Here is a 72,089-nt window from a genome sequence, read left to right as displayed (position 1 = left end):
CTCTTATATGATTCCTGCTCTACTCTTACAGTTAGCCATTTCTCCAAGCAACCCTGATTCTTTTCAGTGAAGAACAGTTTTAGAAACTAGAATCTGTACTCTAGCCTTGCTCTTTGCTTCTGGAGTAGCATTTCCTTCAGGCCCTCTCATCTAATAGGAGAACAACATGTGTGTACATTAACCAGCTCATATACACATGTGTATAAATATCTATATGTGTAATCATCTGCATGTGTGTTGTGATCAACATCCATTTTTATTCATGTTTCTATTTCTCATCTATTACCATATGGATCATTTAAATATCTTCTCTTCTTTTATCTCTAAGTTTCTACTTCAACAGTGAGAAATCTCCAAGAGAGTTTGAATATTAACATACTATGAGACCAATTTTGGATTGCCCTTAAGCCTAGAGAAGAAACCCACAGTTATAATGTAAGCATCAAGACAACTCAAGCATTGATCCTCAAATCCACATGGAACCAGAAGGGACCCAGAGTATCAAAGTCAATCTTGGGCAACAAGAGCAAAGCAGGAGGCATCACTACACCTGACTTCAAGTTATGCTACCAAGCAGTGATGATAAAAATGACATGGTACTGGCACACAAGCAGATACGTGGATCAAAGGGATAGAACTGAGGATACAGAAACCTCCTCAGCTACATTCAGCTAGTTTATCTTTGACAAAGGAGCCAAAAGCATACACTGGGGGAAAGATAGCCTATTCAACAAGTAGTACTGGGGAAACTGGATAATTGTTTGGAGAAGACTGAAAATGGACTCACATTTCTCACTATTCATTGAATTAAAATCAAAATGGATCAATGACCTAAACATTAGACAGAAGCATTGAACCTACTGAAGATAAAATAGGTAAAACACTTGAAGTCATAGGTATAAGAAAAGATACTCTAAACAAAACCACAATTCCCCAGGAAATAACTGAAGAATCAACAAATGGGATTACATCAGATTAAAAAGCTTCTGTATAGCAAAAGAATCAATTAGTAGAGTGCAGAGACAACCTACAGAATGAAAAACATTCTTGCCAGCTATTCCTCAAAGGACTAATATCTAGAATATATAAAGAACTAAAAATTCATATCACCTAAAATAAAATACTACGTCAAGAAATGGCTAAGTTAAATGAACAGATGCTTCACAGAGAAAGAAGTACAAATGGCCAACAAATGTATGAAAAATTGTTGAGCTTCGCTGGCCATTAGAGAAATGCGAATTTAAACAATCCTAAGATTCTGTCTTACTCCAGAAAGAATAGCAGTCATTGAGAAATCAAAAAGTAACAAATGCTGGTGAGGCTGTGGTGAAAACGGAACCCTCCTACACTGTTGGTGGACATGGAAACTAGTACAACCATTATGGAAATCAAGATGGAGATTTCTCAAAGAAATAAAATCAGAAATTTCGTATGACCCAGCTATCTCTTTCCAGGTATCTTCTCCAAAGAGCTTAAGACATCATACTATAGCAACACATGCATACCAATGTTGATAGAGCACAATTTGTAAAAGCTAAATCCTGGAATTAGCCTGTATACCCATCAACAGATGATTGGATTAAAAAATGTGGTATTTATATATAATGGAACACTACTTGGGTATAAAGAAAGACAAGTTTGAGACATTTGTAGGAAAATGAATGCAACCTGGAAAATATAATGTTGACTAAAATAAACCAGACACATGAGATTAAATAGCATATGGTAACTCTCATTTGAGTGAGGCAAAGTACAAGCAAGGAGATTAATAAAGGATTGTTAGAGACGAATGGATGGAGCTCTTGCAAGTGGGAAGGGGGTCCAAGAGTCTGAGAGGGAAGGATGAGCGGGAGGGGAAGGGGAAATAAGTAGAAAAAAGAATACACCATGTATAGAAGCCTAATAACCTCAGTGAATGTAAACGTCATACGCCATAACATGAGCTAGATGAATAATATCAACAGGAATGAAAATGGGGAAAGGGGACTTACAGTAGAGGAAGAGGGAGCAGAGAGGGAAGGGGAAGGAGATTAAAAAAGAAACAAGTTCTATCGTGTGGATGTACCCATTCCCCAAGATGACTGTAAACTGCCTGTACTATAAACATGTCTAAAACATAAACAAATGAATCATTTAAAAAAAAAGTCAGTGAGAAACCTGGCTATTAACCTCTACCATCTATTTGCTTAATTGTTCGATTCTGGGTCATATGAATAATACTATCAGAATTATTAACCCACATCCATGTAGAAAACATCTTGATAACTAGAATGTAGTTATTCACATGAAGTGTTTTTTTTGCTTTAAGTTGCATTGATTCCACACATTCTCAATTACCTAGGTACCTTTCTTGAAGCTTTTTCAATGAATCTCTCCTCCTCCTATACATTTGCACAACAACTAGATTTTTTTCACAGTCTGCATTCCTACCTAGAATTCTATAAATTCCTCATCTTATTTTCTCATATTAAGATTAATCTTTTGTTAAGAACCAAGAGAGACTATGTAAAGGTGCAAATTTCCAATGATAAATGTCATTATATTGTATACCTAAAATGTACCAATGATTAGAATGAATAATCGAAAATGCAAAATAGGAAGAAAAGGTCCAAAGGGGTAGGGGTAGTGGGAGGGGCAGGGGAAAGGAAAGAAGGGAAAGGAAAAGTGCTGAGAAATGGAAAAAATGGAAATAAAGTCTTTGTAAATAGGGAAGGGTGGGAGGGGTGAAGGGAGGGCTAGGAATGGGGAAAAAATAAGAACCAAGATGCATTATGTAAAGGTACAATTCCCAATGAGAAATGTAATTGTGTTGTATACCTACAATGTACCAATAAAAGAATTTAATTAAAAAAACATTAATCTTTTATACTATAAAGCTCTGTTGATTTGATAAAGACATAATGCCTGTATCCACCACAACTGTATCAAGTAGAAAAATTTCATCACCACAAGTAAGCAGATTTTAATGAAACTACCTTGGTTTTGGTCACAGAAAAACATTCTGAAACTATTTTTATATTCTTCATTGAAGGTTTCATACGTCTCAAAGGGAGAAGAAATCTTGGCAAGATAAAGAAAAATATTAAGTAGAAAGAACACATCTTGAATGCAATTGCCTTAAACATTACTCACAAAAGAAATAATTTTCACTTCCAAAACTGTGTTCCTAATTCTTCATGTGAAACTTCTATATTTTTCCTGGTAGACTATAAACTCTAGGGATCTTTTTTGTTTTTTTAACCACTCTCAAATCTAATATGCCCAGGAGAGCAAACCAAAATGGAAACAAATGTACATCCTGTAGAAGTTCCAGTTGTTTCTTAACTTTATAAAACCACTCCCATAGTGATATGGTACAAAAGTTCTGCAGCACTTTGCAACTTTTTTCTACTTTTGGAAAACAATGGACTAAATATATCTATTGTGCTTTTTCAAAATAATAAATTTTGAAGAAGAAAAATGGCACTCTAACACTGAGATTCAGCCATTAGTCAGTGCTTTTCATCTGAACTGATTTAATAGTTATGATAACTAATTTCATATAGTTGCTCACCATATGATGACCTGGTTGATATCATTTCTAATCTCATTGTACAGATAGAGAAACTGAGGCACAGGGTGATTAATTAACTTGTTCGAAGTCACACACAGACATTTATTCAAGTCAGCAGTGGGTATGCACACTGGAAACTGATAATTCTCTCCTCCCTTAACCAGAGAAAATTGTCCCTTACAAATGTTTTCTAGACTAAGAAATGTCTCTGCTTTTGTCTCAAGTAGAACTCTGATGATTTGAGAGACTATCTGGGGCAAACACAATGGCTCCACTGGAATATCAACTGACCTTCTTTGTGTGCCAGATGTGGTTATGGTCTGGAGAAGTTTGCGAAAACATCTGTCAAAGACTTGATTTGAGAGAGTGGAACCAGAGCAAGGACAGATACTAATAACTAGATATCCAGCTTCCCAAAGAATTCAACTTCACTGTACAGGAAAGACAAGCAGCTGGATTTTGCATTGTGCAATGTGCATAACCACACTCCAAAACAACCACAAAGACCACAGCATTAGACTGTGACAGGTCTGGAAATTCAACTGTCTCTACTAATGAACATCAATTTTAAAAAGCAATGCAGAATCATTAAAAACAAACAAACAGCGCTAGCACCAAGCAAATGTGCACATTAATGTATGTGCTTTCGATCGGTGTGAGTGTAGCAGTGCAGGCATGGTCCAACCATGGAGCAAGGGGCATTTCTGAGACTCTATGTATTGAATGATGCTTGAGTGAGTAGAGGAGGAATGATAAAAGAAAGTTTCAATGGATTTGGCAATAGCAGTAGGAACAGATGTAAAAGTGAAAGCTTCTTGTGTAGAGTAAAAGGAGGTAACAATGTGTAGAGAAATCCAGGAGTGAGAAAATAAACCTAAAACATTTTTCTTGAACTTGACCATTCAGATTGGCAATTTAGATTTTATCAGGTATGAATTATCTCATCATCCCCCATCTTGGCCCTAATTTCATTTCTATCTTTATTCACCACTTTGTTGTTCCCTTCTTTCTCAAGGGAATTAATAACCACTGAATAATTCCATCACCTGAGAAAGTGCCCTGGGAGGGCACATGGATGATGAACTCATGTTCTTGTTCCTCTGGGCCACCTCGGATATCTCCTTCTGCCAGGTGAACTCTTAATCATCTTCCAGGGCTCCAACTCAAATATCACTTCTGTAACTAATATTTCTGCTTCTTGATTTGGGAGAGGTGGTCATCCTCTTCCATGTCCTCAGCATTTTATTTAAACCATCAGCATTTCAGCTAAGAAGCTGCTAAAAATGCCACGTGTCAGACCCTCCTGAAGACCTAGTGAGTGGGAAATAATGGGGATAAAACCCAACAATGTGTGGTTGTAACAAGGTCACTGTAACAGACACTCAGCTGTTGGGACCACTACCTCAAAGCTTCACCTCCTTGTAGTGGCAGATGTGAAAGAGACTGTACTAAGTAAACTGTGAGCAGCAAACTGTTCTTACATTGCGTATTACTAATGTGCCATTGAAGTTTTTAACCAAAGGTTTTTAAACAAGTAGCTCAAGAACTCATGACAATGGGTGAAAGATTTTATGATCTTTTCTGACGCACAAAATATAAAACCACAAAAAGGAGCAGAATGGCAAATTCAACTTGTATTCTGCATAGCCTCATAGACAAAGCCAATAGACAAAATACTGGGACTGTACTACCTACATTTCATTAAGTCAAGTGACTGTCTTAGAGTAAAGCCCTAGCACATCAGTGCTTAGCAGAATGCTCAGTATGTGGGACATGATCTAGAAATATCACAGGATGAAGTGTTTACTGATTCTCAGCTTGACTTAATTTTCACCGAGTTAAGAAGTCTCTTGGAGATTCATGGAAAAGCATCATTGTTTCGGATGTTGCTACCTTTTCCTCCTAAGTACAAAGCACTTTTTTCAACTCCCTTCTAACATCTTGGGATTTCTTAATAGGACCCATAGGAAGTTTTGTTCTAAGGTGACTGCTTATAAAGTAGCTGACAGGCAGCGATGGGGTGATAAGTTGTTGTCCAAGATACAAATATCACCTTTTTTCTTCTTCCTGCTTTAACTTTATAAATGTGAGATAACTTGAAGAGTCTTGAGAATTTAATTCAACATTATGAGCATCCCACCAACATGTGGAGCATTAATTAAAAAAGATAGCGACTTCACCTTGTTTGTGGTTAAACTTCTACAGTTTTTAGCTAAAGTGATAAATAAATTAAAACTGTATGTAGTGAGAACTTGTTAATTAGGTTTTCAACAAGAAGGGTTATCTAGACCCCTCTGGGCTAAGGAAAGTAGAGATCAAGTCTTGTCCTCAAGTTTTCCAGTACTCTTCAGGAAAAGCTTTTCTCTTCTTGTAATTTTCCTGTTTTCCCCTGGGAAACTGATCACCATCTTAAAGACATAAACCGTAACATAGGAGACTAAGGAAAGCAAGGTAACTCCAGGTAGATTTGGACAAACTTTGTGGAGGAGACTGATTTTTAGTGGACTCCTGGAAAACTGAGATTGAGCAGAGAGTGAACAAAGCCCTGGAGATGCGAGACAGCAGGGAAGCCTGAGTCAACGCAGTGCCAAAGGAAGGGGGCAGGGCGTGCTGGGCGATCCGGTTGGGGAGTGCACTGTGGCCGGGTGGGGCGAGGCCTTTCGCGCACATTTATCTGTGTCTGTGACGAACTGGTCAAGTGGTTCCTGAGGGTCAAAGAAAGGAGCCATTGCCAATACAAGCACAAAACAAAACTGCTTTGGTGAAGACACCACGTAGCCGAGACGACCCAGTCATCCATAGCGTGGATTGCTCGGAATTCCTTGTTGTTAGAACAAATTGACCAAGCACCCTGACTCGGGGTTTAAGTTCTGACTGGACCACTAACTCTGTTCCTCCGTTTTCTGTTTGTTGGGTGAGATGATAGTGTGTCTGCTGCCTGGGGCGGTTGCAGCATATTGACAATTTGCAGTAGGTGAACACACTAGAAAAATGCCTGATCCACAGGCTTTTAGTGAGCATTGCTCTTAAACTTTAGGACTACTGAAAACAAGCAGAAACTCCCAAACGACAAAAGCCTTACATTTGTAGGAAACAGATCCTGGAAAAGCTTTGTAAAATAAGGAATTTTATCTTTTCTTTTTAACATGTGAAGACCTGGATGACAACTATGGCTAGGCATTTCGGATAAAGTTTTCCTCCTCCGTGTGGGAGAATGGAAGATGTGCTGAGGATATGAAGAAGCAAAATGGTGAAAGGGGGCAGAAGAGAAAGTAAGACCACTTTGGAGATATCTGTTCCCCAAGAGGGAAAGAAACCAAATATGCAATGTTTTGAAACATGCCGATGTTAGACTGAGTTTGTTTTGTAATCACACTGTCTCAAGACTAGAATGAATTGCTTTGGTTGCTGTCTGCTTGTAAAGGAATCCTAACAATATCACTTCCAAAATATCTTCAGGTGTGTCCAAAGAACATCTTTTTGTGAAGAGTCGAAGAAAGATTCGGTGACGAGGCACAGGGAGAGGGCGGAAGAGATCCATAGGGTCTCCAAGCGCCCTTCCAAAAATACCTCTTGACCATTATGTATTTTTTAAAAAGCTGTTTGTATATCTGCTTCTTGTTGGTATCAATCCAAATGAAAAGTACAAGCATATTATGTTCCCACAATTATTTATGCTTCCAAATCCTTTTAAAAGAAAGAACAATTGGTGTAAGTAACTTGCAAATAAAAGATAGTTTAATTCATACAGTTTTTGACCTAGTTTTTCTCTGGATTCAGTTCCAGCTTTCCTACCCTGTCTCATAATTGTCAGATCGCTGTGGAATCTCATCCGCATCCCCACCTCACCAATGCAACCATAATTTCTGATATTTTTGTGTCACAGCAGTGATTTTTGACAGTCATAGGCCAAGGAGTTCTGCAACATCCTGGACCAATTATTAATGTCTGAGTTTGATTTTAGCCATCTTTGCATGTGAATGGAGCCAATTGTTCTGCCTTTGGTGCAGATGTTTTTTTCTGACAATGTTGATTGTTCTTTATTGTTACTGTACTTTACTTTTTTTGGACATGTTTTGTTTAAAAGATAGGTCACTCACAGGTGATTACAACAAAACCATGAGGTGACAGGCAAATAAGGAAGGAAATACCTCATTCATGTAATGCATTCCCACTGATAGTGGGTAGAAAGGCATACACAGTGATCTGCTGCTACAGTGATATTCATGGAGTAGCTAAGTAAAGTCAGTGTTGAACAAAACCTATAAAGCCATATTCCTACACTCGTGGTTGAGTTTATTGAGAAGATCATTTGAGATTAAAATAAACCTTTTCAGTGATTCAGTTATTATAATTCATGCTGTTCCATATGTAATGTTAGTTCCCTTTGAAGGGCTCCATGTGTATGAGGACCATTACCACAGTCTTTTTAAGTATCAAAAAACTGTGTATCCCATGAGCTCTTCGATGTTACCAATCCTGCCTGTAGAGAAGCATATATAGTGTCTGCATACTCTCAGCAAATGTACAGTGAAAGAGTTAATGAATAGGATGAGTATCATCTGAAGATAGGGACCAAAATAACCTCTGTTTTGCATGCTCACACTTATTTAATTCTGCGTTCGTAAATAATTCCGGCAATTATTTACTAAGCTGCACTGAACATTGATCTGGATTAAAGACAAGGGATTATTTCAGTGGTTTGTAAAATTTTCACATCATGCTTCTTTGCATTTTGTTTGCAAGTGAAACTACCTCACAAAACTATTTAATGAGCAAAAACTATGGAAAATAAAACCTATAAGGTTTCTAAAATTTATATAGGCAAAATATGTTCGAAGATACGGCAAAAATGTTATCTTTGGAATGGATAGATGTAAAATTTTATAAGTTGCTCCTTTTTTCAGCTCTAGGATATGTTAACCAAGCATATTTAGGAAAAAAGCATAGGATTTGATGTAAGGCTGGGTGACAAAATTACATCTTTTATAATTCATCATTTAAAAAAATACTTGCCCACTTCCTTTTTATTTCAGGTCTCTAAATTTTAATCTATTTGCAATGCAATTTGAGGAACACAGACATTAGATAGATACTGATGCAAATGTAATTGATGTGGAGCTATATTAGAGCTTTATTTCAATTTATATTTACACTTAGAGTGGATTTAACCCTATTATTTATGTCCTCTCTTTTCTTTTGTTATATAATATTAATAATCTCTCTTCATAAAAATCTCAAGGCAATATTCTACAATATTGTAAAGAAGTTTTTGGATATTGGAAAATTTTCAGATAGTGCATCTATAGTATGAAAATCATTGTATTGAATTTTAATTCATTGAATGTAAAGAAGGATAGTACACACAGAAGCCCATGGTTAAGTATTCCACTTAGGTGGCCTCCTAGTCCTCAGATGTTTCAGAAACCACTCATTTACAATTCATACCTGATACCTTAACATCTATTTTAGATCAATTTTAGTGAGGTATAATTGCCATACAATAAAATGCACCTACTGTAAGGGTACTGTTGGGTTAGTTTTGCTGTGTGCATACACCTACATACTCACCACAAGCATCATAAAGAAAATTTCCATCTCCCTCCATTTTTTTTTGAGTTCCTGACTAGGTAATTTCCCAGCCTATTTCTGGTGCAACCCAAACCGATATGCCTTCTTCCGAGATCAGGGTCATTCTTCACCACAGCTTAAACTTGCCTCTTCTAGCATTTTATATCAATCGAATGGCAAGTATATACCTTTTCAGTTAGACCATTTTCAGTTCAGGCAGTGATTCTGAGAGTCGTGCATACATTGCACACGTCACAGACTGTTCCTTCTCACCGCTGAGCTGCAGTATATTGATGAATTGTCCCACACAATGTGATCCAGTTCCCTGTTGGTGAACCCTAGTATTCTTCATGTCCATGTTTTGGTTATTACTTACTAAGCTCCACTATACATTTGTGTACTAGATCTTGTGTGGTTTACTTATTTCTCTTGGGTGAATATTTAAGGAGGGAATTAGTGAGTTGTAGAATAACTGTGAGCTTGACTTATAAGACACTGCAAAACTATTTTCCAAACAATCTGCAGAAATTTTCTATCTTTCCAGCAATTTATGAACATTCCACTTACCCTACATCCTCATCAGTACTTGTTATCAATATTTAAACTTTTAGTCTCATTGTAGTTCTATTTGACATTTCTCTGATAAGTATAATGGTAACATCTATTTATGTGGCTAATTTTGCATGTCTTCATTTGTGAAGTGTCCATTCAAATCTTTTGGTAATTGTACACTGTTGCTTAATTTCTTATTGTTTTTTCACAACTACTTTGTATATTTTGAAAGAATTCTTTCTTAACATTTATGCATGATTTTTTTTTTCTACTCTTTATCTTCTCATTTTTTAAATAGTTTCTTTGGAAGAGCAAATTTTTTAAAATTATGATTACTCCAGTGGATATTTTTTACTGGTACTTTATGTTAACCTATTTCAGTGATTGCCTATTCTGAAGATATTCTCGTATATTTTCCATAAAAATAATATTTTTAGGTTTCATGTTGGTGTTACTATTAGGTTTAAAGTCGCATTTTATGATGTGATAAAACATGACATTTTTATACATTGATATCCAATTGTTCTAGCACTATTTGTTATAAAATTTTTCATTTATTCAACTGAATTACTTTGTCACATTTGTAAAAATAATAAGTTGACCTATAAGACTGTGTCTATTTCTAAACTCTCCACTCTGTCCCACTGAGGAAAGTCAAAACCTAGTGCTCTTATTGTAGTCTCAAAACAAATCTTAAAATCTACTTTTTTCAGAATTATCCTTTGGATTTCCACATATTATTTTAGAACTGGATTATCTATTTTCTTAAAACCTTGATAGGGTTTTGATTGAGATTCTCTTAAATCCATAGATTAATTAGGGAAGAATTTCCTTAATAATTATTGAATCTTTCAATCCATGAAAATGTTTCTTTAGATCTTTTAAAAATTTCTGTTGTAAATTATTATATAGCTTTCAGCTTACTGGTCCTGCATTTATTTTTATTAAATTTATCACAACTAATTATTCTATGAAAAATCAAATTTAGACATTTCATTTCATGTTTATTGATAATTAACTGAAATATAATTGACTTTTATTTATTAAACTCAATTTCTGATTCTAATAATATTTTCTTTTTCCTTTCCAATTTGTATTCCCTTGGTTTTTTTTTTTTCTTTTCTTATTTTCCCTGGTCGTGATCTTGAAAAGAAGGTTTCAGCCTATTATTACCATTATTTTATTAGCCATAAGTTTCTCTCAAATGCTCTCTTTTCCAGATTGAAGTAGTTACCTTTTATCATTAGTTTGCTAAGAGGTTTTATTCTGTTTTTTTTTATTGTTAAGTCATGATGAAGTGTTGAATTTTGTAAAATTTTTCTCCACATATTAAGATAATTATGTTTTCTATACTTGGTTCAGTTAACACATTAAGTTACACTAATTCATTTCTGAATTTAAGCAAATCTTAAAATCTTGGAAATAATTTCTTAGTTATGATATATTATCTTCTAATAAAAATTTATGTATTTGCCAGTGTCTTCTGAAGAAATGTCTTTGGCATCTGGATCAGCTTAGTGTTGGCTTCCTCCAATAATTTCTGAAAGTATTTTTGCATAACTGGTTGTATAATAGTAATTTGTCTTTCCTACTTACTTTTGTCAGCCTGTCCATTACAAGTTTATCAATCATATTAACATATGCAAAAAGTAGTTTCTGGTTTGATTGATTTTTGTCTGGTTTTTGGATTTAAAATATTTTCTCCTCTTTATTATGCCTATATATTTTGAAATTATCTTGCTAATCTTTTGACTTAACTAAAAGCTTAATTTACTACTTTCTTCTTTATTAATATAATCATTAAATTACAAACTTTTCAGTAATTACCTCTAATACATCTCACAAATTTTGTTATATTTCATTTTTATCCTGTCTATAAGAACTTCTATTTTCTTTCCCTCTTTGAACCATGGGTTATTTATTCTAAAGTTTGTTAACATCCAAAAATTTGTAGCTTTTTCAAATACTTTTCTGTTATTGCTTTTCATTTCAATTTCATTATGGTCAGATATATACACTATATGATTTTAATCCTTTAAATTCATCATGTCTGGTTTTGTCATCCACAGTGTCTATTTTGGCAAGGTTTCCATGTGGACCTAAAAATGGTACATACTATGTTGTTGCTGAGTTTGGTGTTCAGTAAGTGTTAATTGAGTCTAGTTGCTGGTGACATTGTGTATGGTTTTCTTTTTGTAGACTCAATAATTTTCTTTCTTTTCTTTTTCTATAGTCCACAATTCTGTTTCCTTTTCAGTTCCATCAGTTTTTGCCACAAATATCTGAAGCTCTTTAATTGAAGAGCTATGCATTTAGGGTTCTCATAGGTTTTGCTCTCTTGGGTCTTTAATAATTTTAAAATATCCTTCTTTATCTTTCTCAGTGCTCTTTGTATTAGGTCTATTTCATCTGATTATTTTTATGTATATCCCCACAATATTATGAATAGTGTTTACATGCTATTTTTTTTGCTCAACCTTCTTACTTTTAACTAATCTATTTATTTATATACATAGTGGGTTTCTCCTATACAGCATGTCATTTTGGTCTTGGTTTCATGCAGTCTAACAATTTCTTCCTTTTAACTGGGATTCAGAACTTCTTATATAATGCAATTGTTGATATGGACATACTTAAATTCACCTTATTGCTATTTATTTTGTTTGACTTGCTCCTCCATTTTCTTTCTACTTATAAGTTGAGCATTTTTTTTGTTATACTATTTTTTAGCTAAAGCACTGTTTCATCTTCAGAGATGTTCTCTAGGTTTACAATATACACAGAATCATCATGATCATTTTTAATTGACAAGTAATAAAAATAAATTTATAAGCTTTGCACATACAAGGAAATGAAATAATTTGCTCTTGAATAACCAATGGGTCAAAGCAAAAATTAAAAAGGAAGCTGAAATTTTTCTTGAAATTAATAATATGAAAACCTAGCATCCTAAAACCTGTGGGACCCAGAAAAAGTGGTAGAAGAGGGGAATTTATAATAATTACTGCCTACATCAAACAAGTAGAGAGATCTCAGGTAAACAACCTAGACTTCTGCTGTAAGCAACCAGAAAATCAAGAAGAAACCATCCAGGATTTCCATTTCGTTGTTTTTATGTTTTACTTCTCTTATCATTATTTTATTACAGCTTTCTTAAAAGTTCTAGTCTGCTAATTTTGTAATTTTTAAATATTTTTATCGCTTGAATTTTCTCCTCCTTTATGAGTCACGTTTGCCAGCTTCTTGCATATTTAGGATTTTTCACTGGGCACCGAACATTATTAGTGCCACATTATTGAGTGCTCAGCTCTTGTCTTTCTCTAAAGTGTGTTTGTCCTGGCAGGAAGTTAAGCTACTTGCAAATTAGCTTGCTATTTCAAGACTTGTTTTTAAACTTAATTTTGGCAGGACTTTAGTGGTCTTTAGAAATAGTTTGGATGTGGTACTGTTTAATCTTGCTCCAGTCTCTACTGGTTTCCGTATGTGATTAAGACTTCCCACTCCAGTGGATTCCAGATCAATTACATTACAGATCCATCTCATGCTGATGGCTCTGAGAGATCCATGATTCTCCCTCGTCCTGCAGGCAGCCTGGCAGGGCTTGCATGCACTATGCACAGGTCAGTATCCAGCAAGGGCTCAGCTACGCCCTTCTGCAGGTTTGCGGGGCTCTAATTCTGTGCGCTGCTCCCTCCTCTCCGAATATCTTTTCTACACTTTTCAGTTGTCTCAGCCTCCTTCTCTGAACTGCGATCTGTGTGGATTTAATTCATCTGTGCGTCCCCTTTCTTGCACCGTATTCTGTCTTGCGTCCCTAGGTGAGAAACAGAGATTGCTTTTAGGGCCACCTTGCTTTTCTTCCTGAGGAGTATTAGGCTTGTGCTGTCGTATGACGTCTGTGCAGAGTTTGCTTTTTCATGTGTTTTGTCCGGTTTTATGATTTGTTTACAGCTCGGTGAGATTCTGGGGCCTCTTTATCCCTTGTGGTTCGGTGCACATTTCTTGTCTCCTAGATTATACTGGAAAAAGAATTGACACATTTTAGTATTTTCCTCTTAAATGGGTTCATGTTGGTTGCCTTTTTTTATTATGAAATGTTTTATAAGAATCAAACTTTTCGCGGATGGGGAGAATAGTGTGGACTTTGTCTTTCGGGTGTAATCCCATTTTAATTTTACCTGTCCAAATGATTTGGACTGAAATTTATAGTGTTCTTGATTCTTCAGTTACTCATTTGTAATCATTCTGGCCATTTCTTAGATAGTGAGTTTGGTCCTTGTGGTAATTTTCATCAGTTCAGCTCTCTGAGGCTGCAATGTTTCCTTCTGCTCAATCCTCAGGTCTTCTCTAATCCCAGGCGGTGGAGAGCCTTCCAGCACTCCCAGCACACTTCGTCTAAATATCTGTACTCCAAAGCTTCTTAAGCCATGATAAAGCCCCCCCTGTCTGAGAAAAGTTTTGAGATATTTATGAGTGCTGCACTAGAAACTTTTTTTTTCAGTGCCTCGGAAGAGTAATTTTGCATAAGTATCTATGGTTTTGGATTTTTATTATCATCATTTCTGGAAGGCAGAAATTTAAAATCTGAATTGTCAGCGAGTTCTTAGTGATACCCCATGGTGTGTACGGTAAATGTCATTTTAGGATGTGTTACATTTTCTCATTCCTCCAGTCTTCCAGGAAAGCATCTGGCACACATTGGTGAGTGATTCAGAGTAGGGATGAGACCCTGCTTTCTTTGTCAGGAGTGTGGACTAACTCTGGGGGGTCTCAGAAGATCCGGAAGAAGGACCATATGTGTTCTCTATCTTATCCACTGAGAGGTGAATCCTGGAAAACTATGATCTCATTGCTGAGACCTCCTGGTTGACTATAACAAATCTATAGGAATTTTCGGTGAAGCTAACCCTAACCCTTTCACTGAACAGGCACAACCTTACAAGTCTCTCAGTATTCTGTGGTACTGGAAATGAAGATAATACAAAATTCTTGATCATTATTAGAAAATATTTTAACTGCATCAACTCCTCATTTAGTTTCATTGCAACCATTGGACTTTTTCAAACAAACACCATTACATATGTCTTAGGTCCCTTGATCAGAGCTGCAATGTAGTATTCTGGACTTACTTCATACAACTGTTGATGATTGTTCTCAGTTTAATCTGTCTTTTTACTTTTTTTAAAGAAATAATTCATCACATCTTTGCAGATTAATCAGAATCATTTCTACTGAATGCCAGTTTCTTTTTACTTTCAAGGATTTGCTTGGTTGAAGTGAATGTTGAATACAACAAGCACATGCCTTCATTTCTATGCTTTTGTGTTCCTTGGCCTGGAAATGAGGTGTCCAGTAGTTACCAGAGTCCCATTCTGAGTCATTTTTACAATAACAGATGGCAAAAGTTACCCCTAAGAGCGGTCTGTTTTATGGTTCTGTGCTTATATTATTTCAGATTTGGACATACTTATAATCACTTTGTGTTACTACCTTATCGTATTAGTTAGATCTGCTGTAGGCTGTAAGGCTGTGTCTTTATCACTGTTACACGTGGTATCTTCTACCTTTGCCCCTCTGGTGTAAAGGTCAGAAATTTCTGGAGAGAGAACTGAGGGCCTTGTGCAAGCGAGGCAAATGGTCTACCACCGAGTTGCAGTCCAGGTCTTTTATTTTATTTTGAGGAAGGTCTCACTAAGTTGCCCAGGTTGGCTTTGAATTCATGATCTTTCTGTCTCAGCCTCTGAATAGCTGGGCGTATGCTACCACATCTGACTTCTAACTTTCTGATTATAACATATGTTAAGAAATATGTTTTATATCACAACTAGTACATGAACATGTGCATGCACACAGCTGAAGCAGGTTTTATTGCCCTATATTATACTTACCCTTACTGTACTTAGATATTTTCTCTTCATCTTGCTAAGCAGTACCAGTTTTGTATAAATTGATTTCATAACCCACAAAATGACTGCTGCATGGAGCTTAAGAAACTCTGGCTTAGACAACACTTTTCAGATTCTTAATAATTCTTAGATGCTGTCTCTGATAAAGAGCTTTTGTTTTCTTTTTTACTTTGGCTACTTTTTTATTGTGTTAAAATCTACATAACAGAAATGGTATCATCTTGGCCATTTAAAGTGAACCATTGGGTGGCAATTAATACCTTCACAAGGTTGTGAAAGCTTCACCCCTGGCAAGGTTCCTCTGTTCAATTTCTTCAAGCAACTTTTTTCCTAAAAATATCTTCTAATTTTACTTCATGATTTTTCCTTCCCTCTATCTTCCAACGTTTCCACTTAAATTTAACTTTCCTTATTTGTGGTTAAAGGGATTCCAAGCAATCCGGTAAGGACATCTTGGAAGGAGAACTATGTAATGTACAGGCCTCTGGATGAATGTGTGGCTGAACAAGGAAGCGGGCCATAAAGTGTAAAACTAGACATGGTGCGGTGTCTGTAGAGAATTGACAGCATGATTGCCACAGGCTCACAAGGGCAGCTCAAGAAGCATGAAGGACTCTGTCTAAGGGAAGGAGTGCTTCCTTCATTTGAACCCATCCTCCATAAGTGGAGAGGATTAAGACATCTTCTAGCATTTACGATGGGTTCCTTAGACAAAAATGGAACTCACTTTTCTTCAGAAGAGCTAGTTTCAGCAACCATGCCTAATACTTAGACAATCTTCCTAGGAATTGAAGACACTTGTCAGGAATGTGTTAGCTATAGAAACAAAACCACATCCTGCTTGTGTGATGGCAAAGCCTGGTGGACAAGACCATTTGATGAGGGCTTATTTTACACATTCCTCAGCAGTGCACCATGTTATGTTTTTACTTATTCTATTGTGATGTGTAAATATTGTATTAAAGACTAGACCTGGTGTGTGAGGCCTCGAGGGTCTTCATTTTCTTTTCTTTTTGGCAGATAGAGGTCAAAACGTGTTTTACTTACCTTCCATCTCTATGCTGTTTATTCTGTTTTGGTTTTTTAACCCTAATTTCATTATTTGCTCTCCACCACTTTCTTGTTATAGAAGTGTTGCATTTCATCTTAACTTACATATTGATGTTATGCTGTGTCTGAGAAGAAAATAAACAGAGGACAATTATTTTTCTTCTAATAATTCTTATCAAGTTTATAGAAATAATAACTACTTTCACTTTTGCTTTGCACTATTGGTAATGTTTGGCAGACCAGCCTAAACTACTATTATCAAACCATTTTATTTCCAAATGTAATGCGACCATATGTATTTGAAAACAAAAATACAGAGCTCCCTTCATGAGGAGGACCTGGGCACTGCCCTTTGGTGTCGTATGGATGCATGTGGCCATTTACTTGTCTCTTCTATATAGAATCAAAGTTCCTGGCTTACCAAACTGACATATTGTCATAAATTTAGCTTACCTTCTGGAATATTACTTCTGCAGAGAATGGACTTATTTTTCTGCCTGCAAAAATCATTAGATGAATAATTCCTGATTTGAAGGCTATGTTTGTTACAAGCTCTTCAGGGAGGTCTGGGCCATTTTTCATAAGACGAAAACAGGGCCTCAAGAGCTCTTGTTAGATGACAATATTCCTTGCTTTCGTCTTCTTCATCCATCCAGTCATTCTGAGCTCAGCAGATCCCACAGTGATTTCCACGAAACCCCTTTCAACTGACCATGCCAGAGCCTTCAGCTCATCTGGAAGTTTTTGCCAGACTGACTTCAATAAAAATATCTTTTCCTGAATATTTATTAGGGGTATTTAAAAATATATATGTAGAAAGTCAAAAATAATGGAGGAAAATATCACCCAGAATCCTCTACCCAGAGGGATTACTACTATGCTTTTGACCTAAGGCCTTCTCAAAATGACTTTCTGTTCCACTAGTCCACTGATGCACAACTGCTGGGAATTTTGGAGGTAAAAGCAGAAGCATCAGAAGTATTGTGGAAATATCTTCCCTTTTCAGAAACCAATCAACTTAAAATATTGAAGTGTCAAAGCACAAGATGGGCAGTATGAATTGATCCTTCCATCCATTAACTGAAAGAAAAAAATGGTACACAGCACTAGGATAAGAGAACACTCCGAAAGAGAACAATGTCATTCTTGACTACCGCACAGACTGCATTGAGAATGAAGTCCTGTAGATGAGGATTATTACTTTCTCCATCTGAATGTTCTTACGTGCGACAGTGGAAGTCAAGGAAAAAGGCAGAGAGGCCCTGGGCTCCCCTCTTCCATTCCCACTGTTCTGGGTCCCACATATGAATCAGTACAGCTCTAATCATTTCTCTGGCACTTCAGAATTGTAGATGCAGCTAGAGCAAAGCCAGTATTTTATTTCTCTACTTTCACCTGCTCCAAAAGAAAAAGAGAACTGAGACCAAATTACAGTAACACCTCAGTTCACTAATGCTTCTGTTTGCACACAATTCGGATCAGGAATAGAAGCTTTGGGCATAATTTTGCTTCCATTCAGGAACTCTGCATTGGATGACAAACACAACCACGCTGTCTTCCCCACACAAACACAAATGCGCTATCTAACCCAGAATCATGGAACGAATTAAGTTCATGAACCAAGGTTCATTTCATTCCCCTTATGACAGTGAATCATAACATGACCTATGTTGACACCCAAACAAGAAACCTAGAAATAATCCTAGAACCTTGTTTCTCTTTCATGTTACTTTCAAGCCTGGTACAGCAGGATTCCCTTCTAATTGAGTCTTGATTACAACCTTTCCATTAGAGTGTAGCCTGTTCATTGGAGCGTGCCCAGTAGCTACCCAGACCAGTACTTCCCATGTCAGTCACCAGGAAGTGTTTTGGACACAATTGCTTTCTTGAAGGTCAGATTTACAGTGTCAACACTGGGAGGACTCACCTCCATTCAGCTAGAACTGAAATTATCCAGGGATTCTGACTGTCCCTTGGACCTGGAAGTGCTCTTCTGCGATGGTGATGTCACGGGGGTCACTGGAAATTGGAAACCAGTAGGTTAACTGGTTGGAATGAAGGGGTGAAGATTCACATTGTTTCTGGCAAAGGTCATCCAGTGGTGCCTTAGAAATTCTATTCTTCCTTTGGAAAAATATCCTTTTCTGTCTTGAAGAGGGTACACTAGGTAATTTTATGTAAAACTCCAATACATACTGTGGGTCATATTACTCTGCTTCTAGGTACTTGGAGACATTTGTAACACAAAAGAAGTTTGATGCTTACAAGAGATTCTCATCAAAGGAAGTGGTTAAAACTCCTACTTACAAGTGGGATGGCAAAAGTTACATCAGATGCTAGTCTGTACTTGGTGTCCTTCGCTAAAGAATAAACAACCAGAATAGCAGGGTGTGACCTTTGGAGAGTTATCTGGGTTTCACAATTAATAGTCCTGAGTAAGGAAGCAGAAAACTAACATTTCTAATGTGGCTAGTACATGTAGTCATTTGCATATTTAGCATCATAGCCTTTCATGGTCCTGTAGAAATTAGGACCATGTTCCATTAGGCACATGTTCCTCATTCCATTGGGAATGCCCCCAGCTCATTTATTCTGGATAAGAAAATTCAGTCCCAGAGGTATTAGTTAGCATCCACAGCCAGCATTCAAGAATAAATCAATGGCTTTTCTTATTCCTCCATGGTATCACAGATAAAATAATCAAAATGAAATACCAATACTGACAATAATCCAGCAATCAAGTTATGATTAATAAATAGTGCAAGAAGTCTACATACCAAGGAGGCACTGTGCTGAATACATATATTCGTTCCTCTGATCTTCAGGTGACTTATAACCTAGGTACTTTTTTTTTTTTTTGGTACCGGGGATTCAACTTGGGACCTTGTGCATTTGAGGCAGGCGGTGGAACCACTGAGCAAAATCCCCAGCCCTAACCTAGATACTCTTATATCTCAATTTTACTGATGTAAAGGTGAAAGCTAAGAGCGGTTACTCAATTTATCATCAGAGAAACTGGGATCCAGTTCTGTATGGTCTGATCCAAGGCCCTCATGCTTAAGCACAATGATTTTCTATTTCTTAGTTCCCATCAAATTTTGGCTAAATAATGGAATGAGCAGGGTATCTGGTTTGGTACACTGTTTCAGTAGTCAAATGTTACCTACTTTAATGACTAGGTGCCTAAATTAAATGCATGCATATTGGAACCCATGCTAAGAAGAAAAAGCAAACAAGGCCTACAATTTTTAATTACTCAGGAAAGAATAAGAAGAATAACCTGGAGAGATATCCAAAGATATTTCCACAAATGTATGTGATATCAAGTGAGTACATGGAATTAATGAAGCAAATTCCTTGGACTTTTATGGATTGTTAAAATGAATCCAATAATGAAAACATTTCCATGACTTGACAGAAGCCTCCCTAGCTTGAATAGGATTTTTTTTTCTGATTTAAAAAAATTATCTCAATCTCTCCTTTCACAGAGATGGATTTAATTTATCTTAGATGTCTGCCTTAATAACTTTATCCCAAGGCACAATGCAAAGAAAGGCTAAAAGCATGAGAGAGCAAGAAAAATGTGGCAAATTTTCTATGAAATATTTAGATTTTTTCCATAATTAGTTTTAAAATTCTTTCAAACACATTAAAATAAAAATGTTCTTGATACCAGTGTCATGTGCCACTACATAAATTTCAGCATTAGTAAGTTGGAAAAGAATGTATCTGAGCTTTTGATTGAATCTTTTGAAGGATTTGTTGTAAGTTTAGTTATGCCTATAGTGATTTTATTTGTTTAATTATTAGTATATGTTTGCTATCAGTGTATATAATGAATATATTCACTGTGGGGTATGGGTGCATATGCATATTGCAACATGTTATCCTCTGGTCCCACTGATGATTCATATCATCTTCCTGAGCATGAATAGTCGTCTTTTTCCAATTAATATGAGATATAATATGCAGTACTACACATTCCTCTACTTTACACTGCCAGTTACACTTAGTGCCAGTTGGCACTCAGGGCTGCATGAGTGACACTTTCCTTCCTTTCTGGGCACAATGAGACCCAAGGATGACAAATGATGGTCTACAAAACCCAACCTCACGTGGACAGCCACCTGCCCTGCAGCTGCACCTTGGAGCATAACCTTGCTGCAGTGCTCAAAAAGGCTGTCGAATGAGAAGCGTCCATTGCTGCTCTCCAGGGAGAATTCTTTGACCTAATTTGCCTGCTTTCCATTCCAGGTGACAACTGAATACAGCAGACAGCCTTAACATCTGCAAATGTCTTCCCTGCAGCTGTCTGTGATTATTGTCCGTGCTGGTCTTCAGCGCATCATTATTGACTTGCGGCAGTGAATCTCAGTCAGTGTTGATTTGTTTGCTTGTGCCAATTGCCTTCTTTGTTATTGCATAGTGTTTTTCCTTTTTCTTAAGAAGTCATAGTTTCTCGTGTTGAGCATTTAAGATGTAAAATGAATCAGGGAACTACTCGGGTTAGGAGTGTAACTATGGAACGACACTGCATGTCCTGTACACTTACCGTACCATCTTCTCCCATCGCCGCTCTTTTCCAAGATTGTGGTTGCTGCTCTTCTGAGTTTCAGCCTCACTGCTACACCATGAGGCAAACCTCCCTGGCTTCTCCATCTTCTAGTCAAAAACATGATTTGGCCAAACTGAGCTGAGCTGGAGGAAGGGAGGGAAGAGCAGAGAAGGATTGGAGCCATGTGCACAAGTCCTTCCCCCACATCCGGTTAAAGCCCGCCTTCTGCCATCTGTTATTTTAAGTAGCAGAGAGAACTTCGAGGGCTGAGCACCTGCTCCTGGACCTCTCCTGAATCAGTGGTGCACCCTCAGGTGTGACCTTTCACTGCCCTGGGCTTTGTGAGGCACGTTTAGCTTATTTCTGAAGTTCTTTCCAGCTTTAAAGTCCTCTGCATTTAGGGCACTGCACCCTTCATTATGTTACTGATTTTAAGGTTTTCCCATATTTTTCTACTTTATTTTGGATCCAGTTTAGGCTGTACACAGGGTGGTGTCAGAAAAGTCATCCTGGCACTTCCTGTACTCTTTTTATCTTCTCTACTGAAGGGATCTTGAATGTCAAACTGAATCTTTTTTCTTAATACTCTGCTTCGCATATGTTTTACAAAAACCCCTGCCTGATGCAATGTCTTTTAATGAGTCTGCTCATTTGCAAGTAAACATTTATAGCCACAGTCTCCAGCAGTTTATGTGTTCCATGCACCGGGCCCATATTCAGGAGGAAGGCAGAGTCATTTTCAGGATGGTTTTGGGGTCAATGGGAAGAAGTGCAAAATTAGTCAGGTCTTTTACAAGAACAGGCAATTGCATGGGTCCACTGCAGCAAAGGAGGAATCTGTGGCTAGAAACCCAACAGGGGAATTCTGTGATGACAACTGGAGATGAAAAGCAAGCTTAGATAAAAGAAAGAGCTGTGTTGCCTAATTTCACCAGAAAGCATGGGCTGTGCTCTGACAGAGGTTGTGGCCGTCACCATGGTTTCGCCTGCCATTTCTGCCCCACATTATGATAAGATCCTGTCATGGCACATGCACATGGCACATGGCTCATGTCGCCCTCCTCCAAGGGAGGACTTCTGACAAGATGTTGCATGGTTTCTGCGTTCAGATGTTCGAGTATACAGACGCGAGATGCATGCCAAGAGGAAGGAGCAGTAGAAACTGCTAATAAGAGTTAGAAATGAACGTTAGGAACAGAAGGAAGCTGAAGTGCATCCTTCAGAGAACTTTCACAGTACACGGAGCAGCTGTGTTAGGGGAAGCGATGCCTCTGCTTCATTAATGACCCGAACTGATGATCTACTGACAATGCTTGCGTCTCATTTTCTTACTTCAAATGCTGTTTTCTCACTTAATGTTGTCCTTTCATTCTCCTTATACTTTATGCTCAATTAATACTTCTATATTTCAAAGTTTGAAGCCTATTTGCACATTCATCATGTAGTGACTGAAATCAGCAAAAGAGGCGAACTCGGCCTTGCTTTAAATTCCTGACAAGTTACAGTAAGGGTGGGAAAGATCTGCCTTCGATGGAAGATACTGTTCATGCCAAATTTGAAAATGTTCTCATCCTCTACATTTGTATAGGGTAGGTTCAGTAGTATTACTGGGTTAAGAAGTGGGCAGGGCAGGTGCTGAATTACTAAGAAACAGGAAGCCAGGCTTTGTGGCACATGGCTGTAGCCCTTAGCGCTCTAGGGTGCTGAGCCAGAAAGAACTCAAGGTCCAGCCCAGCATGGGACACTTGGTGATTTAGCGATAGCCTGTCTCAAAATTAAAATACTACAAAAGGGCTAGGGATTATGTAGCTCAGTGAGAAGATCTTGTGTTCAGTCTCTAGTAGTACAAAAAGAAGGAAGAAGATGGGGAGGGGCAAGAAGAGGAGGAGAAAAAGAAGAGGAAAATGTTAGGTTGCTAAAATACTATGGAATATCCCCAAAGACATATAGAAGAATTCTACATAATTTTTGGCAAAAACATGGCTGAAAGAAATATTTCTGTAACCCTTTTGGGGCATGAAATATATTACTCCTTATCTGCTATTAAAGGAGAGGGGGGTTGACTGCAGGGCTATCATTTCCCCAGGAGAATTCCGAGTCGGGAGTGCAGTTGGGGCTAGAACTTCGAGATCCCAGAAGAAAATGCGGGCACAGCCACAGGGGAGCCAACTTTCTGTTCTGTTTCCACACCATAGTCTGCATTATCTATAAATAAATGTTAAGTGATTAAAATATGGATGGAGGGAGGGCAAGAAAGGATATGGACAGAAAGCAGAAGTAAAAAAGAATTAAGATGCTGTATGTATATATGCCACTTCCTCACAATGAATATATTCACGATGTATTGAAAACATATACTAATGCCGATTATCTTGGTAAATAAGTAATTTTATTTTAATACAGAAGAATGATTCAGTGTAAAGGGACAACTAAGGATTATCCTGAATCAGGTAGCCACAGGAATATTTATTTCCAATTATACTATATTATTCCAGGAATATTTATTTCCAATTGATCATGGTTGCCATTTTTCAATACTTTCATCTTTCTGTTCTTCTAGTTTGAATTTAGAGAAGCCAAAGTCTGGCAATGTGTTGCCAGATTTTGGCATTTCATTTGCTTTGACTGTTGTTCTCTTTTGTTGTGGTGATTCCTTTGTGTTCCCTTTGGTTCGGTTTAGGGCACCACAGGATCCTCTTAGGACACTTGCTGCTGATTCTGCATTCTGGGACGTGCTCCATGATGGTTGGTAACTAACCAGATGTACACGTGGATGCAGGGCTGCATCATACAGATAAATGCAGTACCAGGCACTTCTCATGTACCAAGGTAAACCACAATGCTGTTATTAAATACATAAATAATGGCATTATTTTTCTTGCTTATTCTTCTCCAGAGTTTTATGGATGATTTTTCAGTTTTATTTAATACCAACCATTATTTTACCTCAGACCTCACTCTTGGTGTTCCTAATTTCTTTAAGTGGTATTTGCTTTTCTCTATTTGGATATAAGGAATCAACTATGTTCATGATGGTCAAAGGTCTAACTTTGGATTAAGACATGAGTTCATGGACCAGCCGTGTTATGTTGCAGTTTTATTTAACATTTGTGTGTCTATGATAGTCTCGGTCATTTATATATGCTGAGAAGGAAGAGTGCATGCAAAATTTTACATATATATATATTTTAGTAATTGTATTTATATATATTATGCTTTGTGTTCTTTAAAGAGCTAAAAATAAGCAGTCTATCATGGTTATATGGTGATCCCGCTTTCCTTTAGCTTCACCACCATTCAAAATATAACAATTCTTTGTGTTGTCAGTCCTTAAATTTAAAAGACTTCCAGTTTTATTATGAACTACTCCATCACATTCTGTTTTCCTCCTTCTCCATTCTTCTGCTGTGACATCATCTGTATTACTTTGTTCTCGTTACTGAGACAAAGTATCTGACTCCCAGAGTTCAAAGGGAAAGGGTTTATTTGGCTCGCAGTTCACAGAAGTTTCAGTCCACAGTTGGCTGGTGCCAAGACAGGGTGGCACAGGGCAGACAGGCATCACAGAGGAGAAGCAACATGGCGCACACAAAGTAGCAAAAGCATCAAGGGACCTTAACAGAGTCTTTCTGCCCCATTTGTCCCATCCAGAATACCGGGACTGGGGCCGTGCCAAACCAGTCACTTATGTGTAGTGGTATAGGAACCACACGCCCTTAATCCCAGCATCACACATTCCAGATTCAACCACCTGCGAGAAAGCCTGAAGCTTTGGAGGAACATCTAGACATAAGGCATAGCATCGTTTCTGGAATAATGACATTCACTGACATTCTTACAAAGTGAGATATTTTAGCAGATCGACTTTGAAATCTCCGCCAAATAATCTTCATAGTCCCAGTCCCACCTACAAAGTGACATGCCTGAGAGCTTGCAGGACTCGGGAGGAGGCAGTAAGAAGTTTTACTGACTTCCAGAAATGTATATTATTCATTACTGGTTGCAATTAATCCTCAATTTTATGCATATAGGAGAGGATCAGTTCAAAATCATAGAAATACATAGAAAAAGATACATAGTAGGATTACATTTTATGCCAAATGATATAGTAAATACCAAAGCTATAACTTACTGATTGCCCAAATTATACTTTATAATCACTTGGAATTTTCAGTTTATTCAACATACATGGCTTTGTGTGTAAAATATTATTCAGATGTGTCATTCCTCCCTAGGCCCAACACAGGCAGATCCCCGCCCAGTGCTGGGGCAGATGTGTTTTCCCCCTTGAGCCACAGAGGCAGAGCGTGGCTGTGTTCCTGGACTCTGTGCGGGTCTTGGCATTACAAGAAGAGGAAGTGTCACACTGAGAGCCTGGCATACACTCACTGAATAATTTGCCCACTTATTCTGTCTTTCTGACAAAGCCATTCCTGCCCTGCGTACCACTGGGCATTCTGAGGCAGTTCATTGAATTACTGAATGCATGGAGGATAGAATAGGCTCCACTACATAAATCACCTTTTTCTAACCAAATATGTTTGATTAATTAGCACAAATGATAGATGTTTATATATTATATATGGATATACTTCAATCTATGTATCTATGACTAAATACAAAAACATCAAAGACTGAAAACAGTTCTAAGATTTCCTTGAGAATGTCCATTTGCTCTTCTAAGAACCCTTAATTAAAAAAAAATGTAACCACATCATGTTTCCTTGGAAATTTTGCTCCATTTTATTCCTATCTGAATTCTTGATCTCCAATTTTAATATCAACCAATTGTTATTTATTGTGAGGACTTTTATAATGGATTACAGGCCACTATATTGTGTTGCATAAATTTTTTGATTTTTTTTTTCCTCTCATGGCTCTTAGGAAATGGGAAATGAATTCAGCTAGCACAATTAACGCCACTCCAGAATGCAGACTTCAAATTACCTTCCTTGCTGTGGGTTGCATATGTAATTTCAAAAAGAAATTAAAAGTCAAGCAGCTGTCCCACTGGCAGTTGACAAAGTTGAGAAGACATCAAATGGATCCTAATAGTCAATCAACAATACTTACATGTGTTTTCTAGATTATTCTAAGACTTAGTTTGGACTTTAAAATGCAAGGTTCCCACATCAGGACAGAAGTTTCTGATAGCTTTGCTTTTAAGTCTTACTGTCATAGAACTGCCAATTTGAGATGGCTTGGATTATATGGACAGATAGTTGAGTTGCATGTGGACTGTTTTTCTTTTCCTTCAGCTTCACAGCATTGTTGCTTTTGGCTAAGCTGGTGGATTCCTGGAAGGTTTATGGGACTTGTGGGAGTGCTCTTCCCTGAAGAAGTTTAGTTCTGCCTCCTTATTAAGGCACGCTGGTCCTGGTCTCTGGTGGACAGGGTCTGCTTTGGCCCCGTGGGGAAGGGAGTGTCCTGTCTTAATAATGAAGCAAAAAGATGACTCCAAAAGAGAACTGGCAGCCAGTAAAGGGGATGCGGTCCAAGTCTACTCTAATATACATACGCACCTCACTGTGCACGGAATTGTGAAAACTCTCGTCAGTCTCCAATCTATCTCATATTATTTTTATTTTTAATAATAATATTGTGAGTAGTTAAGCAAGGTTGAATGGTAGTGACACGTCTATTAATCTGGAAAACTTGATACATACATTACATAAAAATGGAATTTTTAGTTTATTTGGCTTCTGTCATTCAATATCTATTTACTAAAACTGAGTGAGTAGTTATTCAAATCTGTGTTCCGTTTTACCAACAAATTCCATAAAACAAATGATTTATAATCAGTTAATATACAGAGTTCTCTCAGGCATCTGAACCTATAGAAAATTAGAATAGATGAAGAAGCCAAGTATGTTAAAATTAATTTACTGGTGCCCATTTCTTCTGAAAACAAGAATAATTCAATAGATGTGGATCTACTTACTACAAACTTTTCTTCATTGTGCACTGCAGAAGTATAGATAGAAGTTATTATCCAATAGCCATTCTCAAGTAACTTTTTGGTTGACGGATGAAGGAACACTTTATTTTCATACCATTTATTGGTTATTAATTCTTTAATTCAACAAAATGTGTTTTCTGCTTGCTCCTTGCCCTGTGCAATGAATAGCATCATTTTCTCACTTGATGTCGAAGACAGACGGGAAAACTGTATGGTGAAAACTTAAACAAAGCAGCAGGCATTGCAGCTTGGGGTGGAGATGCAGAGAGAGCACAGAAATTTTATGGAAAAAGGATTGTGTGGAAAAAACAGTATGTAGTTCGTAGTCACTGGACCTGAGTTTGCTGCCCAACAATTCTAGGCCATACCAGTACTAAATTCCTAATTTTGTGAAACCTAAGTTTCCTTAGTTATAAAATAGCAGCATTCATTAAGCCAACTATGAAGTGTTTTAAGGATTAAATATAATTCTGCCTATGAACAAGATTTTCCAAAATACCATAGCGATGTATACATTAGTGTCCTTATCATCATCTGGAGGTTATGTAATTCAAGATTATTAGTGTTTTATGACTAAGACAGAGGTAACTAAAAAGTAAAAGCTATAGGAAGTCCTGGGGAAAATTACATAGCATGGAGCATGGACTGTGAAGACAGACTGTGTGGGTTCCAGCCCGATATTTCTCTGCAGCAAATTATTTAACCTCTCTTAGCCTCAGTTTCTTCAATAGTAATAAGGACATGATAGCACTAAGGGTATTGGGTTGTCACAGTGACTCAGTTACTCAAGAGAGCAAGATAGGACCCTCAAACATTTGTCCCCCACAGAAGCATCAGTTTGAACAATTATCTGTCCAAGAAAAATACCTTCAAAGGAGCTAAGGAGACCAGATGAAAGGTCACAGTATCTGTGAGAGCACCGTATTGAGAAAAGAGTGCAGGAAGGGTTTCACATTACCCACATCATTCCTCTCCCAGGAAGCATGTGTCAGAGATGGGTCCTGTCCAACCGGGAGACAGAGAGGGCTATGAATATATGCTTCTGTCTGAGACTCTGATTGCTGATCTTGGTTGTCAACCTGATTGGATGGGGAAGAGCCCAGAACACTCACAAAGTGTTCTTCTCAGTGTCTCTGTGGGTGTTTCCAGAGATGCCTGGCCTTTGGGATACCTGACCCGGGGTGGGAGGGAGACCTGCCTTGAAAGTGGGCAGCACCATCCCACAGGCTGGGCCCAGATGGAACAGAACCAGAAAGAGGGGTAAGCCCTCAGCGTGTGTTCTCCCTGTCACTCTCACAGCTTGCTAGGCACCACGGGTGAGCAGCTTCCCTCTGCCGTGTTCATCGGCCTCACCTCAGACCCAAAGATGTAGAGGTGGCTGAGCTTGGATGGAAGCCTCTGGAACTCTGAACCGCACTAAACCTTTCCACTTTTAAGTTGTTATTCTCAGGTATTTTGTCACAGCAACAGAAAGCTGGCTAACACAGACTCTAGCACTGAACTCAATTCAGTAAGAGTCAGCACTGGGAGCTCCCCATGGCCCTGAGCTTTAGGTCACTACCTGCAGACTGAGCCTGAGACCAACTCCAGGACCAGTTGGGAAAGCACAACACTTGTGAGGCAGACTTGGTCTCCTTTCAGCATCACTGGTGGGAATCACAGAGAAGTGAAGTCCAGACCACCCTCTGTGGCCAGCAGGCCTCTGTGGCTGTGGGCTTCAAACATGCTTTAGTCCTGCATTGGTCTCAGTGTTCTTAGGTGTTGAGTGCAGCTAAACGCTGTCCCTCCTCAGTGGCCATGGGCCTCCACCCAGCACTTCAACAGCTTCTGCAGTCCTGGGGAACACACCACGTGGCCTGCCCAGCCTGTCTCCATAGGCTCGTGTCGAAGACAATATTATTCCCAAGTCAGTTTGAGAAGATGAGAAGTACTCACCTATGCAATTGCAAAGGTCTAAGTATGCATACAGCCACAGGAATCGGGAAATAGTCAGGAAAATATAATATTACCAAATGGACAAAATAAGTACAGTGACTGATTCTCAAGAACTGGAAGTGTATGAACTGCCTGATAAAGAATCCAAAATATCCTTTTTAAAGACAACTCTGAAAATTGCAAGAAAATACAAGAAACAACTCAACAGAGTGTGAAAATTAAGTGACAAAAACTTTAAAAAGAAACCAAGAAGGCAATTATATAATGATAAAGGAATCAAATCACTATGGGGACATAATAATTGTAAATATATGCAACCAACATCAGAGTGAGTGAATATATAAAGAAAATATTAATAAATTTTAAGAGAAAGATATACAGCAATACAAGAATAGTAGGGATCATTCACTCCTCAATTTCAGCAATGAACAGATCATCCAGACAGAAAATCAATAAGGAACTCAAATTACACTCTACATAAAATGTACTTAACAAACATATACAGAAGATTCCATGTAACAGCTGCAGAATATACATTCTTCTTCAATGCACATGGAATATTCTCTAACATATATTATATGTTACGTCATAAAACAAATTTTGACAAATTTAAGAAGATTGAGATCATATCAGGTATTTTTCCTGACCATAGTGGTGTAAAACTAGAATCCAAAATCATAGAAAACCTCAAACAACTCATAATATGTGTTCCTGAGCAACCAATGAGACAAAGAGGAAATTTAAAAATTTAAAAATTTAAAAATATCTCAAGACAAATGAAAGTACAAACACAAATACCAAAACATGAAATGCAGCAAAATCAGTTCTAAGAGAAAAGTGTATAGCAATAAATGCCTATATCAAAAAGGAAGCTCTCAAACAACTTAGCATTGTATCTGAAGGAACCAGAAAAACAAAAACAAACTAAGTTCAAAATTAGTACAGGAAGGAAATAAAGATAACAGCAGAAACAAATAAAATAGAGATACATAAATAGAAAAGACCAAGAGAATAAAGAATTTACTGTTTGTAAAAATAAATAAAATCAACAAACTCTTAGCTAGATTACAAAAAGAGAAAGAAGACAGATTGGATCTGAATTCAGAAAGGAGACATTGCAACTGCTGCCACAGAAACACAAAGAGTCATAAGAAACTGTTAATGAAAATTAGATGACAACATATTGTATAACCTAGAGAATCATACATTTTTGACACATATAGTTTACCAAAATTCATTTATGAGGAGTTAGAAATCTGAATAGACTAACAAATAAGGCAACTGAATCAGTAATAAAAAGTCTCCCATTTACATAAAAGCTCAGGACCAGATGGCTTTATGACTGAAATAACCAAACAATTAGAAAAGAAAGAATTAATGCCAATTCTTCTCAACCTCTTTCGAAAGATTGAAGAACAGAGAATATTTCCAAATTTATTTTAGGAGTCCACTATGACCTTGATAGTGGAAGCAGATAAAGATACCACACACACACACACCCAAAGAAATGTACAGGCTATATCTGTAATACTCATAGATACAAAATCCTTAACAAAATACTAGGAAACAAAAGCAAAAGTAAATAAAAGGAATTGCAACAAACTTTAAAAAAGCAAACAACAGAGTGGGAACCCACCTATAGAATGGTAGAATATATTTCCAAACTATGTATTTAATAAAGGTGTGATAGGCAAAATATATAAAGAACTCAAAAAAAACTCAATAGCAAGAAAATAAATACACTAAGTTTAAAAACTGGCCACAGTGCCTGTATAGACATTTCTTAGAAGAAAATATAAATGGACAAGAGTTACAGAAAAAATATCCAACACTAGAAATCATCAATAGTAGGCCTATTATCAAAAGTGAAAGATAAGAAATACTGGAAATATGTGGAGAAAAATAGATCCCTGCAAAATGTTGGTAGAAGTGTAGATGAGTTCAGTAAATTATGGAAAACAGTAGGAAATTTCTTAAAAAAACAACAAACTACCATATAATCCAGTAATCTCACTACTGGGCATATATGCAAAATAAATACAATTAGTTAAGCGACATCTGCATTTCTCTGTTGAAGCGAGCGCACGTGCGCGCACACACACACACACACACACACTACTCAACACGGATGCTGTGTGTGAGAATGTGTTCCCTGGCTTTTGTTGACCTTTAACTTCACCAGGGGGTCTTGGCAGTCTTTGGCTTTGGATGCATCGCTCTAGTCCCTGCCCCATCCTCTCATGGTGCTTTCCAGATGTATCTCTGTGATTTCCCTTTTCTTCTTCTAAGGAGGCTGGTAATACTGGTTGGATCAACAGTGCCACCAACTTCAGTATGATGGCATCCTACCTAATTACATCTGCAATAAACCTATTTTTAAATGATATCACATTCTGAGGAACTGGAGTTAGGACATCAACATACTCTTTGGAGTGGAAAGAATTCAAACCTGTGAATGCTAATGTAAACAAAAACAGAGACAAAATCAAGAACAAAACCAAACCAGGATAGTGTGGTCAGTGTGAATTGAACGGCTTAAAGACCCATTAAAATCTTTAACATCTGGGACCTGTAAGTTTCAGGGTGTTGGAATCTCAGAGGTGATAGGGGGCCACCTCACCTCCATGACATCTTTTCTTACCAGATAATTCAGCAGCAGTTACCTTTACTTTCCTAACCTCAGAGGAAGACAAATGCCCTCGTGGTGGAGTTGTGTATAAAAATAGAGATAATATTTACATAGGACAATGCCTGACCCATAATAGGGACTTGATAAATACTTTTTCAGTGAATAAATACATGACTAAATCAATGAACACAGTGATTAGTTCATAGGAAATAGTCAATGAATGTCCAGTTTTAATTTTATTCTCTTCTCAATCAATTTCCCTTGTTGAATGTCTATATTCATCAATGGTTCTACTTTAATATCTTAGGCTTGAAAGTAAAAAGTCATCTTAAATTTATCCCAATACTGATCTAGCTAATTGCCGTATTTTGTCAGGTTTTCATTTGAAATCCCATTGGAGACCGATCTTCCCAGAGGACTTGTGATGACACTGGCAGCAATGCCCTCATGCCCTCCTCTTGGCATCGTGTCTAGAAGATTACTGCCTTTTGGGGTCCTCTTGTTCCTAGTCTCTACTTATATAACCCACTCTGTCTTCCTTACTCATCTGCCACGTGAACTGTTCCATTCCTACTTCTCATGCACTTTAGTTTGATAACAATATTGATAAGACCTGCATGAGCCATTTTTCACTTTCTTCCTTGAAAACTAGAAGAAAAAGAACATGTGTGTGCTTAATGGTGTGTTTCATACTCTGATTTATTTGATTGCTTTCAGCTTGCCTTCATGTGCTTATGGTAGCAATGTCCAAAAGACTGACGTGTCCCTGGGGGTTTGGCACTGTTTGTGTAACTCAGAATTTGAGCTTTAAAGTTTTGTTTAATTTTAGTGTTTCTTGCTCCTTGGGCACTTTAAAATTTAAAACTACACATTGTTCTGATATAATGAAAGATAATCAGATTTCTACCCAATGTAAATGTGTCCAAACTGAGTTTTGACCTATGTGGTTATGACTCAGGCTATATGAGAACAGCTCTGGAAGGAGATGGATTTTATCTTTGAAGAGCAAGTGACTCCTTGTCAGAGGTCAAACAAACCATGCCCCAAAGGAAGCCCATGCTTTGAGCTTGGTAAAAGGAAATATACTTTGATGAGGAAACTACATCTTCCTCAAACAGCTTAACTATGGAAGAAGCAGCTTTTTTTTCAGATGCACAGCCCTACATGTAACTCAAAAAGTGTCAAGACCTACATGATCGAAGTCTTGATCTTAATGTCCTGTCATTGAGACACTTCTCCCAGAAGGACTCCTAGTCCTGTGAAAGCTTTTTCTGTTTTGTCAAGGATTTTGTTTCAAGTCTATAGTCATGTAGGCAGGTTCCTCAGTTATTTTCTGCCAAAAGTCATGACTATCTGGAGTATGACAAAAGCTAAATGACATCATTTTCACTAGGGCAACTAATGGTGAAAGAAAATTTGGGTATGACTACATAAAATTAACAAAACCCAATAGAAACCCAAGTTGGATTGGATGTGCTTCACTAGCTCACTTCATATGGTCTCTTCCTGAATCAGTAAGCACATTGCCCTGTTTCAAACAACAGAACTCAGCAGGCTCCCTCCTGGTCTACTCCAGTCTGAAGAGCTGGCTCCATCACCTACGCCTGGCTTGATCGTGGGCAAGCTGCTCACGCTACTGGGCTTTAACTTCATCACTGTCAGGTGAACAGTTTGGAGTTAATGTTAGATCAACTCTTGAGATTTATAAAATTGAAATATTTTTGGATTGAATGTTGAAGTGATCCATGATATAGCTTATAGTCTTCTTGAAAGTACAGCTTTATAACACATAAATCATATCACATTACTGCTTTGCTGTAAATCCTTCAGTTGCTCTCCAACAAAATCAAAATCTGATTTCCCTTTCCATACTCAGTCCTCTTTCACACCAGTCCTGCCACCCACTTCTCAGTGCTATGGATGCAGCACACACTCCCCCTCAGAGCCTTGGCCCCTGCTCTTCCCTCTCCTGGGATTCTATGCCCATCTCTCCACTGAGCTCACTCCTTACCTCCTTCAGATCTTTATTCTCATGCCACTTTTTCAACTAAAGCATCCTTTGCTCTCTTGATCAAAAACACAGCCTTCCTCCGCATTTTCTAGCCTCCATCCAGCTTCATCATTGGTTTTAGCAGTTGTTAGCATCTAATGGATGTAATATGTATCATACTATATATTTTATTGATTATTTTACTCACCAGAATGTAAGGAAAGGAATTTTGTCTGTTTTGTTCATTCTTCCCACAATTTTCTTTTTAAAGAATGAAGAAGCCGGGCATGTTGGCATACTCCTATATTCCTAGCCCTCTGAGAGACTGCAGCAGGAGGATTCCCAGCCCGAGCATTAGTGACTTAGCAAAACCTTATCTCAAAGTTTAAAGAGGGGGGTGTAGCTCACAGAAAAGATCTGGGTACTAAAAAAGAAAAGACAATGAATGAATGAATGAATGGGTGGATGATGGATGGGTGGAAATGTGCTCTGCTGGAAGTCATGAAAGTTGAGTCTCTTGAAACTCTCAGTTGTGGTCCAATCTGCCAGTCACTTGTGGACATAGACTGTCTTTTCTTGACCCCTGAGTAATTATTCATATGAGAATATTTAGCATCCCATGTGGGTTTTGACTCTGGTGTCTGGAAGTCTTCTTTTATCACTGAGCAGATGAAGACCAATCTTGTGTTATTCAAGGACACTTCATTATACAGAGATGCAAACCATTCCCAGTTAATTAAAATTTTCCCTTTCTTTCCTTCAAAATCTATTCTCCATCTTGCTTTCTTTAAACTATCAAATTTCAAAAAGATTTCTGCTGTAGTGTTCTAAAAATATGGTATTCTCTTTGAGTCAACTTTCCGAAAAAATTTATGTGGGGCAAATGTACTGAAGAATTTAAAGTAATTTATGTGGTATAAACAAATCTAATTATTAAAAGTCCAGGGTATAACTTTGTGATAAAATGATGTTTTTTTAAAGTTTCCAACCTCCTATGCTCACAAACACGACCTATCACTTACTACGCGTAACAGTGTCTAACACAGCTCAAAGAAAAGCAGCTGTACTCCTTGGTGACATTAAAGCCGTCAGAACTGGAAATGCAGAGTGCTTGTGCAAAGTCTACGGGTTAAGTGAGGCCGGTGGGCTGGGGCAGTGGGGAGACGTAAGATTTGTAGTTTGTATGAGACCACGCTCATCTTGCTTTCCCTTTAAAATGCATCACTGCTGTAGAAGATGCTAAGTACAAATCATCTACAACTGTTACCTCTTCCAGAAAGTTTCTCTGAGAAGCTGCTGTCTGTTCCTCAGGGTTCCTCTGCAAAGGCTGGCAGCTGTGCTGTGTGGACGGCAGGTGACCTTGGCCCTCGTGCAGAGCTCAGAGCACCGGCTGCTTCGAGCCATTGGTTGATTTGCTAGTTGGAGTGAGCTTCCAATGTTTATTCCTTTTGTTCATTTTCATCTTTATGGCTTGTTTTTGGTTGATAGTCTCTTTCTCCCTGTGTGATGTTCTGTCCAAAATGCCTGTGATCCCAGGGCATTTACTGATGAACACTCTGGTCCCAGACAGGCCTGGTGCTTGATACATAATCTGGGTATCCTCAGGCAACTTGGAGATGGCTTGGGTGGGGTAGGCGCCCTGACAGGTGGTGAACACATTGCTCAGTTCAATTCCCATCCAAGGCTGATGGACCCCTGACGCCGATCTGGGAATCACCCTGTTGCTTTCGAGCCAACAGCTTCATCCACATGAATCACAGCACTGTCCTGGTTGTGTCCACCCCTGACCTCTTCCTGGTGCCAGCAGGAAGGGTTTGAGGATAATCTGGTGTCTTCAATCTGCAGTGCGACGTTCCTTTGTTCACGCATCTGTTCGTCTTAATTTCCATGGACCATTTCTCAGTTGCCACTAAAAGAGATGAAGGCCGGGCCAAGCCAGGCTTCCAGTGCTTGGACACGGGCACAAGGCTGTCTGGTTTGTGGTGAGGCCTCTGTGGTCGAGGAAACTGTACTGCTTGTTTGAGCCTTGCTGACAGCAACACCTAAAAAGAATGAAACCGATGTGCATTTATTTTTATTTTCTGAGCCAGGGTCATTTTATTCTGTGTTTCATTTATCTGGAAAACGCTTTCAAAGGAACCTGCCACCTCACGTGGTCTGGTGTCATTTAGCTCTGTTTGAGATGATGGGCTATGCTTGAGGTTTATAGATTAAAGTTATTTATTTCTCTCCAAGGACAAGCTCACCGATGTGTGTCCAGAGCCCATTATGAAGTAGCAGCCCACACTGATCGTGTTCAGATAGCGAAGTCAGATAGCTTTCGCTTATCAGCAAGATATTCATATTCATTTCCACACATCCTCTCATTCTCCTACACTCCCGCCAGAACTTACCATCTTTGAATGCACAAACCAAGTGTTGCTTCACCTTGAAGCTTTTCCTCACCAACCCTTTCATTCTGGATAGGAATTACAGCTTTAGACTTTCAGCCCTGGAACAGACTAAGATGCATCCCTCAGCACTTTGTCTAGTTTGTTTGCTCATCTGGCTTTCTTAATTAGGCTGTGAGCTCACTGAGGCTTGAGGAGGAAGCAACGTTTTTATCACCCATGTTTGAAGTGGCACTGCCCCACACATGGTAGGGCACATGCAAATGTTGGTTAAATAAAACATAAGTGAAGGAATAGACTTTGAGCACATGGTGTTCGTGGAACATCCCATGTGCTTCAGAACTTGAGTCTGTTGCATGGCTAAGGACTTTGACCAAGATGGCTTTCTCTCTTTTCTTCCTGGCAAAAATTTTCTTCTCCTTTATGTTTCTGTTTAACAGTCAATTATCCTGCAGAATGTTTTCTGGCACTCCCAAACACTGTTAATTAATCCTTCCTCATGGTCCAGAGGTCTACTAGCACTTACCTCAGTCTAGAGCTATGATCTGCAGATCTCTTGGTCTCTCCTTCTCCATGGTGACCTCATGGTGGGTGAGGACATGGCCCGCGTCAGATTTTACCCCATGTGCTCCATGCAGCCTGGCCCAGAGTAGTCTTAATGTCAGTGTCCTGCAGAGTCCTGGTTCAGGCTCTGATGAGAACCAGCTGCAGAACACTGAGCACAACACTGTTTTCCTGTGTTGTACCATCCAGGAGGATGGAATGGAACTCCAATTATCTTCTGGCTTGAGGTCTCTATTCATTCCTAGTTTTCACTGACCTATGTTCATTGGACTACTTCTAACTTACAACTTTCCTTGTCTTACTTTCAAATACTATTCTCGCTCAAAATTGTTTTTCACCCAATGCCATCTGAACATGTTCAGTCAACTACCACATTTCTACTGAACTGAGAGAGGTACTTGTTAGATGTATGATCTATACAAGTTATTTAATCTGGTAAAATCTCTATTTCATCTATAAAATGAGGACAATAGTAGTATGCACCTCATAGATTTGCTGTGAGGATTCAATTATTAAATATTGGAAAGCTTTGACAATACTTGCGTCACACAGTAAGTGTAATTGAATGCTTGTTTAAAAGCACAACTCTGTCCTCCAGTATCACAGCCAATCAAGAAGTGACTATATATGCCACTACCTAGATTAAAATATCTTGAAATTGACAGCTACTCTTAAGAACAAACTTTTTCAGGAGTTATAATACATTCCTATCACACAGTTGACATTACAATCCGGTTGCTCATTTATTCTAAATACCACACTCATATTTTCCTAAATACTACTCTTGATTTATTTGCAGTGGAACAACACACACTTACTTCCTTAGTAACCTGAAAGGTAGAATATAGCTATTATTGGTGAGTAGGGGTCTAAAACAAGGCTTTATCTTGCCAGTTCAATGACCTTTTAAAGTTAGAATTACAAAGTTCTAAGGAGCATTGTAAAATCCATTAGAGTCAAGAAGATAAGACAAATGTAAGGATTTTAGAGCATAGATTTGGACAAATTTATAAGGACCTAAAGTATTTTTCCATATAAGATGCAGATATGCTAAATAAATCTATTGCCTATGCATCCAAAACACGAAAGAAATGTTGGTGGAAGACTCTCATTTGAAAACAGCTTTAAATGTTGCAAACTTCGTTCTTTTAACTCATGACACATCCCAAGACCAACCATAATTCAGGCACAGTGTGTCCCATTTGGTGGAAACTGTTGTTTTGTATATAGTACCAAATGAGACATTGTGTATTTACTCTTGAGTATGGGAGGGGTTAAATTCCTATGTAATCAAACCAAGAGGCATTTAATTTTGTAAAGAAGTTTAGAAAGAAATGATGTTTTCCATTCTCAAAAATTAAGGAGCATTTTATAAAACAAGACAGACCAAGGAGAATATTGGTAAAAATAGGGAGACTTACATTCCTGTCTCAGAATCAGCTACTGTATCATTAAATGATTTAACTTCTTTGGGCTGTGATCTGCCCTATTTGTAAAACAACATACGTGAACAGCATTGCTGTCTGGTAAGAAAATCGTGAGGGAAGGAAGACTTGCAGATCTTGTATTAAGAGACTGTTGCCATCGCCCAGGAGAGTCACTGTGGTACCATGCTGGCCCCCGTGGAGTAGCGGTGGGGAGTTGATCAAAAAGTGTGCACTGGACCGGGGATTTAGCTCAGTGGTTCTGGTGCCTGCCTCATAAGCGCAAGGACCCGAGTTCAATCCCTGGTACCAAAGAAAAAAAAAAAAAAGTGTGCACTTAGCTTCACAAATGCTTCATCTGCTCACGCATAACGTACCCCAAATTCCTCTTCTAATGATTATTTCTGTTGCCTAGCATGTATTTTGTAGTAAAAGTGAACACATGGCTTTAGGTGAACAATCATCTTAATAAATAGCTTTCCTTCTGTAGCAGCAGGGAGTGTAAGAGAATTAAGATGACAAGCAAATCTGCTGCGATTGATGCAGCTTAAGGGGGAGGCAAAAGAATGTGCGCTCATCTTAATTCTGTAGGAAATCCTTACATTAGCCAAGCAGTCTCTGGACTTTTATGGCAAAAGAGGAAATTTCAGAGTTTCGAGTTTTAAAACATTGTGTGGATCCAGCAAACTATTTGTAGGCTACAACTGACAAATGGACTCACTCTTGGTCTCATTGCTCCATAGCCCACAGCAACACTGCTGAGATGTGGGAGACAATCTTGATGTCTTCAAACCAGAAATACACATGAGCAAGAAGAAATACTTTGAGAACACCGATTTCCCTAGCAAGGAAGATATTCCCTCCTTGCCAGCCAGGCGGCTATGGGAAATTACTCCTGTAGAGGAGGAGGTCATATAGGCTAAGCCGAGGAGAACTCTGATTGTGCTGACTGCCTGTGGTGGGATAAGCCTCTCAGCGCTCACGCCGGCCCCTCTCACTGTGGTCCTCAGCCACACCGAGTGACCCTTCCCTCGGCTGTGCCCAGGGCTATCTTCCTTCCCCCATGGTAACCATTTAAAACCTTGCCACTCTTTCAGCCTTTAGCTTCCCCATCCCCAGCTGTGATTTAACGTGGATTTCTTCTTCACCTTGAGGAAAATCAAAGCTATCAATGATGAATGTCTTCATTCTGGCTTCCTCGATTCAGAAACAGTGACAGTGGCCTTGACTGTCACTTCTTTTTCTCAGTCTCAGAAGAATGGTGTTTTCATTTCTGCTCATGGCTGGTCCCACAATTGCTTTTAAGCTGTTTCCCTTTCACCTCTCCCAGAACCAGTCTCAACCCTTTGAACTCTCTGTCTCTTCTCTTTTGCTGACCACCTTTCAGTTGATTCCTTCCAGGGGTCCATAAACAAGCATTTGCATTTCCTAGGTTAAAATTATTTTAATAAAGCAGTTTCAATAGCACCCTCCCATTGCTCCAGTTCTGTCTGGCTCTTGCTTCTGATTCTTTTCTGACCTGGACCCTTCCTCGTGAGAAAGGTCTGCTGTCATCGAGGATCAGTTTCTTGGCTTCCCAATCCACCAGGGCTGCCATCCTCAACACTCCCCACCTTTTGCACATACCTGGGCGGAGTATGTATATGATTGGTGAAGGACATGAAAAAATGTGTGGTGTTGATGTGTTATCTGAGATTGGCCTCTTGGAAAGTCAGAGCAGGAGCAGGGTGGAGGTAAGGGTGAAGGGAGACTGGATGCACCTTGACAATGGTTGAAGCTGGATGATGAGTCTCCTTGCAAAATCCTAGGACTCAATAAAAGTCTGTTAGGATGATAGCAGAGCAAAGAGGTCCATCTGAAGCCACACCTGTCAGTCAGGCCTTTGACATAGTTAAATGCTGAGGGTCTAGAAAAACATCTCTGCTATTTCTGGTGTCTTTTAATAAAATAGGTATTTTAAATTTTTTAAATTTCAGCTTTTAGCAACCCCCAAATAGGTGGATGTGTGCAGGACTGACTTTCGGCGGAGGAAGTTTCAGACTGGCGGAATGATGCTGCTTTTAGCTCTTTTGTTAACTATAAGATTAGTACTAGTATTTGCAAATGTGGAGAAAAGTTTGACATTGTACGTTGTAAATGGCACATATACTTGTCTGAACCATTTAAACTCCATGGAGATTCTTTTATCTGGTTCCATAGAGACAATGTGTTTGGTATAAGAATAGGAATTTGAGCAACCACAAACCAAATTTATGTGCTTTTTCTGAGATATTCATTCCAGGGAAAGGCCTACTGGATTTCATTTGTTTGTTTGTTTCAGGTTTTTCTGCAGGTCTTAATGAGGTAATACCAATTCTGGGTCTAAAGTCTCCATAGTATACAAAATATTATGGGAAACACTTTTTCTAAGTCTGCCAAATTGGTGGGTAAATCATAGTACACAACTGTTGGACCTAAGGTTTTCCAAGTTTTGTATGGAAAGTCAGCTCATAGTCAAGATGAGTACCCTGAAAAATAGTAAGTTACAGTGGAGGAGATGACAGGGTTTGAATTTTGACCTCTAAAAAAACGGGTTTACAAGGTAACTCAAAGTTCTCAACTCAAGAAATCTGGTAACTGAAACTCATTCCTTTAAAATCATTTTGAACTTTGTCTTCTTTGGAAGAAGGAAAAAGCCATTATGACCATTGTGTTAGTTACTTTTCTCTCATTGCTGAGACAAAATACCAAAGTTAAAGGGGGAAAGGTTTATTCAGCTTACAGTTTGTAGAAGTTTCAGTCCATAATCAGCTGGCTCCAAGGCAGGGTGGCAGAGAGGCAACAGTTCATGATGGTGGAATACAGCAAAGGCAACAAGGGGCCTTAACAGTGTCTTTCTGCTCCTTTTATTTATTCAGACTACAGGATTAGAGTGGCGCCAAACCAATCACTTATGTGTGGTGGTTTAGTAATTATACGCCCTTAACCCAGCATCACACATTCTAGATTCACCCACCTATGACCACATGAGGCTTTGGAGGGACCTCTATACACAAACCATGACAACCACATAATTACAAAGTTTTTCAAACTGCACAATAAATGTGTATGTATCAACTGAAATATATAGTTTCTTATAAGTAAGGAAAATCTGACAGAGTTTTTGTAAGGAAAAAGTAAAAATTATCCACTATAAAATATTTTAGCAATCTTTGGGATTCTGAGAAAAGCAAGCATGGTTTTCAGTTTAAATACATGATATTAATTTTATACACTCATTTAGTAGTTATATCTTATCCAATTTTAGAATACAGCCTTTGGATTCGATCAAAATTACTAAAGTTATCTTTTGGATTTCAGATTGACTGGGGAATTTTTTTTTCTAATATAGGAGATTATTTAGTACTTTTTTCCTGGATTATTCCATAGGAAGGCTTAGCGGACTGTTTAACATGATGAAACAAACATCAGTGGATCAGCTGGGATTTGATTTAAATTTCTAAGGTGAAGGCAATGAGTAAATGTAGCTTTGTCTTTGTTTAGAGCATCCAGTACGGCCTTAGCAGCTTCTCAGGTAGCTTTTCCAAGGACCTTGAGTAATTAGTCAACTTCTCCCCTAAGAATTGACCCATATTCACTCCCAAGGCATCTCTATTTGCTGAATATTTACTTACATTTATTCAGCCTCTGATAAAGTTATATGATCAGAATTTTCCTCAGATATTACCCATGACACTGTTTGATTTCTGGTATAACAGGAAAACTCAATAATAAAGTTATAATGTATGTTGTTAAGTTTGGTCAGAGGAGTGTTTATTCAGTCTTTTGCAAAACCATCTAAAGAGAAAAATATTATCTGCTTGTCTTAATTCAGGCATGGTCAGATACTTGCATTCATCTATCCATCTGTCTAGCTGTCAAGTATCGATCCACACAGATTTAGTAGGTGTCTATTGTGTAAGTGTATAGATGGCTTCATAAAGATACATGTGAGTAAAGCACGAAACCTGAGTTCAAAAGCTCTGCAAAATAGTTGGGAGAAATAAATATGTGTTAGCTAACTAGAATACAAGACAGAGTAAAGTACATGTGAAATAATATGACAAGAGGGAGTAACTGGTTTCAAGTAGAAATTCTTGAAGTTTGAGTTACATATGTTTAGGAAATGGTAAAGTTGAACATGGTTTAGTAGCTTCAGTACAGCACATACAAAGAATGGAAGATGGAATTAAGACTAGAAAGAAAAGATGAAGGTAGAGTTTGCAAGGTTTTAAACATGGTGCTAGAAAAATTAAATTTAATGTAAGCAATGTGATCACTGAAGGGTTTGGAGGAGAAATATACTGACTTTATCTATGATTTAGGAGAATAACTTTTGGAGAAGTGGGAAGGATATATTGGAGTACTGGAAAGATTTAGAAAATAAATAAGAGCAGAGAGGTGCAATTTTGTGCACTGGAAGGTTTTTTTTGGTACCAGTTATTGAACTCAGGTCCTTGCGCTTGTGGGACAGACAGAGGAACCACTGAGCTAAATCCCCAGCCCTGTGCATTGGAAGTTTTGAATTTGGGAAACAGGAGTGCTACTAATATGTCTGCTGGAGAAGAGACATTTTGGATCTAGAGATCAAAACACAAAAACCATTCTGTTGGCTAACTATTGCAGACTAGTATTTATTAATGCCATAAGCAATTACAACACAAAGCATCATTCTCTGAGTAATGATCTCATTATAGGTTTAGATCTTGGCATAATAGTGGTTCTGCTTTGTTTTATTTTGTTTTTACAGTGATGTGCAAGGATAAGGACTTTAAACCAAGAAGAGTAAAGAGAGAGAGTAATGATCAAACAAACAACCCCCCTAAACCCACTAAAAGCTTATCTTTTAAAAACTCTTGGTATTTTTGTTTCTGAAAAAATGTTCAGAATGACCTGTAATCAAATATTAGTTCATTAAGCTTTCAAATATGCAATAATTGAAAAGGCATAAGGAAAAATTATGAGAAAAGGAAAAAATGGAAACAAAGTCTTTGTAAATAGGGAAGGGAGGACAGGAAATGGGGAAAAAATAAGAACAAAGATACATCATGTACAGGTACAAGCACCCAATGATAAATGTAAATGTATTGTATACCTAAAATGTACCAATAAAAGAATTCAAGGAAAAAACATAATTGAAGAAGCAGAGAAATAGGGTATTTCAAAGATTTTTATGTGATTTTTTTTAGAAGAGGAACAATAACTATATTTAGAAAAGTTCCAATAGAGATGTATAATCACAACAATGGGAGGAAATGATTTCAAATAAATAGACTGCCTTAACTCTCAGTATATTTTATTTTAGTGGTTTAGAGTCAACCTCTCCATATCTTTTTGATTATTTTGGCTGAAATAACAATGGAACCCCGCAGAGCATCTGGTCCAAACTGATTATTATCATTATTTTTAATGTCAAATCCACTAAAAATGGAAAGTAATAAATTCTATGTCTTATTTTTCAAAGCCAGAATTGGCTATTTTTGAGAAAATATAACTATCATAATACATAATATAATGTGTCATATGTTACTTACTTAATATATTATTATGTATGAATATAAAATACTATTTAACAATATTTTGGTAAGACATAGGGGTCAAATATCTAGCTCAATTCTCCTTTCCAATTTTTACTAGTTATGTGGTTTTGGGCAAAGCACTTAACTTCTCTAAGCTTCAATTTCTGCATCTGTCACTAGGATTTATACTGCATCTCTATAACTTTGTGTGAAGATTAAATGAGGTAATGTGAATGAAGTATTTTTTGCTTTATACATGGTAGCTATTATCATCAAAGACATTTATTTAAGCAATCCGTATAAAAGAAAACAGGAATAGCACAAAATCAGTGCAGAACTTTGGAGAATATTTGTCCAGGTCTTGAGTAAAATTGATGCTCACTTTGAAAAAAATGTTGCAAATACTACATAAATTGCCCAAACTTAACTTTTCCTTGAAGCTAATCTATGAGTAGCCATTAGCAGAGAAACAAAGAACGGAACCCTAATCTGCTACAGTAGTGTCCTGGTCGGTCTCCTAGCATTTATGAAATATCTTCTGAATTTGTAAGCCATCCATGTGTTTTAAACAATGAAACAGATTTTCTTCAGACTAATATTCTATGAAAAATTGCTCCAAGAACATATAACTTTATAATTTCATTCCTATGTTGTTTATCTTGAAAAAAGTTAAATGGATTAATAGGTTATAATATAAGCAATAAAATGAAAAATCATCATTCTCTGCCACCTGAAACACTGACATTTTAGTACACTCACTTTTTATCCTTTCTCTGTCAGAAGGAGGTAAGTGGTGTGAGAAGGGTATGTCTCTTACACCACTGTTATCCCAGGGCCCATAACTGTGCATAGTATAACGTCAGTACTCAATAAATATGTAATGACCACATAAAGAGTGTATGAGACCGTTAACAGGCTCCTTATCTGATTGATAATTTAGAATCTATAGTCTGTATTTATTTTATTATCAGAAGGAAGAAGATAACAAAAATCGACAATTGGGATGACTACAAACTAAAAGCTCTGTACAACATGAAATGAAAAAACAACTTCTAGAGTGGAAGAAAATATTTACAAGCTATATTTTGATAGGAGCTAATAAAGAACTAAATTAAACTAAAATAAAGAACTCCCAAAATCCAAACGTTTAGAAAATGCATAACTTGATTAAAAAATCCAAGCACTTGGATAGACATTCTCCAAAGAAGATTTACAAATGACCAACTGGTATAAGAAAACATGCTTGAGGTCACTGATCATCAGAGAAAGGCAAATCCAAGCCACAATGGGCCATCCCCTCCCACCTGCCAAGATGGGTTATAAAAAATGAAAGACAACTGCTGATGAGGATGTGCAGAGACTGGAAGCCTTCACAGTGGTTGGTGGAAGGCAGAATGGTAAAGCAGTTGAGGAAACAGTATGGCGGTTCCTCTAAATCTTACAAACAGGACTATAATATGATCATGCAGACCATTTCTGCCTACCTAAAGGAACGAAATGAAATCAGATCTTAAAGAGATATTAATACTCTCATGTTCATTGCAGCTTTATTCAGAATAGTCAAGATGTGGAAATGAGCTAGATGTCCACCAATAAATGAAAGGATTTTTAAAATGTGTTGTATACATACAATGGAACATCATTCAGTCTTAAAAAAGAATCAAATCCTGCAATACGTGATAACATGGATGAACCTGGAAGAAGTGATCCAGTCACAGAAGGGCAAATACTGTACCATTATTATTTCCAATATCCAAAACAGTCAAATTCAAAATAATTGAAGAATATTGTGGTTGCATGCTGGATAGAACCTAAGAACAGGAATATTTAGGGTTTGAGGAGGGATAAATATCCTGTTTTAGAGTCTATAATTCATAGTAAACTTCCTTTGCTAAATTGTAGATATAAAAACAATCACAGCATAATTCTAGTGAAGAGGTAAGTTGAACTTATTAGCTGAATTTCAACTTATGCTACCAGGTCTTGGTCAATTTTATTGCTGAATAACTGACTTTTAAATAACTGTTCATAGAAACACTTGTCAGAAACATTCTATTTTGTTTCTGCTTTGTGGTGTGACTAGAATTACAAGAGCTTCAGAAACAATGAACAAGAGAGAAAAAATTAGTTATTCTCCGGAAACGATAGCAGACATTTCTGCTGCTATCAGATGATTGAAGAAGCAAAGTACAGCTGGCCATTAAAACCTGTAAAATCCTTGTATGATTTATTTACAGGTGAGTTGACACTCTAGAGATTTCAGAAGAGATGGTACTTATGTTTACCTTGTATTAACATTTCAGTAGTGATGATACACTGAAACTGAAGTAGCAAGTGTTGGTAGATACACTTCCAGAAATCAGATATTCAGGGCATAGTGTGGTGGAAGGCTTTACTCCAGTAAGACATGTTGCTGTATTTTTCAGGATTTCAAACATCTGGAGTTTATCACAGATTTTTCCTAATGCCAATGTGAAGTAATAAGTACATAGTGATCATATAATTAAAAATAGCATTTCAACAGCCTTAAGAAGATTATTACCACACTGATTATCCCGATCACCTTTTCCCCTCTACTATACAATTTGAGTTCTGACAGAATAACTAAGTTTAAAGCATTAGGTGTTTAGGTTTCTTGTTAGAGTGGACAACTTGTTATTCTCAGAGTTAGCACTTTCTGGTTAATTACACATCATTATCATTTTTATATAATATCTTACAATTTTATAGCTTTGAAATTCATGATTTTCTTTGCATAAACTGTTTTATATTTAGAAATGAAATAGATTCATCTCTTACAAAATAAACTTTTGGAAAAACATATCCATTATAATATATCTTTAAAGATTTATAAGGAGGGATAAATTAAATATATAGGATTTAGAAATGAAAAGATTCCACAGTTTTAATTTAGTGTTCTTTTCCAAGTTATAAAAATCTTAGAATCCTGCTATTAAGAGAATTCTCATTTGTGTTTGTTTAATTTTATTAATTGGTCCCCATATTAAACTGAGGTATTTAGTTGAATTCACGTCTCTTTAATAACTCCTTTCCTATGGAACTTGCTTCTTGAGTGGGATTTTGTGTGAAGCAGTTTCCCCGCTTTTCTGACAGGAGGATTGTGCTCCCAGCGTGACACCCTGTCCGTGTGAGCGGCTTACTCTGCGGTTCCTTACCCAGTTCTGCTGCTAAGGCAGAGCAGCCAAACTGATAGGAGCGGCTGCCACACACAGGCGCCCAGCAAACTGAGCACTGGGCCCTTTTCTTCTTCCTTCGCCACCTTTCATAGTCTAACACGGAGGATGGTCTAAGCCCAGGGTGTCCAACACGTGAAATGGGCACAGGTGAGGATATTTTGGGTATTTTGACTAGAGCAGACCAAAGAGTAAGAACAATGTCTTTTTTTCCAAACTCAAGAGTTCCAGGGTTCTGTGAAATCAGTTTCATTCAATACGCAATTGCATACAAGACTGATCTTTTCTCTCAGCAGCTATCGGCTTGTGGGGGAGACAGAAGAGAACACGAATAAAGCAAGGACAGCAGCCAATGCTTTAATAGGCGTGAAATCCAAGATGTGGAGGAAGAGGAATTGCAGGGAAGGGCGTTAGGCGAAGTGTTGATAGGAAAGAGGCGGGTAAGCTTAGACTCCTACCTTGACGAGGACTTCTCGGGGACATGCAGGTGTTCGGGTTCCCCCACAGGGCCGGGGAGCCTTCAGAGCACCCAGAGTGGCAGACGTTCTCAGCTGGGAGGTGTTTGGCTCCTGAGATTCAATATTTTCTATTTCAGGACAGCCACACAGGAGGACATTCTGACCGCCCACCTTTTCCAAGGTGATCTATTGTGGGTATTGGCCAGGTTTGTTCGCCTCTCCTGGGAATGCTGGACACATGTGAAGCCCCTAGTTCCAAACGTTCTAGTAACACTTACATTCTTCCATGGGTGAGGAAAATGAAAGGTGACAGGAGCACATAGGATAACGCCAGAAAGGAAATTCCAGGGCAAAGGCTAAATGGTTTTTCCACGTAAGCCATTTTTCCAGAAAAAAATCTCTCCCTTGGTTTCTAGATCAGTCTGTGATGGTTCAGTATGTAATGTGGATCAATTTATTACGTTTGGCTGCAAGGTGGAAGAATTGGGATGAAACATGAGAAACTATGTAATTACTGGAGTTTTCCTCTCTTTTTTTCAATTTTTATTTTTTATTAGTCCACATTTGCAGTACATGATGATTATATTTCTAGTGGGGAGCTGGTACATGAACATAACACAAATCAGTTGTTCTTTCTTTAGTCCCTTTCTTCCCTCCCTCCCCTCTCCTTCCTTTCTCAATCCTCTTCCCATTTGAAAAAGATATATCTCCTACTTCCTATGACTTATCTTTCATTTGTACTTAGGTTTCTCATATAAGAGAAATCATGCAGTATTTAAGCTTGTGTGTCTGATCTATTTCACTTAACATTATGGTCTCAAAGTGCACCCATTTTCCTACAAATGGCTCAAGCATATCCTTTATGGCAGAGTAGTGCTCCATTGTGTGTAAATACCACATTTTCTTTATCTATTCATCTGTTGATGGACATATAGGCTACTTCCAATGTTTAGCTCTTATGGATTGTGCTGCTATAAACATGGGTGTACATCAATCACTATAATGTGATCTTTTCACTCATTCAGGCAGATGCTTAGAAGGGAAATTGCTGGGTCAAATGAAATTTTTAACTTCTGGGGTTTTTTTGAGGAATCTCCACAACAAACTCTTTCTTTTGAATAAAGACCTGAATGGATCAGTGCCATTGCTTGAACAGTAAGTATGAAGTATTAATAAAAATCACCTAAGGTTTTGTCTTTGATTTTGAGGTAACAACTATTTCTTCATGATTCAGTCTTAGCACAGTATATGTGTCCTGGAATTTACTCACTTCATATAGATTTTGTAACTTGTTGGGATATTGTTATTCATAATCTCAGCTGCTGTCCTTCTGGCCTTTTCTCCTAGACTCTACCAAGACAGAACCATGTTCCCTCTCACCGAGATTATAGACCCTATTTTAACTCCAGTGGCTTCCCAGTCCTCATAAGCCTCAGGAGCTCAGTCAACAACATGAGTTTTTTATAGATGCTGATGCGTTCTGTCTCCATATATGTCCAATATTTTAGCAAAAGATGTGTCTTTTTAGCTCACTTTAGGGATCAAGAGAAAATACAGGGATCAGGTCAAGAGAAAATACAGAGCTATATATGAATGGTAGAATCAAAACTCATTTTTCTTGTTTTTTAATACCTTTGCATTCTGTCCTCTAGCTGAAAGGATTCCTGGAACCTCCAGTTCCTTTAGAAAGTGTCAAAATTGGGTGCAGATTTATAGAGTTTAAGAACTTACTGTTTTAGGTGGTGCTCTGTAAACAGATTTTCTGAATTCACATCAATCTAAACTTTACTTTGCCTTCCTTGGTCATGTATTCTCAAAGTCCACAATAACAGTCTTTTGATAGCATAAATCAGCAAATTCTTGACATGCTCTTGGTTTATTATTCTTTTTTGCATAAGTGTAATCCTCAACATGATGCTCTGGGCCATTCAGGAGTTACCGGTGTGGCAGTGTGCAGAGGCCTGAGAGGGACTGTTCACCACCTTTTACAAGAGCCTTCCCTCAGGCAAGGAAATAACAGCTCTCTGAGGGCGGGAGGAAAGGCAGCCTCCAGAGAGTGAAAAGAACTTCCCTAGGCAATGACAATCGCTGAAGGGTGCTTCCTAAGAGAGGGTGAATGACTCATTCTTTCCTTTTCTATTTTCCCTTTTAAGTAACCAGAGTTCCTGCCTTTGTGATCACTGCCTTAGAGGCAAAAACAAAAAACAAAGAGTTGCTGAATTACACAGTCATCTTAGTTCCCATTCTCACGGCCATCAGTTCATTCTTTAAAGTGGCAATTTGAGGTTTTAAAATTGTTATTATTTTGCAATGTCCTGGAAACCAACTGCCCTCCTCTGAGGATGCTTGAATTCCTCATGCTCTTCAATTATTTTTTCTGGTGCCAGCAACTTTATCCTCCTGAAAATTGCTCTTAGGAAGATAATAATACAAAAATACTGAATTGGTTATTTTGTCCTAATCCTCTAATGCGTCTAGTTTCTACCCCTGAGACTCACACACACACACACACACACACACACCCAGTGGGACATTATTTCTCATCTATTCCATCTCAACAGCATAGTCTCAAACACCCTACAATATCTTAGGTGTCTATTACCAATTCATTTTTGTACCAATATTTGTATTAAGTGGAGGTCTTTGTAAGCAAATGAAATGAAGTTAATTTGGGCTAAATAAGTATAATTGAATTTGTTGAAAACATCGTGGAGTTATACAATAAAAATCTCCCAAAGTACAGTTATCACAAAGACTGGAGAGTAAGGCTTGAAAATGGTTTGGAACCAAGGAATTCTGGAAGCCATGAATGGGAAATTTCAGGAAAGGAACTAAACCAGCACTGTTGGGTGCTTCCCTGGAGTTAAATGAGTGATAGTCTTTTCTTCTAGGCCCAGAGGAGGAAAATCTATGTGGATTTGGATCATTTTCTAAGGAGTAAGGAAGGGAATTATGGTTGTGGAAGGAAGTAAGGATAAAATGGAGGGAGAATGACCAAAACTGCCAAGTTATTTTCTGTTCTTGAAAAATTATGAGCAAAAATTACTTTCGAAAATAGAAATAATATTTTGATTTTGAATTTTTATCTTCTTTAAAGTATTTTAACAGATGAAACTTAACTTGTTGAAATTTGTCGTGATTATTACATTTTATTTTCCTTTTGGTTGTTTTATTTTATGTTTATGGTTCTTTGTGTTTACCTCTTTGAGTTTATCACTGTAAAAAGTTTGTTTATATAAATATAAAACATTTTTATATACAGAAAAAAAGTATAATTTGGAAGATGGAATCACTCACAGTTTGAAAGTAGTGTCTATTTTTGGCAAATATCAGCATGTACTCTCCTATACGTGGAACACTTTTTCAGGACATATAAACACTTCTTTTGGAAATGATTTACCTCATAACTTCTTTTTGTTTTTCTCAGAAATTTTCTCTTCTGATCATTTTCTTTCTTCTATTGCCTATAGTCTTAGAGGAAGTTGATATGAAACAAGGATTTTCTTGGACTCATATTAGGAAACATTTAAAATTTAAATTATTTGGCTCAACTTTGATTTAGTACTATAGTGATATAGAGCTGAGATTCCCAAAGACTCATCACGCTGTGAAGATGCCTTTATATCAACATATGAAGTAATTTGGCTCTTATCAAATGGCACTAAATAGAAAACAATGTACATTCATATTTGTGTCTATGTAGAGTATATATCCTCCTTTTATATTAAAAAAAAGAAACACATGAAACCAAATGTTCTGTACAGACTAGTGGACTGCATTTCCCCAGAGTGCTCAGAGCTTGGACCTGGCCAGGCAACTCACCCAGAAGGGAAACATGGGCAGAAACCTGGGGCCAGACAGGGAATCAAAAGTTCAACAGAAGGAGTCAGTAGACATAATAAGGCAGGAAAGCAACTCTGCCCTGGGAACGAAGCTGCAGCCTGTTAGTGGGGTCAGTGAGAAGTGGCAAAGAGAAAGCACGCAGCAAGAAATACCTATTTAGGACAAGCGAGCTACTTATGTAGGAGGGATATTTGTTGTTAATATGGGCCTTGAGATAACAATTTGGGAATAAAGACTGATGTTAACAAAGGACAAGAGTGAGAACAGTGGTTCAGAGGAGACATTGATGCTCAAAGCCTGGAAAGAAATCGTGTGGCAGTGGGAGGTGCTTCTTTCATGCAATGAAATGGTGCAGAGGAATTTGATTACATGATTTCACATTCTTCTCATTCTTTCCATATAGTGTCTAGAGCTTAAAGAATTCTTCAAGTCTGGCTTTGATTATTTCACCTAACAATTAGCTAAGTTAATAAAATTAAGCAAGCTTAAATTATTGTTCAGACAAAACTATCAACCAAATCTCTTAGTTACATTTGTAGTTTATATATCTCTTACACTGCTTTGAGCTATGAAGCTGACATGTTTTTCATCACAGAAGGGAGAAACTATTTTAAAACTTTTATTTACAGAATATTTAGGCACCCACGGAGAGAAAAGATCGCAATGAACAACGATGTGCCCTTTCTTACCTTCAATAATCATAAAATTCCTGATGTTGTTCAGCCAATGGCCCTTTTATGTGTTGTTTTTTACCTCACTCACTTTAAAACAAATGCTGGGGTCCTATTATTCATGCACAAATACTTCATTATGTGTAGCTAACAGATTATGGTTTCTTCCAAACAAAGTAATGCCAATATCACATCCAATAAAATTTATAGTAAGTCCTTAGGAGCATTCCTTTGCCTATATGAAAGGAACTTCTGCTCTCTCATTCTGAGACTTATAGATCATCACATAAAACATTCATCTTCCTCACTGATAAAGATGCAAAAGACACTTGGAGTGTCATCTGTAAACAGGCCGGTGATGCTGTTTCCCTGAGCATTCAAGTGTTTCTGAGAACACTGACAACCACATGATGCATATGTACCGCAGAGTCGGACGATGGATCCATTTTCTTTCCTAATACTCTGCTCGTGGCTTTGACATTTCCACTGAAAAGAGGATTGGGAAGTACCAGGAACTATCATGAATGAAAGAAATATTTCATTTCAGCAGTGCAGGACCGCAGCATCTGTCCAACTTGAGTTGTTATCTTTGGCTTGGGACCCGTAATTTCTCTCACAGCCCAAACAGGAACCAGGTGTGCAGGACGCCTGTTAACTCCCTGCTGCCCAGAACTCTGTTAAAGGTGCTAATGTGAGAGACGTTACAGGGTAGATTTCAGAGGAAGTCTGAAAAGAGTCTGGAGAAATAATGTTACCCATCTGTTTGCACAGAGAAAAGACCACACAAGGCCTCTGAGATAGCAGAACGAAATGATCAGGGAAAATCGCCAGCCTGAAGTCTCATACAGTCATATAAATCACAGTGCTCTTGATTACATGACAAAAGAATAATAAAGAAAATATTTTTCACTCAAAGAGAAATATTTGATGAGTTTAAATAACTAATGATTTATTGAAGGTTTAACTCAGGCTTCATGGTTAATGAAATGAGACTTGAGTCTCGAGTAATTTACCATTCAAGTTGCGTGGTAAAACAGGGAAATGTTTTATGGTTATTCATTAATAAAGCAACATACACATTTAAAACTCACAGAGAGGCAACAGAGATTGGTTTGACACTACATGAAATGATAGAAGACCAAATAGGAATAGACAAAACCAGGCCGGGGATTTAGCTCAGCGGTTCCACTGCCTGCCTCACAAACACAAGGTCCTGAGTTCAAGTCCTGGTACCAAAAGAAAAGAAATAGACAAAACCTGAGTATAGAAGAAGAGAATATCAAAAACTGGCCTTTTAAAAATTTCTTTTCCAGGTCACCTAGTTATAGAAGGAAATATGCTTTTTGCAAGATTTCAGGTACATTTACCCAAGGCAGATTCCACGCAGAGAAAATGTTTAGCTGCAGAAAAATACAAGCATTAGAGTCAACTTCAATAATATTTCTTCCACTTAATCATCTTGTGTGGTGTTTAACTTACTATTTATTTTTTATCGAAATAGATTCACCTGTTCCATCATGATAGAAATCTAAACAGCAATAAAGATTAATAGTGATAACACAGGAAGCAATGGCATTCCATGGATATTGTTTTGTTTCCTGCATTCACCAGTTTAAAATAATTGTCATGGAGTTAGGTGTTGATAGAGAGCTTGAGTGTGGAGAACACTTTCAGCCCAGGTAGGAATAATGAAATTTTACCAGAAAATTCTACATCAAGGCTCACAAGTGATCCTAAGTTCCTGCTGAGAGCACAGACTTTCTCTTATCCATTTTCTTATTTTACTAGCATCGGGATAAATCTTTTAACAAGGTGAGTGCTCAGTAGAATCATTTGGTTAATAATTGGCCAAAAGGCATTTTTAAGATGGAGGATGGAAAACAGTACAATGGACGTCCCTTCAGACACTTTATACACAATCCCTATGTGCATCAGAAAATACCTTAGCTGTCTGCCTCCCAGAGATTCTGGGATTGCACTGCCGAAAGCCCAATATTTGCACCCCCCCGCCCCGGTTCACTTGTCAATTCCAGGAATAGGAGAGAGGCCAAGAAACTGGGCAGAAGTGGTTTCTCAGAGGGAGAAAAGCCAGAAGACATTTCATCAATTTCATGGTCTTGGAGAGACCGAAATTGGAAAGAGCTTTCCAAGGGAGCTGAGCTTGGAGGGACTGGGATCTGCAGTGGACCAAAGACTAGTACAAATTTCTCCCTTAAGACATTTGCAGATTTTTAAGCTCCATAGAAATAGGGGCTAAAACATCAAGCAGCAAAGAGCCAAAAAGCCAAGCCGAGATTTTTTTTTAAACAGTATCACAATCTTGGAAATGCAAAAGTCCTAGTTTCAGGCCATTGACAGGGAAGGAGCACCGAAGGGTGTCATTGTAAACCCTCTAGATTGCCAGTCCTTGCATATTCACCCAGAAATGGGCTTGCAGAGGCATATGGCATGTCCTCTTTTCATTTCTGAGCAGCCTCCACACTATTTCCTAAAGTGGCTAAACTGATTTACATTCCTACCAATAGTGTCAAGGCGGGGTCTGTTTTCTCCCCATCCATGGCAGCACTTGCTATAAATCATCATTTTGATGATAGCCATTGTACCTGGCATATATTTCACTGTGGTTTCAATCTGCATTTCCCTGATTATTGGAAAACTGCTGAGCATTTTTCATATATCTGTCGGCTACTTCCACATTTTTGGAAAATGACTGTTTGGATGTTTTGCACATTTTAAATAAGGATGTTTGTTTTCTTGCCATTGAGTCATTTGAGTTACTTCTATACTTTGGATATTAACCTCTATTCAGATATATGGTTTGCAAATATTTTTCCCAGTCTTTTGGTGGTCTCTTCACTCTGTTAGTTGTGCAAAAACTCTCTTTCTTTCTTTTTTTCTGTGCAACAGCTTTTTAGTTTGAGAAAGACAGCATTGGAATTTTGATAGAGATCGAATGGAATCTGTAGATTGCTTCATAGTATGGCTATTTTAACAATGTTAATTCTTTCACCCATGAGTGGGATATATTTCCAATTATTTCTGTATTAAATTTATTATCAATATTTAATAGTGCATAGATCTTTTACCACTTTGATTAAATTTACTTGTATTTTATTTTATGCTACAGTAAATGAGATTATTTACTTTTTTCTTAGATTGTTATTAGTGCCTAAGAAATGATTTTATATGTTGATTTTATAAATTGCAATATTGCTGAATTTATCAGTTCTAATATTTTAGGGTGAATCTTTAGGATTTCTACATTTAGAACAAGTCATAAGGAAATACAGGCAATTTCAATTCTTCCTTCCTTCTACAGATGGTTTTTATTTCTTTCTCTTATTTCACTTGTCCTGCCCGGATTTCCAATGCTGAGATGTATGAATGTGCTGAGGGCAGGCATCCTTGTCTTGCTCCTGATTGTAGGGGATCGTCTTTTTACTCTTTTCTATTGAATATGATGTTATCTGTGAACTTGTCAAATATAGCTTTTATCATTTTGAGTTATCTTCCATTTAGTAATGGAGAGGGTTTTTATTATGAGAAAATTTTCGATTTTGTCAAATGCTTGTACTACATGTATTTAGATCATCATGTGGGTTTAATTTTATGCTGTTCACATGGTACATCACATTTATCCATTCACATGTGTTGAATCATCCTTTCATGCTGGACTGAATGCCATTTGATTACAATGAGTAATCTTTTTAGTTGGCTTGGTGGCATACTGCTGAGGATTTTTGCATCTATTTTCATCAGGTATATTGTTATACTATAGTTCTCTTTTCTGTAATGTCCTTGGTGGTCTCTTCTATCAAGGTCACACTGGTTTGGTTCCAATCAGTTTGGACGTACTCTCTCCTCTTCAATTTTTTGGAAGAGTTTGAGAAGACCTTGTATTAGTTCGTCTTTAAATGTTTGAAAGAAGAAATAGCATTAATTCTTCTTTAAATTCTTGGTAAAATTTAGCCACAAAACCCTCAGGTTCTGGGTTTTAATTTGATGGGAGACTTGTTTATTAGTTCAGTATCCTTAGTCACTATTGTTCTGCTCAAATCTATTTCTTTGTGATTTATTCTTGGGGTAGTTTTCACATTTATAAGAATTTATCCATTTCTTTTGGACTACCAATTTCTTGGAATATAGCGGTTTATAGTAGTATCTTATAATCCTTTTAATTTCATGGTATCTGTTGTAATATCTTCTCTTTCATTTCTGATTTTCCTTATTTGGCTTTTCTCTACATTTTCTTTGGTAGTCTAGACAAATGTTTGTTGAGTTTATCTTTTCAAAAAACAACTTTCAGATTTATTGATATTTGCTATTGTTTTATAGTCATTATCTTATTTATTTTTCCTCTGATCTTTGTTATCTCCTTCCAAAAATACTATACTCAACAATTCAAAAATGGAAAGGAAGTAAAAATTTTCACAAACAAAACCTGAAGAAATTTGACACCACTGGACATTCCTTGTAAGAAATGCTAAAAGGTTTCTGCAATCTGATGGAAAAGTTGGTAAGTGACAAAATGAAAATATAAAACTTGTATTTAGTCAAACTCCAAGCATGACATACTGAACTGGTAGTCCAAAAATCATTAACATCTCTAGGATGAAGTTAAAGCTAGATGGAAAATCCTGGAACTTGCTCTATATAGCAAATGCACATAACAGATACAGAATATTCCACTTGGCAGCAGCTGAATACACATTCTTTTCAAGTGTACATAGGACGATCTCTAGGATAGATCATATATTGTACCATAAAACAAATCCTAAAAAATTAAAAATATTAAAATCATACATAGCATCTTTTTTCACCTAAATGAAATTAAACCAGAAATCACTGATAGGAAGAATCTCAGAAAATTCGCAACTATATGGAAAACCATTGAACAGTTTACCCTGTACTTCATGCAGGCAGCAAGTTTATTTATGTACTGATAGTGTTTGCTTCAGCAGGACATATATTTATGTACTGAGAGTCCTGAGTGTCATTCGGGCAGGTGTCATTTCAACCCGAAGATTCATTTGATAAAACTGTTGTTTTTATATTTCTTGTTATATTATCTTATAAAAATTAACAAAAAATGCAATTTTGGTCATCATGTATTTAAAGAATTAGACGGCAAACAACAAATGGGTCAAAGAAAAAAATTCAAAGAGAAATTTAAACATTTCCTTGTTGAGACTATCAGAATAGAAACACAACATTTTAAAACTTATGGAAAGTAGAAAAGGCAGTTCTGAGAGAGGAAAGCTTACAGTAGTAAATACCTATATAAAAACAACTCAATTAAGCAATTGACAATACATCTCAAGGACATAGAAAATAAGATCAAAATAAGTTCAAACAAAGGTTGTTGTTTGTAAAGAGCAGGCTGAGCTGGTTTGCATCCTTCCTCAGCAAAAATGGTAGGCTTACAGGAAGTCCAGTGACATCTGGTCCACTGCTGGGAGAGGCCATCTGTCAGGGTCACTGGGCATCCCTGCACGTTCTTGGAGCATCTCCACAAGGAAAGGCTCTGACTGTTCTTTATCCAGGTTATTTCCTGAGGATTGACTTTGGAGCAGTCCCCGAGGATGAGCTAACATCTCTCCCTGGATGAAGAACAGACTTGCTTCTGCTCAATATAAAAGCAGTAAATCTTCCAAGACCAGGGTTCACCACCTGTAACCCAACCCACCAAGCATGCAAGCTTCACTGGAGACCACCAGCATCCTTCCCCTGTGGGACACGGAGAACCCAGAAAACCCACACAAATGAAGAGGAAGCTCTCAATGATGCCCCCAGTGCTGGAGTCGATGTAGTCTTCCAATGTAGCATTAAATGGGTAAAATCACATACCCTACACAGTTCTTGACACTAATCAGGTGGATTAAAAGTGTGGAGAAGCAAATAGGGTAAAAGAAGGAATATTGGCAGAAACCAATTTTATAACTAAGATAAAGTGATTGATAATGCATGCAGATTAACTGGCATGCAAGTGAAATACACACAGTAGGGCTTTATTTCTTTGTACAGTATATGCTATATGCAAAATAATCATCAGAAAAATATGAGAGATATAGCCGTGAGAAATAGGCTTGTGAATCCACCTTTCGATGTGCTAAAGACTGTAAAGAGGAATCTGGATATGTAAGAATGTACATTGATAATAAGGAAGTCTTGATTCAGCCAGGAAAAGAGAGAGAAAAGGAAAATCTATCCTTAAAATCACCCCACTGCTGGCACCAAGAAAAACTTCCATCATCAGGATCAGTTGGATTCATTTGAAAATAATACTGTGAGTCCCTCCTCTCCATACACTGGAATGTGCAAGTAGCTGTCAATTCTGGTTGGTAAATCTGGAATGCAAGACAGGCTCTAATGAAAAATAACTTGGGGAGAGGCCATAGACATGGCCCTGAAAATGCCATTGAAATCTTCACCCCTCATCAGCAAAGTCAACACCTTGGGAACTATGCACTTGGAATTTGGATTTCTAGCTAGAATTCACTAGTGGAATTGTCCTAAGGAAACACCCAGAAAGATGGGTCATCCTAGGAGAACTCACCTTAAACTGTAGCAAAAAATTGAGTGCTATCTTTACCTGTGACCAGCCGAGGAATGAGCAAAGCCACCCACACTGAGGGAGCAGACCCATATAGAAATAGCAGTGTGGAAAGTTCAAGCCAATCAGCCTCAGAGGAATCAGTTCTTGACCCAGAAAAGAGAGGGGGGAAAGAGAGAGAGGGAGGGAGGGAGGGAGGGAGAGAGAGAGAGAATAGCTCAGTATGAAAGCCCTGAGTTTAAGCCTCAGCAACACACACACATACACACACACAAACTAAAAAGAAAATTAAGTTCAATACAATACTTAACTCAATATTTACCATCATGTCTTCAATCTGTAATCAATGTAAATCTCTTAATGATATATTTCATATAGTTCTTCATACCAAGCACTTGAAATCTGATATATATTTTACACTGACAGCATCTATTTAGACTAGCCACACTACAAGTATTCAGCAACTGTAGGTAGCGAATGCCTACCTTACCACACTATGCAGATCTAGACAAGGAAATGTATGAAGAATCATGAAACTTGATAAAATTAGAAAAAATATTCTAAGAAACATAGAATTGTACACAAGAGCTTCAGTCGCTTAGACTACTCTGTTGGAAAAACTTGGTTAGTGAAGGAGGACATAGCAGGGTGTAAATCCTCAAAATAGGAAAGTAAAGCTCCATGTATCTAGAATGAGGTGGAAGTTTACTTGAAAAAAGATGGCAAAGAGTTAGGGTAGAGAAAGAAAAACAAAATTTCATCCCCTAAGTTTTAACTGCTATGCTGTGTGTTAGGGACAGCAAACTCTATGCAGAACATTGTAACAGGAGGTTGGCACAGAGACCGTGGAAGGGTTACCCTGGATCATGGGCAATACAATCCATTCAGAAAGAATAAGCTTCTTGCACAAAGATTCACCAGAAGTGACAGAAGATTAAATGAATGGATAGGAAAAAAACCATAGGAACTTTTGGAAAATAGATACTTGGTGTGTGTTAAATAACAATACTATGCACAGTTTTAAACTTTTTATTTCGAAGTAAGTTACATTGGCTGGAGATTTGCAAAGAAAGTGCAGAGGGTTTTCATTTTGCCTTCATCCACCTTCCCTGAATGTTAGATTTTATACAGTCAATGTTAATACTGGCAAGGTTATGTACACTGGTGTTATAATATTAAGTTAACTACAGGCTTTATTCTGATGCCACCTGTCATATTTTTACACTTGTGTGTGTTTGGCAGTGGGTTCCTCTTACAAGCTTCCATGCAGAGATGAAAATGATCTGTGAGGATGGCCCGGAAGTCTGCCGAGGGGCTGGTGAGCTCCTAAGCTGTGACCCCAGCGTCACTCTACAGACTTAGTGAATGGGCTGACCAGAGCTCACTGAAAATTAGGGCTGAAGTCAGGGTAGTTAGAGAAAGTCCTGCTTAAAAGGCAGGTTTGAGGAATAGACCTTTAGAAGGCCTAGAACTACAGGACAGGGTATAACGCAGCATTTGAAATACTTAATATATGCATTTTGTATTTCTGTGGTCAGATTTCATTGTTTCTCTGAAAATTTAAGATGAAATTGTCCATGGTTCCAACAAGAAAATTTTTTCTCTATAGAAAGCTAGTGTAGAAAAGCACTCCGATTATTTCAATGCTATAGATATTCTGAGATCATGATGAATTTTTAGACTGGTACGTGATAGACGGGCTTGAGAATGCCCTGAAATCAAAATCTCGGTGAGGGAGAGTCTCCAGAATACGTTCTTTTATCTGTAAGGTTAACATCTTTCAGATGCCACCATATACCATGGTCTAACTGGTATTCCCAAACTCCCAGGACTCTGAGTATTTTATAATAAATCCAGTACACTCCTGAAGATTTTATAGTAAACTCGCGTTTTTATGAATGACCACAGACTTCAAACTTTGTAGGGACAACCGATGTACGTCACCATTCTCCTCCTAAATTCCTGTAGTGTTCCCTTCGGAGTCCAAGCTATCTGAAATCAAATCTATCAAAATGTCAGATCTACCAAAAATATCAAGTTTTGGAGGAAAAGGGGAAGGGAAGAGAGAGAGAGAGAGAGAGAGAGAGAGAGAGAGAGAGAGAGAGAGAGAGAGAGAGAGAGAGAACTAATAAGCATCGTTCAAGGTGCATTTATGTCAATGCACTTCATGAAGAAGGTCTTAGGAATTCACTCGAGGCCGTGTCCTGGAGTCCTTCCCGTGGTAAATCTGATTATTGCTGATGGCAAGGTTTTACCCTCATCATCCTGGGGGCCAGTCTCCCCTGCTGCTTCTTAAATGCCTCTTCAAGTATGTCTTAGATCGTCAGATAGAAATATAAACAAAAGCCAAGTGTGGGCCAACGTAAATATTCATTTAAAAACTACAACCTTAAATCCAAAATGAAATAACTCTTCTGGCTAACCTCTGCGGTTTTGCTGAGCTGTCTGCACTTGGAGTCAATGAGAACGGAGATGGAGAGTCCAGAGAGGGGACAACACCCGCGCTCTCAGCCGCAGCCGCTGGAGAAAGCGGACCGAGGGAGGCAGGCGGAGTCGTCCTCCTTGGCGCCCATCTGGGCCTGAGCGTGTGGGAGCCGCGACGATCCCGGCCCGCGGCCGCGCTTCCCTAGGACCCAGGACCAGGTCTCCCCGCCAGTGTGCTGTGCCCCAGAGCCAGGCTGGGTCGCGCGCTTTCCCCGTGGACTGCTGCTCCGCAGCCTGGAGAGTCCGGGGAGGTGCTGCCAGGAAGTTGTCACCCTAGAAGCGCATTTCCTCAGGGACTGAAGGCTTTCGCCTGCAACTGAACCGACGCCTTCCAAACTCGCGCTGACCGCACTTTGCAGCTTACCAAGGGCTTCCACGGTGCAGGGACTCATTCCTCTTCCCAGTAACGATTCCATGTGGAGACCGTGTAGCAGACATTCATATTCCAAATTTTATAATTAGCAAACTGAGGTTTGAAAGTTTATTGATTTGCTTGGTCTTACGTGCTGCGTTCCTCCCTTCCGGATTCTATTCCATTGCCCTTGATAATGTTACTTCATTTTAATTAAAATATGAATATATATGATCTAGCTTTAGAACAACTCCATAAACATGGGGATTAAAATGACTAGAAAAATATCGTGGACTATATTTGTACAGATCAAATTTGAAAACTGAGATATGCTTATCCTAAAGCTCAGATATAGGAATTAGTTAGAAGTTCTTCATCATTTTAATCATGAGCCTGCCTTCTGGAACTTTCCATGAATCTTTGAAATATTTAATTTTGAATCTATTACAGCTGATTCCAATGAAAGAAACTTCTTCATTTGCTTTTTCCTTCAGTGGTTTAAAAACATTACGAAATATAAAAAGCAACAACACTTTGGTCAACATTTAATAAATCCTGCGTCACACATTCAAAATTGAATACCAGTTATATCCAGAAAAATGCATATGAACAGCAAAGTGAGAAACCTGCCATGCTGTGTAATAACCAGCACCTTGGTGCTCATGCTGACAAGGTAAGTTATAATTAAAACAACCCTGGCCACAAAGTTTCTGAATTAAGAAATTGCTTTACCTGTCTTTTGCAAATCCGTTACTTGACATATAATTCGGAGGAATAAGTTAGTGGGGCTAAAAAAATGGAAGAAGAAACAAGAAACTTTTCCAAATTTCTAAGTGCTGTATATGATTGAAATTTAGGCCCGAACTCATTATCAATTCATAAGATAAATATTCAGGGGAAGAAATCCCACTGAGAGTTGATCTACACTTCTGTTGCAAACAGACTTGATTTCTGTTTCATACCTTAGTATCAGATCACCCAGGGTATAATGAATTCCATAGATTTAATATTTAATTCACCTATACTGAATTTAGCTGCGATATTTTTTCAATGTGTTTTGAGTTCAACTATTTCATTCGGATATGGAAAATGTCAACAGAACACATTCAAGAGCCAGAACATATTGCTAGCAGAAATGAAATATGTTTCACTAGTTTCATTTTCTTAATATTTCTACAGGATTAAAAAGAACAGAATGAAAACTAGTATGGTGATGGGAACACTTAGAGAAAATATTTAATACTGATCACAAATCTAAAATCCTCACAAGGCCTACATATGCTGAACAATAGAAAACAAAATGTATGGAAAAATTCACTTTCCAGTGTGAACACTTCATATCCGTTGCCTGGTCCACCTGTCATGTGATAGCAACAGTTATTCCAATTAGATTTGGAGTTATTTGATAGTGTTTCTGTGTTTTGTGCAACAGTCCTGTCTACTTAGAATATTGATATAAAATCTGGATAACCTAAAATACTAGAAAATCTCATCACATAATATAGTTTTGGAAAAATCTTCCCTTTTTAATAGTGTTTGATTTGTCTTATAAACTGATGTCTTCCACCAGTACAGGAATTGTGACTATGAAATGGCTGAGATCTTTCTTTGGAGAATTAATCTTATGCCTATTTTTTTAAATGGCACATTGTTTTGTATGTCACAGGCAATAATATTTGTCAAATGAAAGGATTTAAGACATTAAAAATCCTTGGTAGATGTAGAATATGTTCATGACACACTAATAATGACTTGATTAAAGTTGTGTCTAATCTTATATCTAATCTTACGTGAAATTTTATTTTTACCAGATAGAGAAATCATTAAAACTAAAGAAGCAATAATTCATATTTGAAAAAGTTTTTAATACTCTTGGAAATGAAATCTATCCACCATTTTATTTCTTCCAGCCAAATTTTAAAGAAATATAAACATTATTTGTGGCTTTTTCTTCAAGAAGCTTGACTTACATTTATTTATTTTAGTAGCTGGGTAGGTGTACTCATGGCTATTATGTTTTATGGATATTCACTTATGATCACCATGACAAGATGAATTTGAATCTATACCTTAGAATGAGTTGTCATTTTTAATTAATTCATTAATTTTGAAAAGAGTCCATGCGCAATGTGGTGATTTTTCATACAGAGAAATAGAATCTTGAGCCGGGTTCAGGTTACGACAGTGATTTGCACAAATTTTTGGTAAAGGGTGTGAATCGTTTGTGAATGAAACACAGGATCACTGAAATTTAATTAAATGTTTGTTCTAATTGCAAGCACATTATGTCCAGTATGTGGATGTTGAAAGGCCTGGTAATAAATAGGGAGGAAAGATCTCTACAAATGAGGAGTATAAAGGCAGTTAACCTATTAATAAGCTTATATTGGTTATGATTTTATACTCTCTAGGTCTTTCCTTTATTGTATAATTAAGGTCTTTAACTGATATCAAGTTGTGTGATTCTCTTAGTTTTAGTTCCTATAATTGTTACATGTATCAATTTCAGTTATATGTTTTATTAAGATGGGGACATTCCATATTAAATATGTCAAAACAATAATCAAATTTAATCTTGTAAAATTTCATTTAGAAAAGTTTCATTAAATGCATTAAATTTTCTAATACTTGCAATGCAGGGAAAGTAAATTCACAATGTATTGTCACAAGTTAGAGGAAGAGTTTTTCCTGTGTGAGTGTGTGTGTGTGTAATGGAATTTCATAGTGCCTCGGTGCATATTTCTTAGATAAATAAATATCTTTTTTTCAGGCGTTTACTGATTATTTGGCTTTATCTCTTTCTCTGTCTCTATATCTTGGTCACTGTTAGCTCATCCCCCCCCCTCCACGCATATAACCAAATGTAATTTAAAAATCTGAATTACTTATCCTTTTAAAAATTGTTATCAACATCTGATTCATTGTAAAATGTATTAGTCTCCATTTTGAAGTACTTTGTGTATATATTTGCCAAATATTATAAATGTTGGTTAAAACAAGTGGGCATGCCAATGTGTTTAAACTGAAAAACTAATTATAGTGTAAAAACTTAATTTTTATCATACATTTTACCATATCTTATGGAAGTATGACATATATACAGAGAAATACAATTTTACAAGTGAATTATCACAACGTGAAACACATGTATACTTATTGCTTTAGCGTGAAAAAGGGGAACATTACCAGGAAGGCATAGGCCCTTTGTATTTGTCCCCGCCGTGAGCCCTTTCTTTGTCATACAGTTTACCACTACTCTCTTGGTATCACAGATTAACTTTGCCTGAGTTTGTGCTCCACAAAAGTGGAATCAGCATAGATAATGTGTGCTTAACATCAGTGTTAATCCATATGTGTATGGCATTAATTCGCTCCTTTTTATGGTTATAGATGAATCCATTATGTGAATATGCTACAATTTATCTATTCTACTATTAACAAGCATTTGTGTTGTTTCCAGTTTTAGGTCACTACAAATAATGCTGCAAGGATACTTTTGTGTATATCTTGGGCTGAACATATATGTGAATTTCTCCTGCTGTTTGTCTTTTTAGTGTCACTTTGTTTTTGTTGTTAAGATTCAGCCATGATTGTTTTGCTATTTTTATTGTAGTCTCTGCTGTTAGCAATAGTAAAGATACACAACTATATTTTTGTCATAAGGAAGGCAGGATTTGCAATGATTAAATTATAAAACCATTTCAATATATAAATTGGATTGTAGAAATACTTGCCATACAAGTTTATCCATTAAGACTTGAAGGCAGAGTTGTTGTTCATAGAATATATTTTTGTGCAATCTTAGTAAACAGTACTGACAGTGTTGTCAAAGAGATTGTATCAATTTATACTTATAAAAAAGGCACATAATTTCCTGTTGCTCTATAGCCTTCTAATACTTAGTTTTCTCTCTTTTCAATTTTAAACATTATTGTATGTAATGGAATTTCATAGTGGTTTGATGTGTATTCTTTTGATAAACAGCTTTTTTTCAGATGTTTAATGATTACTTGGCTTTAAAGGCTTTTTTCATCATTTTTATTTGATGAAATATGCTTTCAAGATTATTTTTCTTTTTGTTCTTTTTCTTCTGTCTTGAGGATTGAAATCAGGACCTCACACATGCTAGGTAATTTCCCTTTTCTATTAAGTTGTTTTGTTTTTTCACTTATTTTCTTCTTTCTATTTTTCTATTCTTGATATAAGACTTTGGCTGAAACCATACATTTCTTATAAATTTTTCCCAATCTGTCACTGATAAGTTTGCTCTCTTAATGGTATTTTCTGATAAATAAAACTACTACATTTAATGTACCCACATTATACATTTTTTATAGTTAACCCTATTTTATGTTCTGACAAAATTTTTAACCAATTCCAAAGATACATGAAGATGTTCTAGAAACTTTATCCTTCTTTCCTCTCTCTCTCTTTCTTGCTTTCTTTCTTTGGCTTTCTTTCTTCCTGTCTTCCTTCCTTTGTCCTTCCCTCTCTTTCTTCCCCTCTTTACCTTCTTTTTCCTTCTCCATCTCCTCCTCTGTCTCCTCTTCCCCACCCCCCGCCTTCTTTATGCTGAGAATCAAACCCAGGGCCTTGTGTCTGCTGAAAGTTATGACTGTCGTTTTTCATAGAAATTTTGAAAGCATATCCGAAGATGAGGTCAATAAGAAAAATAAAATCTAAACAAAAACCTACATATTTTCTTCTCCTTAAGCCTGTGGATTTTTTGGGGGGGGTGGGGGATAGCTGTTAAAATATCTTTTTGTACTGAAGTAGAGTGTTAAGTTTAGAGATGCATTTATTCTAAACATTAACTTCCTTTTTCCTTTAGCAAGCAAAGGACATCAGAAAATTGTCTAAGCATTAGGAGTAGTGCTCGCTTCAGCAGCACATACACTAAGTATTAGGAGTTCACAGTTCTGCAGATTGTCCCTGGCTACTGAAATTCATCACAAAAGCTGTCCAGTGTCTCATTTCTACACTGCAATGAAATAACTATTGCACTCAGTATTTTCAAGTCGTTTGTCTTCTTGCACTACTTGATTTTTATCCCCTTGTGCCAGAAAGAGATGTTCAGAGATAAATAAAAAGTTTAATAGTTTTATTTCAAGAATTGCCAATTGATCATTCATAATCTACTGCAATATTTACTATGAACAAAGAAGTAAAACAAAAGAAAAAATCTGAGAAAAAAGGAAAAATAGAGCAAAAAAGTGAAAAAAGAGAGGTTTGCATGAAAATGTTTACTAAAGTCATGTGTCATCATCAAGACCATGAACATATTCAGTCTATGAGCAGGGGTGTGTACACACACAACTCAGAAAAATAACTGCATGGACACAGCAACTGTCTACATCTTTATTATATTGAATTTTTAAATTTCACATTCAAAAATATTACTATTCTAAATTATTACAGTAACAGTCACATGGATCTTGATGGCAGCTTTATACCTGTCAAATCTTAGGAGTCTTCAGGATGTCCTTCAGCCTGTGAATGGATAAACTAGTTTATCTACACAATAAAATATTATTCAGTGCTAAAAGTTTGAGCTAACAAGCAAGACAGGAGATTAAGGAAATTTAAGTGCATTACCAAGGAGAAGAAATGGACCTGAAAATGACAAACGCAGTGACAGTGGAGAAGATAACATCTCTGGAGTCGTAAATAATCAGAGACAGGGGCCGGTGGGGGGATCTTAAGGCAGGGAAACTACGCTGTCTGATGCATGGTATGGTGGATACATGCCACATACAAATAGCATCTCTCTTGGCATGGGACTTGTCTTTCCAGCCCTTGATAGTCCCTTTTGCAGAACAAATTTTTTCTTATTTTAATGAAATATAGCTTATCAATTCTTTCTTTCATGAAGCACATCAAAAGCCTCAAGATTTCAAATGTTGCTTCACCATTCCATGAAGTCCTTCAAGTTTCAGTGAATTAATTACCAAAAATTACCATAAAATTCATTGTACAATTGGCTTTCAATATATTTGCAACAGTATAGAATCATCACTATCAAAGGAACCTGGAAGTCTCAGTGGCTGACACGCCTAGTGCCTCATCTTACCAGTTCCTGGGACTCCACAACCTATCATTTGTCCCTATGGATTTTTACTTATTCTGGACATTTCATGAGTGAAATCATGAAATATGTGACATTTTGTGTCTGACCTCTTTCACTAGCATAATGTTTTCAAAGCTCATTATACTGGACAATGTTTCTTTATAGGACTTCTTTTTAGGACTAAATAATATTCCATTTTATGAATATACTACTTGTTATTCATTAACTGATGGGCATTTGACTCATTTTCATTTTCATTTTATTAGAAATAATGTTGCTATAAACAGTGATGTAAGGACGTTATGTGGAGATATGCTTTCATTACTTTTAGTTATGTACCTAGAAGTGGAACTGTTGAGTAAAGTAAGTCTAACTTTTTGAGAAACTGCCCAAACATTTTCCACAGTGGCTGCAGCAATTGACATTTCCACCAGCAGTGTGAGATTTCAGTCTTTCCATGTTCTAAAAAAATGTTTATTGTCTCTGTTTTTGATTCTGGACATTGTAGTAGGTGTGAACTTGTATGATCTGTGATGTTGTCATTCTTCTGTACTGATTGGCAATTTGACTACAGTCACACATCACATAACTACACGGTTATGATCTTCAAGTTGTGTCATTAGGAAATTTCGTTACTGTTCAAGTGTCGTAAGTGTGCACACACAAAGACAGCTGTAACATCACTAGCAGAGCAATCTTGTAGGACCAAAATTGTGTATGTGATCCATCACTGACAAGATGTCTTTATGTGGCATCTGTCTGTATAGTCTTTTGGGAAAATGGCTATTAAAATTATTCTCTCAGTGATTTTGGTGCCTGCCTCTCAAGCACAAATTCCCAAGTTCGATCCCAGGTACCAAAAAACCAAATCCTTCTCTCATTTTAAAATATTTAAATTGAGTTGCCTTTTTGTTGTTGAAGTTAAACTTCTTTATATATTCTGGATACTTTATCCCTTATCAGATACATAAATTGCAAATATTATTCCCACTCTGTGATTTAACTTTTCAGTTTCTTGATATCTTTTGAAACAAAAGTGTTTTTAATTTTGATGAAGTCCCTTTATATACATTTTTACTACTCTTTGTATAAGTTCCAAAATCGTTGCCAGGTCCAATTTCACTAAAATGTATTCCTATGTTTTCTTTCAATACTTAATAATTGTAGTTCTCATCTGTAGGAATTACCTATTATTAATACATATTTGTAGTTCTTACCACTTAGGGTTCATTTTTGTATATAATGAAGCCAAAGCCTACCTTCATTCTTTCACTTGGGTGTATATAATTGTCCCTACCTAATTTGTTGAAAAACTATATTTTACCCATTTAGTTGTTTTACCACCTTTGTTGAAAATCAACTGCAGGTAAAGGTTTATTTCTGGGCTCATAATCTGTTAAAATGATCTATCTATTTTTATACCAATATCGCATTGTCTTGATTGGTACAGCATTAGGATAAGTATTCAAATTGGTAATTGTGCATTTTACAACTTCTTTTTGTTTTCAAAGTTGTTTTAGAGTAAACTTGTACTCTTCAATTTCATATGAATTTTAGGTTGGCTTTATAACTCATTCCTGGTAAAGGAAGCTAATAGGGATTTCACTGAACCTGTACCTCGGTTTTGAGAATATTACCACCTTAACAATGTTAAACCTCCAAGTCCAATAATAGAATATCTTTCCATTTATTTAGTTCTGATACGGAAAAGTTTTAGATAACTTAATAGATTGACTGTTAAGGTAGATGTAGAAGCAAAATAAGTAATGTGTTCTTTTAAGATTTGCTTTTTCTGTAACTCCTTGTTTAAGGTGAGGATTATCTGACTCTAACCAGTAACTTCATTAACCTAAGAAAGTTACCATGCCAGGTTGAATTTACAGTGTATATGGCCTATCTTGCGCCTGTGACTTGTAAATAGGAACTCGAATTGTATTTACATATCAAAGACCACTAGGGATGAGACAATGGCTAAAAAGAATATAAAAAGGGAAATGCTGAACAAAGGGGGCAGATATGGACCAGACTGGTTTCTGGCGTTCTGTCCGCTAGCGAGAAGAAATTTTATTATTTTATCCGAATTCTGTGTCTCTGTGTATTTCTTTCCTAGATTTCTGCAACAGTTCTTCTAAAATACCTTTCAATGAAGTTTAATAATTTTTAGTGTAGAAGTCTTGCATCTCTTTTGCTGAATGTGTTTCTAAGTATTTTATTGGTTTGATGCTTTGGAAATGAAATTTTAAAATTTAAGTTAAATTGTTCATTTCTGGTTTATAGCAATACAATTGACTTTTCTCTTTTGAACTTGTGTCTTGAAATGTAGTTTATTCACTGTAATTGTTTTTTGGTCAATTTCTATTTAATAAGCTCATGTTATTTGAAGGTAGATAAGGTTTTGTTATTTCTTTTTCACACCGGACAATTTTCTCTTTCTTGCTTAAGTATTGTGGCTAAAACTTTCAATACAGTGTTGATTCAAAGCCCCAAGCAGAGTTATTCTTATCTCGTCCCAGACTTGCTGGGACAGCTGTTGGGCTTTCACCTTTATGAAAGTTAGCTGCATTATTTCCCATCCATACACTTAAGCAGGTTGGAGAAGTTCCCTTCTTTACCTAGTTTATTGAGTGATTTTTTTTCATGAAATGAGGTAGATTTTGTCAAAGGCTTCTTCGGAGTCTATTAAATGACTTCTTGTCTATTAACATGGTGTATTGCATTGATTGATTTACCATGTTGAATCAAGTTAACATTTCTAGAAAGATTTACACTTGGTCATGGTGTGGACTACTCCTTTCATTTTGTGATAGTAAATTGACTATGTCAGCTTGAGAAGAAACACCCAACTGATTGGATCAGCACAGTTCTGGGTGTGGCTGAGTAGCTTTACTGAAGACAGAAGACCCACCATGAGTCTGAGTGTGAGTGGCACCGGCCAATAGGCTTGTCTCCTGAGTGGCATAAAAAGGGGAAAGAAGGAAGGCTCCCTCTCTGCCTTTGGAGGAGCTCCCATCTTTGCCTTCTCCCTGGATGTCATCTCTAGGCTTGTAGGGCCGATCCTTTGACTTCCTCATATAAAGTTGCATGGGACACTACAGTGAGCTCCCGGCCTTCTACCTTTGACTGGGTCCTTCAGATCTCTAGCGCAAGGAAAGCCCTTTCCTGTTCTTCCACACCTGAGTTTGTGGGCGGCCACTGTAAGCCTACCTTGGAAATCCTAACGTATTTACATATCATACATTAAACCTGTTTCTTTAGTCAGCACTGACTGATAAGCATGCATTGCAGGATTGTGGCGTTTTATTGAGTATTTCTGTGGCTATATTCATGAGCAGCATGGGTTGCAGTTTTCTTGTGATATTCTTGCTTCTGGTGTATGGGTAAAATTGGCCTCAGGAAATGAATTAAGAAGTGCCTGCAACTTTTTTACTTTGAAATATTTGGGAAGGATTGATACTACTTTTTCTTTAAATAGTACATGAAACCATTTGGTACTGAGGTTTTTTGTTTTCTTGTTGAAAAGTTTTCTTATTACTGACTTATTTTCTTTATTTGTTGATGTGGTTCTATTCTTTTTATTTCTTTATTTTATTTTTTATATTTCTAAACTTTTTATTTATTCTTGAGTTAATCTTCGTTTTTGTCTAAGAATCTGTCCATTTCATCTAAATTATCTAATCCCTTGGTGTACCATTGTTTATATTGTTCAATATTAATTGTATTTAATTTTGTTAGGTGGTTATAATTTTCATGTTATATAATATTTCCATCTTCTTTTTTTCAACCTATTTTTATCTTTGAATTTAAAGTGCATCTCCTCTAGACCCTGGGAACATTTTTACATCCAACATTCCAATTTCTGCTCCTGTTTAATGTATGCTATGATCAAAATATTTCTGCCCTCCTGAAATTTGTATAGCAAACCCTAGCTCTTCTAACATAGCATTAATAGGTGGGGACTGTGGGGTTGATTAGGTCATAAATGCAGAGCCTTCATGAGTGAAAATAATCTCCTTAGAAAAATACTTGCAAGAGCTTGTTCATCCTTTCCAGCATGGGAAGGTACAGAGAAAAGGTGCTTTTTATGAGGACTGGATCTGCACCAGACACAGAATCTGCAATACCTTGATTCTGGACTCCTCTACCTCCACAGCTGTGAGATACAAATGTCTGTAATTTATAAGCTCCCCAGTTCATGCCGTTTTGTTATAGCATCCCCAATATGCTTAATTTAATTCATTTATATTTTATGTAGTTGCTGGTAAGGTCTGTTTATTTACATATTTTAAGTGTCTGTCATCCTCTGTTTCTCTTTTACTGACTTATTTAAGTTAAATATTTCTTGCTGTACCATTTTAAAGTTTTTCAGTTATATTTTTAGTTATTTTATTAGTAGTGTCTTTGGAACTTAAACTGACCTGTTATAAAAATATAGTTCATGGTCAGACCTGGGATTTAGCTCAGTGGTTCCACCACCTGCCTCGCAAGCACAAGGTCCCAAGTTTGATCCCTGGTACCAAAAAAAAAGAAAAAAAAATATTGTTCATGGTCTATGCTAGTTAATTTCAAGAATATTTACTACTGTATAAGTGCTTTTCCCTCCATGATCTTTGTGTTATTGTTATAGAAATTTTATCCATCAATTATATACCCATAAACACATATTCCTAAGAGTTGTTTTAGGCAGTGTTTATTAAATCAAATAGGAAAAAAACTACAAGTGTCTTATACTTTCTTATACTTTCCTATGCAGTTAGTTTTACTAACCTCTTTATCTCTTCATGTGCATGGAAGTTATGGTGAGTGTCCTTCTGTTTCAGCCTGAGAGAGTGGCTTTAATAATCCTTATAGAGCA

This window comes from Heterocephalus glaber, unplaced genomic scaffold (assembly GCF_053883595.1).
Source record: "Heterocephalus glaber isolate CG9 unplaced genomic scaffold, H.glaber_assembly_v1.0 deba00001688, whole genome shotgun sequence".
NCBI classification, from domain to species: domain Eukaryota; kingdom Metazoa; phylum Chordata; class Mammalia; order Rodentia; family Bathyergidae; genus Heterocephalus; species Heterocephalus glaber.
The sequence above is the reverse complement of the archived record's forward strand: the minus strand, read 5'-3'. Positions refer to the sequence as shown.